The sequence below is a fragment of the Schistocerca serialis genome, chromosome 3 (genome assembly GCF_023864345.2).
Source record: "Schistocerca serialis cubense isolate TAMUIC-IGC-003099 chromosome 3, iqSchSeri2.2, whole genome shotgun sequence".
NCBI lineage: Eukaryota > Metazoa > Arthropoda > Insecta > Orthoptera > Acrididae > Schistocerca > Schistocerca serialis.
In genome coordinates this window covers 763,739,663-763,793,127 of record NC_064640.1, presented here as the reverse complement: position 1 = coordinate 763,793,127, position 53,465 = coordinate 763,739,663, and the positions used below count along the sequence as shown (strand labels likewise).

Sequence of the window (53,465 nt, the reverse complement as noted above, 5' to 3'; positions counted from 1 at the left end):
CCCCTAGTTAAAGATCAAGAGCTGCAGATTGAGTGGATGTGAGAAAGCAATGACTAACAGCTGCACACAAGAACAGTTGTTTCAGTACCTCTAAAATTTATTACGATAGCATAAGGAACTTCAGAAGATGGATGCAAAATCATCTGCAGCTGTTAATTTTTGAAACACAGATCAATAAGTAGTTGCTGTGTCATTTCTTCAGTATTATTACCACAGCTGAGCTGTTTGACCTGTTCAACTCTGATAAATTCATGTGAATATTGATTTCTGTGTAAAGCAACAGAAGCAGCACAGTGCAACTGTATTTCGCAAGCACTGCCAGCAATAACACGCGAACTCTATTTTAAATCTCTAAATTTATTTACTATATTTTACATGTCCAGGACATTGAATTATTACAATACTGACAGAGCATTAATAACATACATATTGAGATTTAATACAGGGTGTTTCAAAAATGACCGGTATATTTGAAACGGCAATAAAAACTAAATGAGCAGCGATAGAAATACACTGTTTGTTGCAATATGCTTGGGACAACAGTACATTTTCAGGCAGACAAACTTTCTAAATTACAGTGGTTACAATTTTCAACAACAGATGGCGCTGCGGTCTGGGAAACTCTATAGTACGATATTTTCCACATATCCACCATGCGTAGCAATAATATGGCGTAGTCTCTGAATGAAATTACCCGAAACCTTTGACAACGTGTCTGGCGGAATGGCTTCACATGCAGATGAGATGTACTGCTTCAGCCGTTCAATTGTTTCTGGATTCTGGCGGTACACCTGGTCTTTCAAGTGTCCCCACAGAAAGAAGTCACAGGGGTTCATGTCTGGCGAATAGGGAGGCCAATCCACGCTGCCTCCTGTATGTTTCGGATAGCCCAAAGCAATCACACGATCATCGAAATATTCATTCAGGAAATTAAAGACGTCGGCCGTGTGATGTGGCCGGGCACCATCTTGCATAAACCACGAGGTGTTCGCAGTGTCGTCTAAGGCAGTTTGTACCGCCACAAATTCACGAAGAATGTCCAGATAGCGTGATGCGGTAATCGTTTCGGATCTGAAAAAATGGGCCAATGATTCCTTTGGAAGAAATGGCGGCCCAGACCAGTACTTTTTGAGGATGCAGGGACGATGGGACTGCAACATGGGGCTTTTCGGTTCCCCATATGCGCCAGTTCTCTTTATTGACAAAGCCGTCCAGGTAAAAATAAGCTTCGTCAGTAAACCAAATGCTGCCCACATGCATATCGCCGTCATCAATCCTGTGCACTATATCGTTAGCGAATGTCTCTCGTGCAGCAGTGGTAGCGGCGCTGAGGGGTTGCCACGTTTGAATTTTGTATGGATAGAGGTGTAAACTCTAGCGCATGAGACGATACGTGGACGTTGGTGTCATTTGGACCGCAGCTGCAACACGGCGAACGGAAACCCGAGGCCGCTGTTGGATCACCTGCTGCACTAGCTGCGCGTTGCCCTCTGTGGTTGCCGTACGCGGTCGCCTTACCTTTCCAGCACGTTCATCCCTCACGTTCCCAGTCCGTTGAAATTTTTCAAACAGATCCTTTATTGTATCGCTTTTCGGTCCTTTGGTTACATTAAACCTCCGTGGAAAACTTCGTCTTGTTGCAACAACACTGTGTTCTAGGCGGTGGAATTCCAACACCAGAAAAATCCTCTGTTCTAAGGAATAAACCATGTTGTCTACAGCACACTTGCACGTTGTAAACAGCACACACTTACAGCAGAAAGACGACGTACAGAATGGCGCACCCACAGACTGCGTTGTCTTCTATATCGTTCACATCACTTGCAGCGCCATCTGTTGTTGAAAATTGTAACTACTGTAATTTCGAAAGTTTGTCCGCCTGAAAATGTACTGTTGTCCCAAGCATATTGCAATGAACTGTGTATTTCTATCGCTGCTCGTTTAGTTTTTATTGCCGTTTCAAATATACCGGTCATTTTTGAAACACCCTGTACATATAAAAAAATCAGTTACAGAGGAAATTCAGTAACATACAGATAGAAATTAATAACAGTAAAAATACAGAGAAAAATATGTACAACAAGAATTGATAAAATACAGACAGGAAGATTTAAAAAAACAGCAAGCTAATTCTCTTCAAATTCTGTGGAGAGCCCACTATTTGACAATTTTGGCTGCTTCCTTAGCTGCAGCAAGATCACTCTTAGTAGTGTGCACAGTAGATTCCTGTTAACAGACTAATAGATGATGCTCCTGCAGGCCACCACAATGGCAAATTTCATGATCACTGCTGAAGCACTATTTTGTGAAGTTGACTTTGCATTGTGAAACCCCAGTGATCAATCTGTTTGGCATTTTTTCTTATCACATAAGGTAGGTCTGAACCTGCCACTGGTTCTCCTTTGACATTTGTTTCGTGTGCTTTTGGCGAAAGATCTTGTCAAAGTTCCACTAGGCGAGCACCAAGAAATGAAGGCATTGCTGTAGTTATCTGCATGAAGCGCTTTCACAATTCTGGGTCCTGGTCGCCGATGCTCGTGGTCAAATAAGGGATGTCTGGAATCAGTTTTCTGTTTCTTCCTATCAATTTCTCAAGTTGGTTTCACGAGGATGCATGTTGGAGCTGTACCCACAGTTCCGTAAAGTTTACTGACAGGAGCTGCCTCCACTGTGAGCAGACCCTTCCACTTCCAGGATCAGGATATCTAGAAAGAAACAGGTTTCTTGTAAAATTGATACTACACCAACATTTCTTAACAAAAATATGATTATATGTGATATCAGAAAAAAAAACCAAGACTGAATTGCAGATTTCTCAGCAAGAAGAACACAGTCTGTTATTCTGGATGTAGAAGTAACTTAGGTGTATGCAAGGAAAAGTGTTGGGACCCTTGCTTTTCATGCTATATATTTATTACCTGGCACACAATATTATTAGTAACCTCAGAGTTTTTGCACATGATGCTGTTATCTCTGATGAAGTACCGTCTGAAGAAAGCTGCACAAATGTCCAGTGAGTTCTAGATAAGATTTCAAAGTGGTCCAATGACTCAACTACTTTTAAATGTTCAGAATAGTAAAACTGTACATTCATTCACAAAATGCAGGAATAAGACTACAATATCAAAGATTTAGAACTGGAATAAGTTGACTCATACAAATATCTGGGTGTAACAATTTCTAGGGATATGAATGGAATGACTGCATGATGTCATATCATTGTGCTCTCTTTAGCAACATAAAAAAAATACATACCTGATTTCATAGGCGCCACAGTCCTCAAGTGCTGACCTCTTACTTCTCCTTCCCTCCAGATTCCCATTCCAGATTATCTGCTACTTTGCTTGATGAAAGATATGCTTGTTCCATCTAATCACTGCTAGTTAGGTGTTTACAGTCCATCAAAACATCTCCTGCTATTGAAAACACTCCCAGAAAATTCCTTTGTGTGTTCAGCAGAAGAGTCGCTGATTTCTTGAAAACTAAGATCGACAGACAAGAGCAACAAATGATATGTTCATTGCGAAAGCTGCAAGACTTTTATACAGCCATTATACAGAAGTTTTGAAATACTTCGAAAAGCTGCTAACTGGTGGCACCAGACATAAGTTAGCATACTGACCGAAGGACCAGAAATCATTTGAACAATGCGTTCTTCTGGCATTGGAATACCACAAGTTGGAACACAGTCCTACACCACAATGGCAAATTTCATCATCACTGCTGACCCACTATTTTGTGAAGTTGACTTTGCATTGTGAAACCCCAGTTATCAATCTGTTTAGCATTTTTTCTTATCACATAAGGTAGGTCTGAACCAGCCACTGGTTCTCCTTTGACATTTGTTTCGTGTGCTTTGGGCGAAAGATCTTGTCAAAGTTCCACTAGGCGAGCACCAAGAAATGAAGGCATTGCTGTAGTTATCTGCATGAAGCGCTTTCGCAATTCTGAGTCCTGGTCGCCGATGCTTGTGGTCAAATAAGGGATGTCTGGAATCAGTTTTCTGTTTCTTCCTATCAATTTCTCAAGTTGGTTTCATGAGGATACCTGTTGGAGCTGTACCCACAATTTGGTAAAGTTTACTGACAGGAGCTGCCTCCACTGTGAGCAGATCCTTCCACCTCCAGGACCAGGACATCTAAAAAGAAACAGGTTTCTTGTAAAATCGATACCACACTAACATTTATTAACAAAAAATATGATTATATGCGACATCAGAAAAAAAATTGAGACTTAATTGAGGATTTCTCAGCAAGAAGAACACAGCCTGTTATTTTGGATGTAGAAGTAACTTAGGTGTATGCAAGGAAAAGTGTTGGGACCCTTGCTTTTCATGTTGTATATTTATTACCTGGTAGACAATATTATTAGTAACCTCAGAGTAACCTGCACGAGGTGCAGTTTTGTAACATGAGTTAATGTTTGGAAAGGACCTGATAGGAAAAGCATTCACAAGTTCTTCCCCAAATTCCAATTGACAGGCAGCAAGGTTGATGGTCTAGTGGGGAATGAATGGCTCAGGCAAGCTGTGGTTATTCCTGAAAACGTCACAAAGGTTTCTGGTAGTACTAAGCAAAATCCAAGGAAAACCATCCAAAGAATTGTAGCAGAGACTGGTCTGAAGCATTCAAGTATGCAGACAATACTGAGACAGAGCCCAAACATGTTTGCATTCAAAATCCAAAGCCAGCAGGACATACGTATACGAGCTGTGTGACAGACTTTGCAAACCAGATTTTCACAATAATTGATAATGAAGAAGGATTTGATGTTTGCTGCATCTGGTTCACAGATGAAGTGCACTTCCACCTGAATGAAAGTCATGAATAAGGAAAACTTGTTATTTTGGTGTTTCAAAAATTTCAATTTGCATGAAGCAAAACCACTGTATTCTCCCAAAGTTATTGCTTGGGCTGCAGTATGCAGCAGGGGCATTAGTGGCCCCTTTTTCATGCAAGAAACGATCACTAGTGAAGGTTACGTTGCAATTCTGGAACAATTAGTCTCTACACAGCTAGTTTTGGGAGTACTGACCAAGCACTGGGCAATCCATGCGAGATGGGGCCACACCACAAACCACTGAATGGGTGCTTTGCTTTCTTGATGAATACTTTGGAAACAGAGTCAGTGCATTGGACAACTGCAAATTTACTGGTGCAGAGATGGAGTGTCCTCACTCCTTGTGACTACTTTTTGTGGGGCACACAAAGAAACTGTCTACTGTACCCATACTACCATGCTAAACAAGTTCGAATCGGCAACCTGTGCAGCATCTGAATCCATTGGCCATTGAGACATGGCAGGATATGATGGCAACTTTTTTTATTAGTATTTCAATTTATTGGCTTTCGGTTCATGCCCATGTAGTCATCTCAATAATAGAAAGATGATATGACAGCGTATTGGAGACAATACTCTTCTCATTTATGATGATACAAACATAAGGACAACACAACACCCAGTCCAGGACTCAAGAAAAATCTCTGACCTGGCCATGAATTGAACCCAAGCCCTTTGAGTTAGCAGTATGCCTTGCTGATCGCAAAGGTACAGAGGCGGACAAATGATAAATTTCATTGTTCTTTTGCGCCACCTCCATACTGCGAGTTGTGGACATTCTATAAATTTACAGTTTGTGAAAAATAATGATAACCTATATTAGCTATGACTGGAGATATTCAGTTGAAAAAGTCTCAAAAAAATTTTCCATGCAAGAGTTACCGACATTTTATTATTAATGTGACTTGTGTACACTGTTCAAAGACTTAAGCACACAGATCAATGGCAAAAAATATGAACTTTGTATTAATAATGAGGTCCCTTGACCTACAGTGGCAGAAACCAAGGGAGAAACAACCACAAACAGCACATTCCAGACCACGAAAAATGAAAACAAGCAAACAAACAGGTAAAAGGACCATTGGGGCAACAGGACAAGGAAACAACAGGAAAGTGGGGTGGAGCAGAGGATGGTAGATTCCTACTGAGTGAAAAATGTCATGTGGTGGGAGTCTCCTTGATTGCATGAAGTTTATTGGACAGGAGGTGGGGTTAGCCTCCCAAGAGTTGGCCTGCAACTGAGCAAAAAGGGATTTACCATACTGCTGCAAATCCACCTCTGGTGGTATAATGGGGCATGGTGGGGTAGGTGCCTACTACCCCCAGCCAGACGATCAGCCAGTTCATTACCCAAGACACCTATGTGGCCAGGAACCAAAAGGAAATCAACCAAACAAACAGCATCGCCAAGATCGACAATGTTGTGAATCGCAGAGATCAAGAGGTGGCAGGAAAAACACCAAGTTATAGCCTGAAGGCCACTCATTGAGTCCATACATAATAAAACTCGGGTGAACATCATTTAATAAAGCAGAGGGGCCCAATAGATGGCTATCAATTCTGCAGTAAACACACCACACGTGGCACGAAAGAGATGGTGTTCTGTGCCAACAGAAGACGTGAAGCCACATCCCACGTGATCAGCAGATTTAGAGCCACTGGTTTAAGAAACAATGGCACCCTGACATTCCCACAGGAGCATTCAGAACAAACAACACAATTGGGGTGATGGAGACTTTTGGACCCCGGAAGACATCCATCCGAATCCGGGGCCGAGGAACTAATCTGGGGTGGGGGGTTGGGTGGTGGAGAGAACATAGAGGAGAGGCCAAGGAGGAGAGATGGAAATCATGGCAGAAAGAAGCGAGGCACAGCCCAACCAGTAAACACACCCAAGGACAGGTAGTGAGGGCAGGCAACAGCCCAAAGCAGCAAAAAGAATAGAATAGAAGGGGTGAGCAGGAGAAGAGCAAATAGTGATGGTGTACAAAACCAGGAGCTCATACTGCCAAATCAAAAGGGGAGAGATGCAAGCATTAACCAGAAGACTTACCAATAGGGCTAGTGTGAAAGGCACTGGTGGCTAAATGGATACCGTGCTGGTGAATTGGGTCTAAGAGGAGCAGTGTGGAAGGGGCAGCTTATCCATAAACTTGAGAACCACTTTCCAGCTGACAGAACTAATGCCTGATAAAGGTGGAGAAGGTTGAATGATCTGTGCCCAAAGATGTGTGGGCAAGGAAGTGAAGAGCATCGAGTTTACGAAAACAGCCAATATTTAGATGACGGTCATGGAGCAACCAAGCAAGCTTGTTGTTAAAAAGGCCCAAGAAACAGAACTGTTGGGTGTCAAGGCAGAGCTCCAGATCAGGCTGGGCCATAGTATGGTGACAGAAATGCACCACCTTTGAGAGAATTGAAAACCATGCAAGTGTGTCCATGTTGAAGTGTGCCGGATGGACCCCTGGAGTTGTCGTTCCTCAAAGGCCACTGAGTGGGAGCTAGCCCAAATACAGAAATCAGCCACATACAGAATAGGATGACAAACGGTCCATCAGAGGCCATAAGTCCATTAATAGGGATGAGGAAAGAAGTACACTAACACGGAGCCCTGTGGAACACCATTCTCCTGGGTCCACAGAGATTCGAGAATGGTGCCAACCTGAACTCTGAACAGCTGTTGGGATAAGAACTGGCAAATAAAAATTGGGAGGGTGCGGCCTCAAAGGCACCACTCATGGAGTGTAAGGACGACGTGATGGCACCAAGCTGTGCTGTAGGCCTTACAAAGAGCAAAGAAAACTGCGGCAAGAGGGTGGTGCTGAGGAAAGGTCTGTCGAACTGCAGTTTCCAATCGAAGCAGATGATCTATCAGACGCCATCCCTCCCAAACGTTGCACAGGTAAGGACATAAAATATCTAGAGGTTCAAGGATCCAACTTGCAGGGGACACTGATCAGGCTGATTGGCCTGTAACTATCAAGGGATGACAGTGTCTCACTGAGCTTATATACAGGACCCACAATACTGTTTTTCCATTGAGAAGGGAAAATGCCTTAAAGATGTTGTTGTTGTTGTGGTCTTCAGTCCTGAGACTGGTTTGATGCAGCTCTCCATGCTACTCTATCCTGTGCAAGCTTTTTCATCTCCCAGTACCTACTGCAACCTACATCCTTCTGAATCTGCTTAGTGTATTCATCTCTTGGTCTCCCTCTACGATTTTTACCCTCCACGCTGCCCTCCAATACTAAATTGGTGATCCCTTGATGCCTCAGAACATGTCCTACCAACCGATCCCTTCTTCTGGTCAAGTTGTGCCACAAACTTCTCTTCTCCCCAATCCTATTCAATACTTCCTCATTAGTTATGTGATCTACCCATCTAATCTTCAGCATTCTTCTGTAGCACCACATTTCGAAAGCTTCTATTCTCTTCTTGTCCAAACTATTTATCGTCCATGTTTCACTTCCATACATGGCTACACTCCATACGAATACTTTCAGAAATGACTTCCTGACACTTAAATCAATACTGGATCTTAACAAAATTCTCTTCTTCAGAAACGCTTTCCTTGCCATTGCCAGCCTACATTTTATATCCTCTCTACTTCGACCATCATCAGTTATTTTGCTCCCCAAATAGCAAAACTCCTTTACTACTTTAAGTGCCTCATTTCCTAATCTAATTCCCTCAGCATCACCCGACTTAATTAGACTACATTCCATTATCCTTGTTTTGCTTTTGTTGATGTTCATCTTATATCCTCCTTTCAAGACACTGTCCATTCCATTCAACTGCTCTTCCAAGTCCTTTGCTGTCTCTGACAGAATTACAATGTCATCGGCGAACCTCAAAGTTTTTATTTCTTCTCCATGAATTTTAATACCCACTCCGAATTTTTCTTTTGTTTCCTTTACTGCTTGCTCAATATACAGATTGAACAACATCGGGGAGAGGCTACAACCCTGTCTTACTCCCTTCCCAACCACTGCTTCCCTTTCATGTCCCTCGACTCTTATAACTGCCATCTGGTTTCTGTACAAATTGTAAATAGACTTTCGCTCCCTGTATTTTACCCCTGCCACCTTTAGAATTTTAAAGAGAGTATTCCAGTCAACATTGTCAAAAGCTTTCTCTAAGTCTACAAATGCTAGAAACGTAGGTTTGCCTTTCCTTAATCTTTCTTCTAAGATAAGTCGTAAGGTCAGTATTGCCTCACGTGTTCCAGTGTTTCTACGGAATCCAAACTGATCTTCCCCGAGGTTGGCTTCTACTAGTTTTTCCATTCGTCTGTAAAGAATTCGTGTTAGTATTTTGCAGCTGTGACTTATTAAGCTGATAGTTCGGTAATTTTCACATCTGTCAACACCTGCTTTCTTTGGGATTGGAATTATTATATTCTTCTTGAAGTCTGAGGGTATTTCGCCTGTTTCATACATCTTGCTCACCAGATGGTAGAGTTTTGTCAGGACTGGCTCTCCTACGGCCGTCAGTAGTTCCAATGGAATATTGTCTACTCCGGGGGCCTTGTTTCGACTCAGGTCTTTCAGTGCTCTGTCAAACTCTTCACGCAGTATCATATCTCCCATTTCATCTTCATCTACATCCTCTTCCATTTCCATAATATTGTCCTCAAGTACATCGCCCTTGTATAGACCCTCTATATACTCCTTCCACCTTTCTGCTTTCCCTTCTTTGCTTAGAACTGGGTTTCCATCTGAGCTCTTGATATTCATACAAGTCGTTCTCTTATCTCCAAAGGTCTCTTTAATTTTCCTATAGGCGGTATCTATCTTACCCCTAGTGAGATAGGCCTCTACATCCTTACATTTGTCCTCTAGCCATCCCTGCTTAGCCATTTTGCACTTCCTGTCGATCTCATTTTTGAGACGTTTGTATTCCTTTTTGCCTGTTTCACTTACTGCATTTTTATATTTTCTCCTTTCATCAAGTAAATTCAATATTTCTTCTGTTACCCAAGGATTTCTACTAGCCCTCGTCTTTTTACCTACTTGATCCTCTGCTGCCTTCACTACTTCATCCCTCAAAGCTACCCATTCTTCTTCTACTGTATTTATTTCCCCCATCCCTGTCAATTGCTCCCTTATGCTCTCCCTGAATCTCTGTACAACCTCTGGTTCTTTTAGTTTATCCAGGTCCCATCTCCTTAAATTCCCACCTTTTTGCAGTTTCTTCAGTTTTAATCTACAGGTCATAACCAATAGATTGTGGTCAGAGTCCACATCTGCCCCTGGAAATGTCTTACAATTTAAAACCTGGTTCCTAAATCTCTGTCTTACCATTATATAATCTATCTGATACCTTTTAGTATCTCCAGGGTTCTTCCATGTATACAACCTTCTTTCATGATTCTTAAACCAAGTGTTAGTTATGATTATGTTGTGCTCTGTGCAAAATTCGACCAGGCGGCTTCCTCTTTCATTTCTGTCCCCCAATCCATATTCACCTACTATGTTTCCTTCTCTCCCATTTCCTACACTCGAATTCCAGTCACCCATGACTATTAAATTTTCGTCTCCCTTCACAATCTGAATAATTTCTTTTATTTCATCATACATTTCTTCAATTTCTTCGTCATCTGCAGAGCTAGTTGGCATATAAACTTGTACTACTGTAGTAGGCGTGGGCTTCGTATCTATCTTGGCCACAATAATGCGTTCACTATGCTGTTTGTAGTAGCTTACCCGCATTCCTATTTTCCTATTCATTATTAAACCTACTCCTGCATTACCCCTATTTGATTTTGTGTTTATAACCCTGTAGTCACCTGACCAGAAGTCTTGTTCCTCCTGCCACCGAACTTCACTAATTCCCACTATATCTAACTTCAACCTATCCATTTCCCTTTTTAAATTTTCTAACCTACCTGCCCGATTAAGGGATCTGACATTCCACGCTCCGATCCGTAGAACGCCAGTTTTCTTTTTCCTGATAACGACATCCTCTTGAGTAGTCCCCGCCCGGAGATCCGAATGGGGGACTATTTTACCTCCGGAATATTTTACCCAAGAGGACGCCATCATCATGTAATCATACAGTAAAGCTGCATGCCCTCGGGAAAAATTACGGCTGTAGTTTCCCCTTGCTTTCAGCCGTTCGCAGTACCAGCACAGCAAGGCCGTTTTGGTTATTGTTACAAGGCCAGATCAGTCAATCATCCAGACTGTTGCCCTTGCAACTACTGAAAAGGCTGCTGCCCCTCTTCAGGAACCACACGTTTGTCTGGCCTCTCAACAGATACCCCTCCGTTGTGGTTGCACCTACGGTACGGCTATCTGTATCGCTGAGGCACGCAAGCCTCCCCACCAACGGCAAGGTCCATGGTTCATGGGGGGAAGGCCTTAAAGATAAATATGGTTAAACACCAGAATATTGGCATTGTGGAGGCATGAGGTGTTGAAGCAATTGATTATGGACAGAATAAGAGCCTGGGGCTGACTTGTGAGAAGAAGAAATGGCCTGAAGAAGCCCCCATTCAGTGAAAGGTTCATTGTAGGTTTCTGCCTGACAAGGAGTAATACATAGGCAGGAAGCTTCAGACTGCTGTTTCCAGAGGAGGAACAAGGCAACACCATACCATCACAAAATGGGTTGTGAGGTGTTCCGTGATAACTGATGGATCTGTACAAAGGCCACCTGGAAGGAGAAGGCCCAGAATGGAAGATTGCTGCTGACAATCTGGGAGGGTGCAGAGTGTAGCCTACACCCATGACGAATGGACAGAAGAACCTACAGAAGAGAAAGCAATCCCAAACACACACACAATTGCTCCTTTTTTGTTTTTGTTATGGTTTTAGGGCGCAAAGCTCCTACGGTCATTAGCGACCGGTCTCTGACTTTGGGGGGGGGGGACAACGAAACTGGAAACCAACAGCAATGGGAACAAAACTCAAAAAATTGGAAAAACTAAAAAGCTTTAAAAAACCACTATAGAATGGTGTTGGTTGTCCCCAAAAAGAGCTTCAAATGACTGACGTCATCTCACTGGCACTAATAAACTCGAGAACACGATCGGCTGAGCGCGTGTCATCTGCTAAAATGGAAGATATATCAGGCGACAGCTGTAGACGGGCACGTAACGGAGTAAAATAGGGGCACTCAAGTAGAAGGTGTCTTACCGTCCACAGCTGAGAGCAGTGGGGACAGAGTGGGGGAGGATCGTCACTTAAAAGATGTTGATGGCTAAAAAGACAGTACCCTATCCAGAGTCTAGTTAAAATTACCTCCTCCCGCCGACGCGTTCGGGAGGAAGAGGTCCAAGCACAGGGAAGAGCTTTCACGTCCCGCAATTTATTATTGGGACGAGTCTGCGTGCCATAAGAAAGCAACACGACGACATAAAACACTCCGTAGATCGGCGAAAGGAATCATGCGAATAGCTGGCCGAAGAAGAGAGACTGCTGCCTTGGCTGCTATATTGGCCGCCTCATTTCCACAGATACCAACGTGTCCTGGGATCCAGAGGAATGCCACAGAGACGCCCCCCAAGTGGAGCAAGTGGAGGCAGTCCTGAATCCGGTGAACCAGAGGGTGGACAGGGTACAGAGCTTGGAGACTGAGGAGAGAGCTGAGAGAATCTGAACAGATAACATACTGTATCCGCTGATGGCGACGGATGTATTGGACAGCCTGGAGAACAGTGTAAAGCTCTGCAGTATAAACCAAACACTGGTCGGGAAGCCGAAATCGATTTGGGGTATCGCCAACAATATAGGCACTCCCAACACCTAACGATGTTTTTGAGCCATCAGTGTAAATAAATGTGGCATCCTTCATTTGTGCGCATAGAGCAGCAAATGCCCGACGATAAACAAGTGAAGGGGTACCATCCTTGGGAAACTGACAAAGGTCATGGAGCAGGCAGGTCCGGGGATGGAGCCAAGGCGGTGCTGTACCCCAAGTTGTCAATAAAGTTTTAGGAAAGCGGAAGGAAAGAGAATGGAGCAATTGACGGAAGCAGACTCCCTGTGGTAGTAGGGAGGAAGGGCGGCCTGCATACCCTACATCCAAGGAGGCGTTGAAAAAAATGTCATGGGCCGGATTTGCAGGCATGGAAGACAAAAAAAAAAAAGATGGCTAGCTTAACGACTCAGAAGGACAGCTTGCCGATTGGACAGCGGAGGTTCAGCAGTCTCAGCATAAAGGCTTTCCAAAGGGCTGGAGTAAAAAGCTCGACACTAAACGTAATCCACGGTGGTGGATAGAGTCAAGTCGACGAAGAATAGACGGCCGAGCGGAGGAGTAAAAAATGGTTCAAATGGCTCTGAGCACTATGGGACTTAACATCTGTGGTCATCAGTCCCCTAGAACTTAGAGCTACTTAAACCTAACTAACCTAAGGACATCACACACATCCATGCCCGAGGCAGGATTCGAACCTGCGACCGTAGCAGTCGCGCGGTTCCGGACTGACCGCCTAGAACCGCTAGACCACCGAGGCCGGCCAGCAGAGGCGTAAACTATGCTTCCGTAGTCCAATTTTGATCGCACTAAGGCGCGACAGAGGCGGAGGAGGACCACTCGGTCCGCTCCCCAGGAGGTACCATTCAGGACACGGAGGGTGTTGAGGGATTGCAGACAGCGAGCCGAAAGATAGGAAACGTGGGAGGACCAGCACAGTTTTCTGTCAAACATAAGACCCAAGAATTTAGTGATGTCCGAAAACGGAAGGTTGACAGGTCCTAGATGTAAGGAAGGTGGAAGGAACTCAGTACGATGCCAAAAATTAACACAAACGGTCTTACTGGGAGAAAAGCGGAAGCCGGTTTCGATGCTCCAAGAGTGGAGGCGATCGAGACATCCTTGAAGATGTAGTTCAAGAAGGCTGGTCCGTTGAGAGCTGTAGTAGATCGCAAAATCGTCCACAAAGAGGGAGCCCAAGACATCAGGAAGGAGACAATCCATAATAGGATTTATGGCAATGGCAAACAGTACAACACTTAGCACAGAGCCCTGGGGTACCCCGTTTTCTTGGGAGAAATTACGGGAGAGAGTAGTGTTCACCCGCACTCTAAATGTGCGCTCTGCCATAAATTTGCGAAGAAAAAGGGGCAGCCGACCTCGAAAGCCCCCAGGAGAACAGTGTGCGGAGGATGCCTGTCCAAAAACAGGTATCGTATGCTCTCTCCATATCAAAAAATATTGCTACCGTTTGGCGTTTCTGGAGAAAATTGTTCATGATATACGTGGAGAGGGCAACAAGATGGTCAACTACAGAACGGTGCTTCCGGAAACCGCATTGGGCAGGTGTTAAAAGACTGCGGGACTCCAGCCACCAAGCTAAACGGCAATTCACCATACGCTCCAAAACCTTACATACACTACTCGTGAGAGAAATGGGGCGATAGCTAGAGGAGAGATGTTTGTCCTTTCCAGGTTTCGGAACAGGAACGACGATAGCTTCCCGCCACCGTCTGGGAAAAGTACTGTCGGTCCAAATTCGATTATAAAGGTGAAGGAGGTAACGCAGACTATGGTATGGTAAATGCAGCAACATTTGGATGTGGATACCATGCAGTCCTGGGGCGGAATAGCGAGAAGAAGAGAGTGCATCTTGGAGTTCCCGCATGGAGAAAACAGTGTTCTAGCTTTCGCGATTTTGAGAGGAGAAGGCAAGAGGTTGCATTTCCGCAGAGCGTTTCTTCGGGAGAAACGCTGGCGGTTAATTTGAAGAGCTCGAAATCTCAGCAAAGTGTTGACCCAATGAGTTAGAAATTGCGACGGGGTCCGCTAATGTATCATGCGCGACAGTGAGCCCAGAGACCGGGGAGAAACTAGGCGCGCCAGATAACCGTCGAATCCGACTCCAAACTTCCGAGGAGGGAGTGAAGGTGTTAAATGAGCTAGTACAGAAGTCCCAGCTTGCCTTCTTGCTATCGCGGATGACGCGACGGTATTGCGCACGGAACTGCTTATAGCAGATACAGTTGGCCAATGTAGGATGGTGTCTGAAAACGCGAAGAGCACGCCGCCGCTGACATATTGCGTCATGGCATGCCTCGTTCCACCGAGGAACTGGGGGGCGCCAGGGCAAGTCGGAGGTGCGAGGTATTGAACGTCCCGCAGCTGAAAGAATAATGTCTGTAATATGAGTGACCTCATCGTCGACACTAGGAAAGTGACTGTCATCGAATGTCGCTAGAGACGAAAAAAGTGTACAATCGGCTTGGGCAAACTTCCAGCGTCTCGGGCGCATATGTGGCAGTTGTGGCTGCAATCTAAGGACACATGGAAAGTGGTCACTCGAGTGTGTATCAGCAAGGGCAAACCATTCGAAGCGCCGAGCTAGCGGAACAGTACCGACCGAAAGGTCCAAATGAGAGAAGTTTGTCGTGGAAGCAGACAAAAATGTAGGGTCCCCAGTGTTGAGGCAAACAAGATCCGCTTGGTGGAAGACGTCTAGCAATAGTGAGCCACGCCGACAAGGATGTGGAGATCCCCAAAGCGGGTGGTGGGCATTGAAGTCACCAACCAGCAAATAGGGGAGTGGAAGCTGACCAAGAAGATGAAGGAGATCAGCTCGTGCCATTGGTGTGGACAATGGAATGTATACAGTACAAAGAGAGAAGGTGTATCCAGAAAGGGTAAGACGGACAGCGACTGCTTGGAAGGAAGTGTTTAAGGGGATTTGGTAATAATGGAGAGTATCATGGAGAAGAATCACGAGTCCTCCATGTGCTGGAGTGCCTTCAACAGAGGGGAGATCAAATCGGACTGACTGAAAATGGGGGAAAACAAAGTGGTCGTGGGGACGCAGCTTTGTTTCCTGAAGACAGAAGATGACAGGCGAGTAGGATCGTAAGAGGATCATCAATTCATCCCGATTGGCTCGAATGCCGCGGATATTCCAATGGATAATGGACATAGGGTAGACAGAAAATGGAAGAATGGGACCAAGGTTGCCGTCAACTCAACGACTGCTCAGAGCTTGCAACCGACAGCGTGGAACAGTATTCAGCCAAAGGCAGAAGATCCTAATCCATAGGTTGTTCAGGAGCAGCTGCTGCCACCAGCGATCGGCCGCCAGCAGTGCGCCTCAGCGACACAGAAGACGGCCGAGGACGGTTACTGACAGGTGGTGCTGTAGATGGGACACGCCGTGGTGGAGGAGAGGAGCTGGGTTTCTTATTAGCCTTCTTGGAACCATGATGTTTAGATGAAGGAGGAACCGATGGTTGTGAAGTTGGGGTACGTAAAAAATCTTCATGAGTATGCTCTTTTTTGGAAGTCCGGGTGTCTGACTTTTGGGATCGAGATTTAGCAGAACCTGAGAACCCGATGAAGGGTGACCCATAGAGTGAGCAGGTGAAAGTGGGGACGTTGAACGGGCAATCTTTGCACTGGCCGATCTGACGACCGTGTCACTGAAGGTGAGATCACAAGTCTGCGTGGCCACCTCCTTTGTTGGCCGAGGAGAGGCAAGGACAGCGCTGTATTTTCCTGTCTGACACACAGTGGGCTTTCGACTGGCGAATAATTTTCGAGCAGCAAAGGTCGACACCTTTTCCTTCACTCTGATTTCCTGAATGAGCTTTTCGTCTTTAAAAATGGGGCAATGTCGAGAGGAAGCAGCGTGGTCACCCATACAGTTGATGCAACGAGGGGATGGAGGTGGACAAGCACCCTCATGGGCATCCTTGCCACACGTAACACATTTGGCTGGGTTGGAACAGGACTGGCTGGTATGATTGAACCGCTGACACCGATAGCAGCGCGTAGGGTTTGGGACGTAGGGGCGAACAGAAATTATCTCATAGCCCGCTTTTATTTTCGATGGTAGTTGACTGTCAAATGTCAAGAAGACAGTATGGGTTGGAACGATGTTCGTGTCAACCCTTTTCATGACTCTACGAACAGCCGTTACGCCTTGGTCAGACAGGTAGTGTTGAATTTCCTCCTCGGACAATCCGTCGAGGGAGCGGGTATGAACGACTCCACGTGAGGAATTTAAAGTGCGGTGCGCTTCCACCTGGACAGGGAAGGTGTGGAGCAGTGAAGTACGCAGCAATTTTTGTGCCTGGAGGGCAATGACTGTTTCTAACAACAAGGTGCCATTCCGTAATCTGGAACAAGACTTTACAGGACCTGCAATTGCGTCTACACCTTTCTGAATAATGAAAGGGTTGACCGTGGAGAGGTCATGACCTTCGTCAGACTGAGAAACAACGAGGAACTGTGGCAACGATGGAAGAACTTTCTGTGGCTGAGACTCAGCGAACTTACGCTTGTGAGCAGACATAGTGGTAGATGAGGAAACCATTGCGGAAGAATCCCCCATGATTACCGGCGTCTCCGATGGCACGCTCCTCCCTTGTGGGGACCGTATCTGAGGGCACTCCCGCCTTAGGTGATTGTTCACACCTCAAGTCACACCTCCCACGAAACGGACGGAGGGACCAATCGGCACTTTCGGAAGGTATCAGCTCGGGTAATCACCCCTCCCTGGACCTGGCCGTTACCAGGGGGTATGTACGTGTCCTACCTGTCTACCCGGGGTGGGGAATTACGCGTTACCCCGTCACTGGCTACGCATGGAAATGCGTGGGTCGGCCTTCAGACACGCACAGGGAGGAAAAAAGAGAAAGGGAAAAACAAAGAATGGGAAAGGAAAGAAGAGAGGTCTCAAACGCCGCAGTGGAGAAAGGGTAAAGAGAAGAGGTAAGGAAACGAGAAGGACAAAGGAAAGACGAAAACTTGCAAGCAGAGAAAGCGAAGAATGTGTTACATTTTCAAGCGTCCATCTCCGGACATAGGCACAAAACATACGCCCAGAGGGGGAGAAAGGGAAGGAAGGAGGCGGAGGGGGGCGCGAAGATTGGGGATGGGGAAGGATGCGGAAAAGGAAGGTATGCAGCCCGGAAAGGAAGGAGGGCCACATTAGCTCAGGGTCCCGTGTTCGCTATGCACGTATCCACAAAAGAGTTGTGGACCCCCCGGGGGGGACACAATTGCTCCGTTTGATTAAGTAATGGACTTTGGTGCAAAGACATTTAAGGGTAATAAGACTGGCAGTGAACAGGCGCCGAACAAGATGTTGCAAGTCACGATGACGATCGCAGGTGGCGGTGGCAATGGCTGTGCTCCACCAGGGGACTGGCTGACAGAAAACAGGTCCCATCGAGTGGGGGACAGCAATATTAGCAGTGTGTATTATCTTATTGGACAGATTACATAATGACTTAATCAATACAATGTGACAAAGAAGGAGTAAACATGACCTGGGAGATGTATAGACACCAATCAGCATGATGATAACCTGGCCATCAAGAGGGGAAGGAAAGAATCAACGGGAAATGGTCACTATCATAGAGGTCATCGCATTGTGACTCGCGTAAGGAAGGAAGAAGGGGAGGGGGAGGGAGTGAAATAGCAATGGCAGAGAAAGTGCCACATGCAGCACTAAAATTAGTGTGAGAACCCTCATTAAGAAGGCACAAGTTGTGGCCTACAAGAAATTGGTCAATGAGTAGCCCACAACTAAATGATAAGCACTACTCCACATAGAGTGGTGGGCATTAAAATCACCAACTTGGAGGAGGAGGAGGAGGAGGAGGAGGAGCTGTTAGGGCACCACATGTAGGTGGACTGTTAGGAAGGAGATAAGAGACCGCAAACCACGACCGCAGAGTCTGAGTGGATCCGGATGGCAATTGCTCCCAATGTGGAACGAAGGGGGATCCATGTACTGATAACGCCCATATGGACCAACATGCAAATGCCAGCAGATGCCCTTGAAGTGCTGACCCAGTTCTGACAAAGCACAGAGCCCACGAAGGGTCGGTGAGTGAGCATCAGTAAAATGAGATTCTTTGAGAATGACAACTGCCAAGTAAAAGGCAATAAGGGATTAAGGCATTGCAACTCCAAGAGGTGATGGTAGTATCCATTACAGTTCGACTGAGTAAGCACGGAGTGGGTATCCCAACAGGAGGCAAATGGGCTGGAGCCAATCATGCTGCCAGGTGTCACCATCTGTCACCGAAGATGATGTGGTGACATCCATACATAAGAGGTCAGAATCAGGTTGCGAGAAGGGAGATGGCATCTCCAGGGGCACCTAAGGGGGCGGGGAGGGGGGGGGGGGAAGTGAGGGAGTTTGAATGTCCTGTGACATGTTTCTACTTCTTCTCTTTCAGAGGTCGAGGAGGGCAGGGCACAGAGAGCAGGTTTCTGCAAGGTCTGGCACTAAAAGAGAGGGGGAAATCTTGGGGCACACTGACTGTGTGTTACATGGCTGAGTCGTGGTAAGAGGCCTCTGACCCGAGATGCTGGGGCGAGAGGTCATGGGAGGGCGCCCCATCACCAGCAGATGCTGAAGAAAGGACACACGTCTCCAGCTGGGGATTATGAGCAGCATCCAGAGGGGAGGTTGTGGGAACCAAAGGGGGGGGGGAGGGGGGAGGGGGGGGAGAGAAGAGGGGGGGATAGGACTTGGGTAAGGAAAAGGGAGGAGTGGGAAAGGACATAACATTGGCAAATGCTGAAGTCATTGACACAGCGAAACCAATCATTTCTGATGAGACTCAGTATAAGATAAACGATTGTGGGACTAATCTCCTGTATCTTCTTTTCCTTCTTATATGCCAGGCAATCTCGTGAGCGTGGAGAGTGATGGTCATGACAATTAACACACATGGACAGCGGCACACAGTGGCTTCCCTCGTGGAGTGGGTGTCCACATTCAGCACAGAGGGTCTGCCACACATTGAGAAGGCATGTGCCCAAAACACAAGCATCAAAAACATCTCATGGATGGTGGGATGTATGGCTTCACATGACACTGATAACACATAACCTCGATCTCCAGAAAGATCTCTCTCAAAAGCTAGAATTAAGGTGCCAGTGTCCTTACGGTCTTTCTGCACACGCCGAGCAAAATGAATGTCCTGTCATTCAAGATTGGCCCGGAGTTCCTCCTCAATGAGGTCCCAATAAAAAAAATGACTCCTTGAACCATGTTAAAAGACTGGTGAGCAGTGAGGGACAGGGGACATTGGCAAGCTGAGCATAATCACAAAGAGCTGCAAACTGGGCACCAGAAGTAGTTGTGATCAACAGCGAACACGACCGCATCTTACCAAGAGACTCCACTTTGCCTAACTTTTCTTCGATATTTTCCACAAAAAAAGTGAATGTGTCCCCATCCATCCTAGTGCAAACCAGGTAGCCCCCAGGGTGTAGCCAGGAAAGGAAAGCTGCAGGGTCATAAGAAGCAGCATTCAATGATCCATTACCAACTGAAGAAATGGTCATAGAGGAACAGCCAGTTTTTTGGAGCTTAATAAATTTCATATGCATACCTGATACCACCCACTCCAATCAAGGGCTTTCCCCCACGGGTGCCACACAGTCACAGCAAGGGCCTTCTGGCTCCATGGCTACTGCCGGGCAGTTCTTATGCTCCATAATGACAAGCAACACTCCTACGCATACATGGGGAGGCAAAAGCTCAGATATCAGAAGTGTAATCCCTTGCGTTGCCAAGGAGCTTAGTCCAGATGGGTACATAACAGCCCCACCACACGAACTAGCTACATATGCTTGTTTTGTTTTGTTTTGTTTTAGGGCGCAAAAACAACCAATGTCATAAGCTCCCATGTCCTAACCCTAGAACATTAATAAGAAAAATAGCTAAAAGTGACTATAGGTTAAGCCCAATCGATGGAAGGAAAGAGAGCTAAGAACAAGGACTTCCTTTTGGGGAAACATCCACAAAATACACTGTAGAGACAGCAGAGGTCCCGAACTAAATTAAATATCCTTCGCCATACTGCTACAACGGATAAAAAGTAAAACGTGGTCAACAGCCCATGTGCCATTCGCTAAAATGGCCGATAACTCAGATGGCAAACATACACTAGAACATATGTGGTTAAACAAGGGGAATTCGGTCAGGAAATACAGAACCATCAAAGGTCGACAGTAATGAACACAGTGGTGGGGGATCACTACCTTAGAAATGATTATGGCTAAAAAGACAGTGCCCAATAGGCAACCTAACTAAAATGATCTCTAATTGGCAAGAGAAGGTCGGCCAAGCTACTGGGAGAGGTTTAATTCCCTGGAGCTTGTTCCAATGAAAACAAGACCAGTGCTGATGCCAAAGTGACACTACATGCCGACAGACGGCAACAGTGAGCTCATCAAAAGGAAAGGAAGAGCCAGCAAGCTGAGGTAGGAGGACTGCAGCCTTGGCAACAACATCGGCAGCCTCGTTTCCTGTCAGACTGGCATGACCAGGAACCCACATAAACATCACAGCGGCTCCCTCAAGAGCAAGAAAGTGGAGGCTTTTTTGGACCCGTTGCGCTAAGGTTGGTTGGTTTGGGGAAGGAGACCAGACAGCGTGGTCATCGGTCTCATCGGATTAGGAAAGGATGGGGAAGGAAGTCGGCCGTGCCCTTTCAGAGGAACCATCCCGGCATTTGCCTGGAGCGATTTAGGGAAATCACGTTGCGCTAAGGAATCAAATGTGTACGACATACAGAGGCTCTGAATAGCACTGAGACAATCTGTGTATGTTGTTGTTGTCTTTAGTCTGAAGACTAGTTTACTCTATCCATGTTACTCAAGCCGTGTGAACCTCTTCATCTCCGAATAACTACTGCAACCTACATCTTTCTGAATCTGCTAGCTGTATTCATCTCTTTGTCTCCCTCTACAGCTTTTACCCCCAACACTTCCCTCAAATACTAAATTGGTGATCCCTTGATGTCTCAGAATGCGGCCTATCAGCCAAGCCCTTCTTTTGGCCAAGTTGTGCCACAAATTTCTTGTCTTCCTATACTATTCAGTATTTCCTCATTAATTACATGGTCGGCCCATCTAATCTTCAGTGTTTTTCTGTAGCACCACTTTTTGAAAGCTATTTTCTTCTTATCTAAATTGTTTATTGTCCATGTTTTATTTCTATATATGGCTACACTCTAGACAAATACCTTCAGAAATGACTCCCTAAAGCTTAAATATATATTCAATGTTAACAGATTTCTCTTCTTCAGAAATGCTTTTCTTGCCAGTGCCAGTCTACTTTATATCCTCTCCACTTGTTCCCATGAAAAGAAGACCAGTTATTTTGCTTCCTAAATAGCAAAACTCATCTACTACTATTAAGTGTCTCGTGTCCTAATCTGATTCCCTTAGTATCACCTGATTTACTCTGACTACATTCCATTATCTTTGTTTTGCTTTTGTTGATGTTCATCTTATATCCCCTTTCAAAACACTGTCCATTCTGTTCAACTGCTCTCCCAAGTCTTTTGCTGCCTCTGACAGAATTACGTCGTCATCAGCAAACCTCAAAGTTTTTTATTTCTTTTACCTGAACTTTAATTCCTACTCCAAATTTTTCTTAGGTTTTCTTTACTGCATGTTCAATGTACAGATTAAATAACATCAGGTATAGGCTACAACCCCGTCTCACTCTTTTCTCAACCACTGCTTCCCTTTCATACCCCTTGACTCATAACTGCCATCTGGTTTCTGTAAAAATCGTAAATAGCCTTTTGCTTCCTGTATTTTACCCCTGCTACCTGCAGAATTTGAAATAGTGTGTTCCAGTCAACACTGAAAATCTTTTCTAAGTCTACAAAAGCTATAAATGTAGGTTTGCCTTTAATCAACCTCATGTGTTCTTTGATTTATCTGAAATCCCACCTGATCTTCCCTGAGGTCAGCTTCTACCAGTTTTTCCATTCTTCTGTAATGAATTTGTGTAAGCGTCTTGCAACCATGACTTATTAAACTGGTAGTTTGGTAATTTTCATACATGTCAACAACTGCTTTCTTTGGAATTGGAATCACCACATTCTTTTTGAAGTCTGAGGGTATTTTGCCTGTCTCATACATCTTGCGTGCCAAATGTAAGAGTTTTGTCATGCCTGGGTCCCCAATGCTATCAATAGTTCTGACGGAAGGTCATCTACACCCAGGGCCTTACTTCAACTTAGATCTTTCAGAGCTTTGTTAAAACTCTTACTGCAGTATCATATCTTCCATCTCCAGCCATGTCCACTTCCCTTTCTATAATACTGATTTCAATTTCATCTCCCTCTCTATACTCCTTCTGCCTTTCAGGCTTCCCTTCTTTGCTTGGGACTGGTTTATCAGTCCTACAATGGTAAACCAATCAGAGCATATGACAATTAAAATACTCTGTATCACTAGATGTACTGTGTGGCCTGATACAGGGTGAAGATCTCTACTGTAAATATTGACCAGTGTTCTGGAAACTGATACTGAAAATGGTCAGTGGCAATGACAAAGGCACACCGGACAAAGGTCAGTCTTAGAGCCATCAGCGTACACAAAGGTGCTATTGCTGATTTGTGTATGTAGGTGGAGCAACTTACAGCGATAGAATCAGGAGTAGTTTCCTTAGGAAGCAAATAAAGTCAAAGATGAACATCGGTGTGAATCTTTCACAAGCTCGGCTTCGCGCAAAGCCAAGGTTGAGAAGGTTCACACCCATTGTGAATGTGGCAGGTAGCATGAAGTTAAGCTGCTGGAGCAATAGCCAAAAGCGAACTCTGAGAGGTAACAGAGGAGGACACACCCCATACTGGTGGTAAAGGGAGTCATCAAAAAAGGAGGCATATGATGGGTGGCCAGGCATGGCAGACAAACAGCATGCATCTGGAGCAATAGCTAAAAGCAAACTCTGGGGAGAAGAACGCCATGCCCATACAATGGCAATAGTTTGGCAGCTTGTGCATAGAGACTCAACAGGGCTAGTGTAAAAGGCGCCAGTGACCGAACGGATTCCATGATGCTGGATCGTATTAAGATGGCAGATGGATGGATATGAGATGAATTAACGAAACACCCACAGCGTAGTTTCGAACAGACGTAGGATCAGTACAAACAGAGGACGGTGGTCTGCCTGCTCCCCAGGAAGTACTGCTTAGGACACATGCGACACTGATGGACTGGGTATAGTGGGTGACCAGGTAAGACACATGGGAGGACCAAGAAAATTTTTTACCACGCATGAGCCCCAGAAATTTCACAGTTTCAGTGAATGGAAGAGCAACATGCCCAATATGTAAAGAAGGTGGAAGAAGTCCACTGCGCCACCAGAAATTCATACAAACAGTTTTGTCAGTGGAAAAGTGAATGCCATTGTTGACGCTCCATGTGTAAAGATGATATAGACATCGCTGCCTCACAAGGAGGCATGTTCATGGAGAACTACAATAGATCACCAAGTTGTCGAAGAAAAGGGAGCGGCAGCTGCCCAGTGAGAGATACTTCCATAATAGGGTTAATGGCTATAGCAAAGAGAACACTAAGGTGAAGCCTTGAGACACACTGTTCTCCTGGGTGAAGGTGTCCAACAAGGTCGAATCTTCAAGTACCTTGAAACTTTGGTCTTTTAAAAATTCCTGAAGGAAATGGGGCAGGTGGCCTGAGAAGCCCCACATGTATAGAGTGGGGAGGATACCAGTACTTCAGCAAGTGCCCTAGGCTTTCTCTAAATCAAAAAACATAGCCATAGTCTGGTATTTCCACAGAAAACCATTCATTACATGGGTTGACAAAGTGACGAGATGGTCAATTGCAGAATGGCGTGCTCAAAATCCAAAATGTACAATGGATAGTAGATTGCAAGATTCAAGCCACCTTACCAGCAGGCCATGAACTATACATTCCATAACCCTGCAAACACAGTTGGTGAGAGAAATGGGGCGGTAGTTAGAATGAAGGCTTTTCTCCTTACCGGGCTTAGGTATGGGTATGACAGTGGCTTCACGCCAGGTTATGGGAAACATGCCATTAGCCCAAATGCAATCATACGTATGAAGCACGATTTAGCTCCTCATAGTAAAGGCAGCATTGTAGCAGTCACGATTCTGAGAGGAGAAGGCTATCATCTGAGCCTCATGCACTCATTTACAAGGGAGGAAGGTGGGGTGATGGGCGGAGTTCTAAATCTCCACAAAGTAGCGACCTAAAGTGTTAGAGATAGCAACAGGGTCCACAATGACATCACCTGCTATAATTGAGTGGAAATTGGGGACTGGACCTTGGTCCCAGAGAGCCAACAGAGGTTGCCTCACATGACAGAAGAGGGAGTGAAATTGTAAAAAACCCTAGTAAATGAAATTTAGCTAGCTTGTTTGCTATCCCGAAGAACGAGATGACATTGTGCATGCATCTGTTATAATGAATACAGTTTTCCATCGTAGGATGATAGTAAAAATATGGGGAGCACGTCTCCACACGTGAATCACGTCATAGTATACCTCAGTCCACCAAGGGACTGCGACACGATGCGGTAAAGATGAAATGTGAGGTACAGAATGTACTGCAGCAGTAAGGATAATGTTTGTAAAGTACTCCACCTGGTCATCACAACTGGCAAAATGTTGTTTGTCAAAGGTTGTCGAGTATAGCCTTCAGGTGACCTTAGGAAGCTGCCAGTTGGGTTTACATGTATGTGGGGTAGGCGTCAGCAACCGGATAGCGCACAGGAAATGGTTACTTGAGTACATGTCAGAACGGAGCACTCGAGATGACAGGCAAGCTAGCCAGTGCAGAATGAGAGGTCCAAGTGGGAATAGGTGTGCGAGGAGTCTGAAAGGAACGCGGCTACTCCAGTGTTACGACAAATCAGGTTGAGTTGATGGAGGTCAGCCAAGAGGACACCTCTCAGACAGGTTATGGAAGAGCCCCAAAAGAGGACTGAAGTGCATTAAAGTCACTGAACAGCAAAAAAGGGATGGAGACTCGACCAATAAGCTGGAGGAAGCCTGCCCTGGTGACACCAAATGATGGAGGGATATAGGCATCACAAAGAGGAGAGGTGAAGCAAGGAACGATTAGGCAGACTGCAAGAGCTTGCTGCCCCAGGTTCAGTCAAATGGTTTGGCTATGATCATCATCCTGGATGAGCAGCAAGACCTCCTACCCCCCCCCCCCCTCCCCATGAGATGGAATACCAAGCGGACCATAATGAAATGCAGACACGAGGATGCGATTTTGTTTCTCGGAGGCAGAAAACAAGCAGACATTAAGATTCCAAGAGCAGCTGTAATTCCTCCTTTTTGGATTTAATGCCACGAACATTCCATTGGAGAGTCATAACGGGGAAAGTGGAGGAGGGAACAAATAAATGAAGGGTTGTCACACCTCAGCAGTCGCCTTTGAAGACTTACTGCTAAAGGGTGCAGAGGCTGAAGGATCCTGTTCCCTGAGATCTGCAGAGGCACTGGCATTCTCTCTGGGTCAGCCTGTGGATTCCAGGGTAGAAAAATGGTAGGCAGTGCACACCAGCAAAATGGAGGTTGGCCAGTTGAGGGTACCACATGGCGATGCCATTTTAGAGGATCTTCGAGTCATGGTAGATGAAGATAGAGATGTTTGTTGGTTGGTTGATTGGGGTTGAAGGGACCAAAGAGCAAGGTCATCAGTCCCTTGTTTCAAAGGTGGTCCATTCGGACAGATTTACATCTCAGAAGAGTCAGAACGATAAAAGGTAAAAGGCTGTTGTTGTTGTTGTGGTCTTCAGACCTGAGACTGGTTTGATGCAGCTCTCCATGCTACTCTATGCTGTGCAAGCTTCATCTCCCAGTAACTACTGCAACCTACATCCTTCTGAATCTGCTTAGTGTATTCATCTCTTGGTCTCCCTCTACGATTTTTACCCTCCAATACTAAATTGGTGATCCGTTGATGCCTCAGAACATGTCCTACAAACCGATCCCTTCTTCTAGTCAAGTTGTGCCACAAACTCATCTTCTCCCCAATTCTATTCAATACCTCCTCATTAGTTATGTGATCTACCCATCTAATCTTCAGCATTCTTCTGTAGCACCACATTTCGAAAGCTTCTATTCTCTTCTTGTCCAAACTATTTATCGTCCATGTTTCACTTCCATACATGGCTACACTCCATACAAATACTTTCAGAAACGACTTCCTGACACTTAAATCTATACTCGATGTTAACAAATTTCTCTTCTTCAGAAACACTTTCCTTGCCATTGCCAGTCTAGATTTTATATCCTCTCTATTTTGACCATCGCCAGTTATTTTGCTCCCCAGATAGCAAAACTCTTTTACCACTTTAAGTGTCTCATTTCCTAATCTAATTCCCTCAGCATCACCAGACTTAATTAGACTACATTCCATAATCCTCGTTTTGCTTTTGTTGATGTTCATCTTATATTTTCCTTTCAAGACACTATCCATTCTGTTCAACTGCTCTTCCAAGTCCTTTGCTGTCTCTGACAGAATTACAATGTCATCGGCAAACCTCAAAGTTTTTATTTCTTCTCCATGGACTTTAATACCTACTCCGAATTTTTCTTTTGTTTCCTTTACTACTTGCTGAATATACAGATTGAGTAACATCGGGGACAGGCTAAAACCCTGTCTCATTCCCTTCCCAACCACTGCTTCCCTTTCAAGCCCCTCGATTCTTATAACTGCCATCTGGTTTCTGTACAAATTGTAAATAGGCTTTCACTCCCTATATTTTACCTCTGCCACCTTCAGAATTTGAAAGAGAGTATTCCAGTTAACGTTGTCAAAAGCTTTCTCTAAGTCTACAAATGCTAGAAACATAGGTTTGCCTTTTCTTAATCTTTCTTCTAAGATAAGTCGTACAGTTAGTATTGCCTCACGTGTTCCAACATTTACGGAATCCAAACTGATCTTCCCAGAGGTCCGCTTCTACCAGTTTTTCCATTCGTCTGTAAAGAATTCGCGTTAGTATTTTGCAGCTGTGACTTATTAAACTGATAGTTCGGTAATTTTCACATCTGTCCAACACCTGCTTTCTTTGGGATTGGAATTATTATATTCTTCTTGAAATCTGTGGGTATTTCGCCTGTCTCATAAGTATAGACCCTCCATATCCTCCTTCCACTTTTGTGCTTTCCCTTCTTTGCTTATAACTGGGTTTCCTTCTGAGCTCTTTATATTCATACAAGTGGTTCTCTTTTCTCCAAAGCTCTCTTTAATTTTCCTGTAGGCAGTATCTATCTTACCCCTGGTGAGACAAGCCTCTACATCCTTACATTTGTCCTCTAGCCATCCCTGCTTAGCCATTTTGCACTTCCTGTCAATCTCATTTTTCAGACGTTTGTATTCCTTTTTGCCTGCTTCATTTACTGCATTTTTTATATTTTCTCCTTTCATCAATTAAATTCAATATTTCTTCTGTCACCCAAGGATTTCTAGTAGCCCTCGTCTTTTTACCCACTTGATCCTCTGCTGCCTTCACTACTTCATCCCTCAGAGCTACCCATTCTTCTTCTTCTGTATTTCTTTCCCCCATTCTTGTCAATCGTTCCCTAATGCTCTCCCTGAAACTCTGTACAATCTCTGGTTTAGTCAGTTTATCCAGGTCTCACCCCCTTAAATTCCCACCTTTTTGCAGTTTCTTCAGTTTTAATCTACAGGCCATAACCAATAGATTGTGGTCAGAATCCACATCTGCCCCTGGAAATGTCTTACAATTTAAAACCTGGTTCCTAAATCTCTGTCTTACCATTATATAATCTATCTGAAACCTGTCAATATCTTCAGGCTTATTTCATGTATACAACCTTCTTTTATGATTCTTAAACCAAGTGTTAGCTATGATTAAGCTGTGTTCTGTGCAAAATTCTACCAGGCGGCTTCCTCTTTCATTTCTTCCCCCCAATCCATATTCACCTACTATGTTTCCTTCTCTCCCTTTTCCTACTCTCGAATTCCAGTCACCCATGACTATTAAATTTTCATCTCCCTTAACTATCTGAATAATTTCTTTTATTTCATCATACATTTCTTCAATTTCTTCGTCATCTGCAGAGCTAGTTGGCATATAAACTTGTACTACTGTGGTAGGCGTGGGCTTCGTGTCTATCTTGGCCACAATAATGCGTTCACTATGCTGTTTGTAGTAGCTTACCCGCACTCCTATTTTTGTATTCATTATTAAACCTACTCCTGCATTACCCCTATTTGATTTTGTATTTATAACCCTGTATTCGCCTGACCAAAAGTCTTGTTCCTCCTGCCACCGAACTTCACTAATTCCCACTATAACTTTAACCTATCCATTTCCCTTTTTAAATTTTCTGACCTACCTGCCCGATTAAGGGATCTGACATTCCACGCTCCGATCCGTATAACGCCAGTTTTCTTTCTCCTGATAACGACATCCTCCTGAGTAGTCCCCGCCCGGAGATCCCAATGGGGGACTATTTTACCTCCGGAATATTTTACCGAAGAGGACGCCATCATCATTTAACCATACAGTAAAGCTGCATGCCCTCAGGGGGGGGGGGGGGGGGGGGGGGGAAAAAAGGTAGGCAACCCCAAGGCTATGCTAGAGGCAGTAAATATGCCACCTCTGATGCAGTACAGGCAAGACCACCTGCTATTCAAAAGCATTCAACTGCTAGAATGTAAAAGTGTGTATTGTGAAAGGAGACTAACCAAATCTAAAAAGTGATAAAAATAGAGTAAAGGGGAGAGAAAAGAGGATCTTGGCCAGGGAGAGGAGTCAGGAATCTCCAAACACAGCTTACAATGGGAGACACCCCAACCCTCACCACCCTGCCCCTACTCCAGAGGGAGATTACAAACCTTAGAACTGAAAATAAAAACCACTTTCACGAAGAAAACAGAGAACCAGTTCAACCATCTGGGAATCGTCTGCCAATATTAAAGGTAAAGTGCGGGGAAGTCTGTACTTAGTACGCAGAGCCAAAAGAAGGGGACATTGCACCAAAATGTGGGCTACTGACTCAAAGGCTCCACAACCGCAAAGTTGGGGTGGCTCATTACGCAAAAGAAAACCATGGGTCAGCCTGGTATGGCCGATGCAGAGACGACACAGGATGGTCGAGTCCTTTTGGGAGAGGCGGAAGGAAGAACGCCATGGGACAGGTGTCTCACCTTAAGCGCTCGAAGTTCATTAGACAGGTAGGTAGCCTCCCAAGAGTTGGCCCATGATTGTGCAAAGTGGGATTTGATATGAAGCCGTAAATCTGCCACAGGAGGGGTTACAGAGAAGGGGCGGGGGGGGGGGTGTAAGTGACTGCTCCCCCAGCCAAATGATCAGCAAGCTCATTACCTGGGATACCCACATGGCCAGGGACCCAAAGAAACTCAATGGAACAAGCAGCATGGTGAAGATAAGCGAGACGGTCATGGATGGCCGAGACCAAGGGATGGTGGGAAAAACATCAGTCAGTAGCCTGAAGGCCACTCATTGAGTCCGTACATAACAGAACGCAGTTGTGTTGGGACTGTTAAATAAAGATAAGGGCCCGGGAAATTGCCATCAATTTTGCAGTAAACACCCCACATGCAGTTGGCAGGAGATGATTTTCCATGCCAACAGAGAACGTGAAGGCATATCCCATATGATCAGCAGACTTAGAGCCATCGGTGTAAAAAACAGCAGCATCTCAAAACTCCCATAAAATTTGGCAGAAAAAACAATGGAACACCATCGGGGGAACGGAATCTTTCGGACCTTGGCGGAGATCCATCTGAATCCAGGGATGAGGAACTAACCGGAGGGTGGGGGGGAGGGAATGTGGGAGACAGGACAAAGAAGGAAGCTGAAAATCGCAGTGAAGAGACGCAAGGCGGAGCCCAACCGGTGAACTTGCCCGAGGGCGGGAATCGAGTGGGTGACGTCCTTGGTCTGGGAACAGGATAGAATAGGAAGGATGAGTGGGAAAGGAATGGACAGTGATTGCATAAGAAACCAGAAGCTGAGACCGCCGAACAGAATGAGGGGGCGGGGATCCCAGCTTCAACTAAGAGACTATCAACAGGACTAGTAGGGAAGACACCAGTGGCCAAACAGATACCACAATGGTGGACCAGATCCAGGAGGCGCAGTGTGGAAGGAGCAGCTGAACCATAAACTTGACAACCACAGTCCAAGCGAGACAGCACTACAGCCCGATAAAGGCAGAGAAGAGTGGAACAATCAACACCCCAAGAGGTGTTGGCGAGAAAGCGAAGGACATCGAGTTTACAGAAACATCCTATCTTCAGAAGCCTGATATGAAGCAGCCAAGTGAGCTTGTTGTCGAATAGAAGACCCAGGAAATGAAACTGTGGGACCACAGGTAATCGTCGTGCATCGAGGTAGAGCTCCGGATTGGGATGGACCGTAGTACAGTGACAGAAGTGGACCACCCATGATTTTAAAGGAGATAATTGAAACCCATGTGAGAGGGTCCATGCAGAGGCATGCCGTATAGCAGCACCCTGGAGATGCCGCTCTACAGAGGCCATCGAAGAGGGACTAACCCAAATGCAGAAATCATCCATATACAGAGCAGGGGTGACCAAAGGACCGACAGAGGCCACAAGTCCATCTGTAGCAATGAGGAAAAGAAGTACAATCAATACGGAACCCTGTGGGATACCATTCTACTGGGTCCATGGAGAACTAAAAACAGTACCAACCCGAACTCTGAACGACCGAGGGAACAGGAACTGGCTTTTTTTTTTTTTTTTTTTTTTTTTTTTTTGGGTTTAAGGGCGCTCAACTGCTGAGGTCATTAGCGCACAGTCACTGTTGTTAGAGCACATGGAATCTGGTAAAACTCAAGGGGATGGGGGGGACACCAGAAGGACCTGACAAAGATACAGATAAAATAAGTAAAAAGGTTAAATGTCTTTGGACAAGCCAGTTAAAGTTATAAAACGTAGAATACGAGCAGCTGCTCGAGCGTCATCAGCTAAAACATCCGGTAAAGTAGATGGCAGGGACAGGACAACACGAAATTGACTAAAACGGGGACACAACAATAAAACATGGCGCACTGTTAATGCCTGACCACAAGGGCACTGCGGGGCTGGGTCACCGGAGAGCAGGTAGCGGTGGCTAAACCGGCAATGCCCAATCCGCAACCTGGTCAGAAGGACCTCCTCGCGCCGAGATGGTCGGGAGGATGTTGTCCAAGCAGTTGGGAGCGGTTTTACTGCCCGGAGCTTGTTTCCTTGGAGGGATGACCAAGCATCCCACCACAACGACACAAGCCTCTTACATACATCCCCACGAACGTCAGATGACAGGACACAATGGGAGGCTGGCCGAGGCAGGAGGACGGCAGCCTTGGCTGCAGCATCAGCAGCCTCATTCCCAGGCACTCCTACATGTCCGGGAACCCACAGAAAGCTGACAGGAGAACCATTATCAGCAAAAGAATGGAGGGACTGCTGTATCCGTTGAATCAAGGCATGGACCGGGTAGGGAGCTCCAAGGCTCTGAAGAGCACTGAGTGAGTCAGAGCAGAGTACATACGATGAATGGCGGTGGCGGCGGGCATGCTGAACGGCCTGATGGAGAGCAAAAAGCTCGGCCGTAAAGCTGGAACATTGGTCGAGGAGCCGGTATTTAAAGGTGGCGGCCCCGACGACAAAGGCACAGCCGACACCATCGTCAGTTTTGGAGCCATCGGTGTAAATAAAGGTGTGACCGGCAAGTCGAGTACGAAGTTCGACAAACGGTGAGCAATACACTGCAGCCGGAGTACCCTCCTTCGGGAGTGAGCTGAGGTCGAGATAAATATGAACCGGAGCCTGGAGCCAAGGTGGTGTCGGGCTCTCACCCTCTCTGAAGGTGGTAGGGAGGGCAAAATCCAATTGTCGAAGCAGGCGACGGAAGCGGACTCCGGGGGGCAGCAGGGCAGACACATACAACCCGTACTGACGGTCGAGAGAATCGGCGAAGAAGGACTGGTAAGAGAGGTGGTCGGGCATAGACAACAGCCGGCAGGCATACCGACACAGCAGTACGTCGCGCCGGTAGGTCAATGGTAATTCGGCAGCTTCAGCATAAAGACTCTCGACAGGACTAGTGTAGAAGGCTCCGGTCGCAAGACGTATCCCCCGATGGTGGATGGAGTTGAGCCGGCATAAGAGGGATGGCCGAGCGGACGAGTAGACGAAGCTCCCATAATCCAGCTTCGATCGGACTATGGACCGATACAAGCGAAGCAGGACAGTGCGATCCGCTCCCCAAGATGAACCGCTAAGAACTCTAGAGGACATTAAGGGAACTTGCACAATGGGCCGCCAAATAAGAGACATGTGGAGACCAACACAGTTTCCTGTCCAACATGAGCACTAGAAACTTAGTTGTTTCCACGAATGGGAGAACAACGGGACCGAGATGTAAGGATGGCGGAAGAAACGCTTTATATCGCCAAAAGTTGATACAAACCGTCTTCTCTTCAGAGAACCGGAATCCATTTGCCACGCTCCATGAGTAGAGGCTGTCTAGACAACGCTGAAGGCAGCGCTCCAGGAGGCGTGTTCTCTGGGCACTGCAGTAGATCGCGAAGTCATCGACAGAGAGAGAGCCTGAGACATTAGGTGGAATGCAATCCATAATTGGATTGATCGCGATGGCAAAAAGGGCTACGCTCAAGACTGAGCCCTGAGGCACTCTGTTCTCCTGGAGGAAGACGTCAGACAATACGGAACCCACACGTACCCTAAAACTTTCGATCCGTTAAAAAGGAATCAATAAAAAGGGGCAGGCGACCGCGTAGGCCCCACCTGTGCATAGTGCGGAGGATACCTCCTCTCCAACAGGTATCATAAGCCTTCTCCAAGTCGAAGAACACGGCTACCGTTTGGCGCCTTCGCAAAAAGTTGTTCATGATGAATGTCGACAAGGTCACAAGGTGGTCAACAGCAGAGCGGCGGCGACGAAAGCCGCATTGGACATTAGTAAGTAGCCGTCGAGATTCAAGAATCCAGACTAACCGAGCATTAACCATGCGCTCCATCACCTTACAGACACAGCTTGTAAGAGAAATGGGGCGGTAACTAGAAGGGAGGTGTCTATCCTTCCCGGGTTTGGGTATAGGAACAACGACGGCGTCACGCCAACGCATGGGGACCTGACCTTCGGTCCACACGCGATTGTAGGTACGAAGAAGGAAGCTTTTGCCCGCCAGAGAAAGGTGTGCCAGCATCTGAACGTGAATGGCATCTGGCCCCGGAGCAGAGGACCGGGACAGTGCAAGCGCACGTTTGAGTTCCCGCATAGTAAAGGGGGTATTATAAGTTTCCAGATTCAGCGAGTGGAAGGAAGGTCGCCGAGCCTCTTCTGCCTCTTTCTTGGGAAGGAAGGCAGGGTGGTAATGGGCAGAGCTTGAAACCTCCGCGAAAAAGCGGCCAAAGCCGTTGGAGACAGCCACAGGATCAACAAGGACCTCATTACCTGAGGTCAGGCCAGGTACCGAGGAGTGGGCCTTAATGCCAGACAGCTGGCGCAGGCCACCCCAAACGACGGAAGAGGGAGTAAAACTGTTAAAGGAGCTGGTGAAAGAGGCCCAAGAAGCTTTTTTGCTGTCTTTGATGACTCTACGGCATTGCGCTTGGAGTCGTTTGTATTCAATACAATTCGCCAACTTAGGATGGTGTCGAAAGGTGCGTAAAGCACGTCGTCGAGCACGGATAGCGTCCCTACAAGCCTCGTTCCACCAGGGGACGGAAACGCGACGTGAAGAAGAGGTAGTACGAGGAATGGAACGTTCGGCAGCATTGATGATAACAGCCGTGAGGTATTCGACCTGACTGTCGCAACTGGGAAAATCGTGGTCCGGAAAGGTCGCCAGGGAGGAGTAAAGTCCCTAGTCAGCTTTCAGTATGTTCCAGCTCGAAGGACGTGGGGATGGGGTGTGGTGCAGGAGACGAACGACACAGGGGAAGTGGTCGCTCAAATAGGTGTCAGAAAGGACATACCACTCGAACCGACGGGCAAGAGTGGTAGAACAGATCGAGAGGTCCAAGTGGGAGTAGGTATGAGTAGAGTCCGAGAGGAAAGTTGGGCGCCGGTATTGAGGCAGACAAGATTGAGATGGTTGAGGACATCCGCCAAGAGTGAGCCTCTCTGACAGGATGCAGGAGAGCCCCAAAGGGGATGATGGGCATTGAAGTCGCCAAACAATAAAAACGGCGGGGGAAGCTGAACGATCAGGTGCATCATGTCAGCCCAACTAACAGCAGATGACGGTGGAGTGTAGATGGTACAAACTGAAAAAGTAAAAGCAGAAAGAGTAATACGGACAGCTATTGCTTGGAGTGGGGTGGTCAATGGGATGGGATGGTAATAGACATCGTCCCGAACGAGCAACATGACCCCACCATGAGCTGGGATACCGTCCACAGGGGTGAAGACATACCGCTCCGAGGTATAGTGGGTAAAGGCAAGACGGTCAGTCGGGCGCAACTTGCTTTGGAGACCAAGGACAAGCGGACAGTGCAGGCGGAGGAGCAGTTGTAATTCCTCCCGATTAGATCGAATACCTCTTATGTTCCAATGTAACAAGGCCATCGCTAGTCAAAAAGTTGGGGGAACGAGACGGGGGAAGAGCTGGTCACCTCGACGGCCACAGAGGGCCAGGTTGCGAGGGAATAACGCTACAACCGACGGGAGGCGGATCCGGTTCCATCGAGTTGTCGCCAGCTGCAGCCACTGTCCCTGGTTATGTAGGAGGGGCAGCATCATTTGCCGACGAGAGGCCAGCTGAGCGCCTGGCAGCAGAGTGTCCCGGCGAAACTGAGGACGGCCGGGAGCAGCGACTCACGGATGGAGCGTCAGACGAAACGCGCCGGGGTGGAGAGGGGGATAAAGACTTCTTCTTGGAGGCCTTCTTGGAAGGCCGAGGAGGCACAGGGATGGTGGGCTGGACCCGAAGAAGGTCCTCACGCGCGGGGTCCGTTTTGGAACGCCGGACCTCGGAAGCTGGGGTCCGGAACGTTTCACCGATGGACGCCTGAGAAGAGGATCGCTTCTCAGGTGGCGGGGGGAGAGGAGGAGGAGGAGGAGGAGGAAGGGTGGCCCCTGGGGCAGAGGGGGCGGGGGCCACGGGGGAGGAGGATTTGGAAGGGAGGGATTTGGGAGGCGGAGGCAGAGCCCCCTGATGGGCGGAGGAGGCGGAGGGGGGACAGGATAGGGGTGAGGATACCGCGTAAGGAGTGGACACAACTGAGGCAAACGAAGTTGTCAACGTCACGGGATGGAGGCGGTCATACTTCTTCCTGGCCTCAGAATAAGAGAGCCGATCCAAAGTTTTGAGTTCTTGTATCTTCTTCTCCTTCTGATATGCGGGGCAGTCTGAGGATCTAGGCGAGTGGATGACAGGACAATTAATGCACCGAGGTGGTGGGGTGCATGTATGTTCCTCATGAAGAGGACGTCCACAATCGCCACAAAGGGGCTCAGCCTCACACCGTGACGACATGTGCCCAAAGCGCAAACACCTAAAACAGCGCATAGGAGGCGGGACGTAAGGTCGCACGTCGCACCGGTAGCACATCACCTTTACCTTCTCCGGGAGAACGTCCCCCTTGCCCGGTGTCGATGCGACGGTCTTTGGGGCCGCGCTGGACTCGCCGGACGAAATGCACACCTCGGCGCTCCAGGTTGGCCCTGACCTCCTCATCAGATTGTAGCAGGAGGTCACGATGAAAAATAACCCCCTGCGTCCTATTTAGTGCCAGATGCGGGACAATGGACACTGGGATGTCCCCTAGGTAGTCGCATGCATGGAGCGCCGCCGACTGTATGGCGGAGGTGGTCTTGATAAGAACGGACCCTGAACGCATCTTGCTGAGAGCCTCGATTTCCCCGAAGATGTCCTTAATGTGCTGAACACAGAACATGGGCTTGGAGGTGGCGAACGTCCCCCCATCGGTTCGAGAACAGACCAAATAGTGGGGTAAGTACTTCGCCCCAAGCCGGCGGGCCTGTCCCTCCTCCCAGGGAGTGGCCAAGGGGGAAAGGGCAGGAGAACCAGAACTAGAAACGGTACCTTTTCTGTTGAAAGACTCGGCCGCAGAGCGACCTGATACGTGTTGACGTTTCATCTGCGAAACGTCCGCCCCGATACCACCCACTCCGACCAGGGGCTCTCCCCACGGGCGCCACCCAGCCTCAGCAAGGGTCACCTGGCAGGATGACCGTTGCCGGGAGTCCTGATGCCCCAAGGAGACGGGCATCTACTCCTTGGCCGACGTGGGGAGGGTGCAGCTCAGGTATCGGCAGTACGATCCCTGTGTTGTCAGGGGGCTACAACCTAGAGGGTACATGACGACCCCACCACAATGGGCTGGCTACCGTGCTGGATTTCTGGTGCCATGGAAAGTCCATCATGATCGCTGGTGCAGATGGGGACGCACTATGGGCGTAACTTGTACAACCCATCAGGCGTTTAGGCCCAATTTGAGGAATAGTGGGTATGGTTACAACGCCGGTACAATGCTGAGTGCCAAGGTCTTAGCGCACTTAGGACCAGTGGTACACCACGTAAGGTGTCCTTCCCCAAAAGGCTCGTACTTCTGTAGAATTTTGAAAAATGGAGGTCAAACCCCAAGGGGGGTCATCACATGGAAGGCCGAAACGGTTGGAACTCCTTTTAGTCGCCTCTTACGACAGGCAGGAATACCTCTGGCCTATTCTTACCCCGGACCCGCAGGGGGGAGGGAGGGAGAAGAAAGACAAAGATCAATGGCAGAAAAGGAACCATCACTGGGCCAGGGGGGAGATAAAGATTGCGAACTGTGATCCCATAGTCCAGGTGGACCCTAACAGCAACCGCTTCCAGAACCACACAAGCTGCAGAGTAAAATGAAATAAGGGATTTCAACTCCGGAAGTTGATGGTAATATCTATTACAGTTCCAATGGATACCCACAGAACGATGATTCAAATTTGGGGGGGGGGGGGGGGGGGACAGACAGGCTAAAGCCAGTCATGCCACTGGGTCACCATCCATCACCGACAAGGAGGGGGCGACATCTAGCAACAGCAGGTCAGAGTCAGGTTGCATAGGTGGGGACGGGACCCCTGGCGACACCAGAGGCTCCTTGTCCTGAGACTTATGTTTTTTCTTCTTTTCTGTTTGAGATCGAGGAGGGCTGTGCTGCAGAAAGGAGCCAGCTGCAGCAAGATCTGGAACAAGAAGAGAGCGGGCGACCTGGGGGCCCACAGACCGTGGTTCTTGTGTTTGTTGCATGGCAGCAGACCTTTTGCCTGGAAGGTGCCTCAACCAGCAGACGCCGAAGAAGTGGGACACTTCTCCAGCTGGGGAGGGGGAGCGGCACACGGAGGGGAGGGGGGAGAGGAGAGGGGTTCGGGACTAGGGGGAGGAAGGGGTGAAGATTTAACTAAAGCATAGCTAGACATCACTGACACAGGATGAAGACGTGCATACTTCTTACGAGCCTCAGTGTAGGTTAGATGATCAAGGGACTTATACTCCTGTGTCTTCTTTTCCTTCTTATAAGCTGGGCAATCCGATGAAAGTGGAGAATGACTGCCATGACGATTAAAACACACAGGAGGGGGAACACAGGAACTCCCCTCATGGAGTGGACATCCACAGTCCCCACAGAGAGGGGTCTGCGAACAGTGGGGAGATGTGTCCAAAACGCAAGCACTTAAAACATCTCATAGGTGGTGGGATATACGACTTCACGTCACATCAATAAACCATTATCTTGACATTCTCAGGGAGGGTATTACCTTCAAGGGCCAAGATAAAGGCACCAGTATCAATGTGATAGTCCTACAGGCCATTCTGAACATGCCAACAAAGTGAACACCCTGCTGTCCTAGCTTGTCCCCAAGTTCATCAGTTTGAAGGATAAAGTCCCTGTGAAAAATTACATCTTGAACTATATTCAAAGACTTGTGGGGGGTAATGGTCACAGGCACAAAGTGCCACAGACTGGGCAGCCGAAGCAGTTTTGATCAATAAAGGACCCGACCACATCTTGTTCAGAGAGTCCACTTCACCAAACTCGTCTTCAATGTGTTCCACAAAAAAATAAAGGTTTGGTATTGGTGAAAGTATCCCCATCAGTCCTGGTGCAAACCAGATAGCGGGGTAAAGCTTTTGCCCCTAAGCTGACAAGCCTGACCCTCCTCCCACGGGGTAGCCATGGAAGGGAAGGCCGAAGGGGCAGGAGAAGCAGCACTAAAAGAATCATTTCGATTCAAAGAGATGGCCATAGAAGAACGGCCAGAGTTCTGGACCCGCATGCATTTCATTTGCATAGCATTTGCCCTGATACCACTCACTCTGATCAGGGTCTCTCTCCACGGGCACCACCCAACCACAGCAAAGGTCGCCTGGCACGGCGGCCATTGCCGGGAGTTCTGATGCTCCAAGATGACAAGCAACCACTTCTAGGATTACATAAGGTGGTCACGGCTCAAGTATCAAGTGTGATCCCCGTGTTTCCAGGGGGCTCAACCAAAAGGGTACATAGCGACTCCACCACACAGGCTGGCTATGTACCCTAGCATCAGACAACGACGTGAAGGAAAAGATGGAAGGACTAGGAGGGCACATGCTGGAGACACTAGGTAAGGTGCTCTTCCCCAAATGGCTCACATTACAGAATAGAAATTTAGTAAACGAGGTCAAACCCCAGAGGGGGACCAAAGAATGCCAAGAGGATGAGGTAATTAGTCAACAAAACCAACTCACAAAGCCAACATAACCAGGAGGATAGCAGGGCCAACATAAACAAGGACACCGAAAGAGGGAAAGGAGAGGGTGGAGAAGGAGCAAGGAGGGGAAGGGAAAGGAAAGGAAAGAAAATGCAGCCCAGGAAAGGAAGGAAGGCTGCAATAGCACGGGGCCCCATAGTCACCACACATGTACTCATGAAAGGACCGTGAGCCCCTTGGGGGGGGGGATGTGTGTTGACTGGAGGGACATCATAGGAAGTTTCACGAGTGTGTTCCATTTGTCCTTTCCGGCCTGCTGTTGCAGAAAAGATTAGGTGGCTTGTTGCGCATCTGGAGGAGGAGGAGGAGGAGGAGGAGGACACTGGAATGATATGGTGATACTGGGCTACTTTACAACTGCAGTGCTGAATTTCAAGTTGCAAGCCTGTGGGGCCATGTCCTTCATGGAGCTAGGAGCAAGGAGTAGCAAGAACGGTACCTGATGGTAAAATGCAGGGCTTTCAATTAGCCAACAACTTGCAAGCCACAGGGTAAGGTACTTTTTCCTTCTCCCAGACCTCCTAGATGGCCTGCTCATTGAGATACATGGGACATTCTCGGGGTGAGGCTGGAAGGTCACCACTGCAACTCACATAGCGGGGAGAAGGTGGCAGGCAATAGCCCTCTTGAGTATCCTTCCCAAGAGTAACACATTTGTCCACGTTTTCAATAGGACATGCGAGTGTGGTTCTAACACTGACGGCAATGCATTGGGTTTGGAATGTACGGGGTTGGACCATGATGATTTCATAGCCTGCTTTGGTCTATAATGGAAGTACTACTTGATCAAACGTGAGAAAAAGACTGTTTAGGCAGGAAGGGTGCACCAACCTTTTTCATTACCCAATGGACTGCAGTGACACTGTAATGGTTCTTTATTTACGTGACCATTACGGCACTCCAACCCCAGTTCTCGATACCAATAATATCTTACTACTTTTCTGCGAAGTAACAGACATATTTTTGGGACAATATTCACATTTGGTTTTATTAATGTATAGGTACTACGATGTATCGATATATTACAGTGATATGGTTCTTGTGTGTATTCATTTCTGTGAGACTGTCATAATCTTTGACTTACTTGTAACCGTTTTGGTGCGAATGCGCACAGAGCAGTTTTTGTTTCACTTTGCAGAAGTTAAGTTGTTATTTTGCTTTGTAAAAGAACAGTCAAGTCTTGTGTTTGGTTAAAGTGGAAATTCAATATATGAAGATTGATACAAAACTGTTTTCTAGATGATGTGGCAATTAAGAACTATATGTGAATTTACAAGAAGTTTAATAAAAATGTGGATCGTGAACACCAAGTCAAAAATTATTTCTACCATACCATAGCTCTGATCTGGGATTGTTTGATCATTAAGAATTTCCTGAAAAACACATTTGTTAGGTCTTCAAATATTGCTAAAATACAGATCTGGATCTTCTAGCAGTCAAAGTGGAATCATTCTAGAATCAACAAGATGAGCCATAACAACCTCGACGAAATCTACGTGGGAATCCACTCAAGATAAGTGCCAAAATTAATGACTTTTTTTTTTACAGTGACTTTTTCTGACAATACCATCCACAGTCAATAACTTTGTTGTTGCCCGATAAAGCGAACATATGCTGCATGAGCAACATTATTAAATCTTATTTCTAACCTACTTTGCAACTGGTGGTACTGTTAGAACACTCTGATCAGAGAGGTTAGTTTTGATTTCTCCCTCAGTCGGACCATCAAGCAGCCAAGTGTAAATAGCACCTCACAAAGAATTCAGCATTCAAAGAGCCTCAACGTGAACAGGATAGCCACGGAGGAGCAGAACTGTGAGCAGTTGTTGGGCTTGAAAATCACAACGGGACTCCAGAAGCAGAGATTATGTAAACGAGAGCAGCACATCACAGGGCTGGCAATTGCATGAACAGCTTTCTGAATAATAAACGGATTAACCATAGCAAAGGACTGACCTCCTCCATTATGTGATACCACAAGGAACTTAAGTGCAGCTGGGAGATTCTTTGAATCTTTAGCCCGATTCCATTTATGTTTAGAAAACACTGAGAGACTGAGGCTGAGATGATGACTGGCTCATTGTGACAAAAATCCCCACGACTGCTAGTGTCTCCGATGGCCCGCTCCTTCCAATTGGCGGCCCCTCACAGATGAGATAACCGGTCTTAGGTGATTGTTCACACCTCAGGTCACACATCTCGACCTCCTGACAGAGGGCCAAATAGCAATTTGGAAAGGCAACAGCTCAAGCAATCACCCCTCCCTAGGCCTGGCTTGTACCAGGGAGTACGTATGACTTGTACCTGTTACCCCAGGTCTGGGAATTACACATTACCCAATCACCTGTTACACGTAAAACAACATGGGCCAGCCTTCAGGAGCGCACAAGGAGGAAGAAGAAATTGAGAGGAACCTCAAACAACGATGCAGGGGAATGGTAGAAGATGAAGAACGAAGGAAGAGAATCTACATGACGGGGTTGTTCTCATGTCATGCTATTAAAACCTCAGAACACATTCCCAAAAATGTTCCAGACGTGTCCCTCCAAGGAAGAGGAAGAAGAATACCAGAATGATAAACATGCAGCAGGGAAGGGGTGCTGCAAATGTTGGGGCCCTGTGGTAGCCGAGCGCGAACTTACCAAAAAGTGGTGAGCCCCCCCCCCCCCCCACACCATAGGTACTAGGAAAGGAGTTATTCCCCAAACGGCTCACACTATGGAGAAGTGGCAGTCAAACCCCAAAGGGAATCAAAAATGAAGGTGAAAAAGAAAAGGCATAGGGAACAAAACCAGGTGGATAGCCAGGTCGACATAAGTAAGAACACTAAGAGAGGGGAAGCAGGGGGCAGAGGAGAAGGAGTGAGGACAGGGTAGGGAGGGGCATGGGGAAGGGAAATGCAGCCCAGGAAGGAATAGCCTGGGCCGCCATGTGCGCCACACACGAACTCTTGAAAGATCCGGAGCCCCCTGGCAAGGGGAGGGGCCTTGTAAAGGCAATCATAGTACTCAAGAAAGAGTAAGTATATTCCATTTCCCACATGATGAAAATGCAAGGAGAAAATGGGTAAGTGCAGTTCATCACAATAATTTTACACCTACATACGATTCTGTGGAAAGCAGCAGCTTCAGTAAACAAATACATTAAATATTTTTAATTAGTTCAGGCATTAACTGTAATTTATAAACATAACCTATATATGGGAACTGTTTTGTCACACTAATGCAAGCTACTCTATTATTTTTAACAGTTTTGTGAGTGGCACTTTCATGCACACGATACAGAAAGAAGTACATCAGCATATGAGGCTAAGACCCGAAAATTTATTACAGCACCTCTTGACCATCCACAGCTAAGGAAAGGTTTGTTGGGTGTTTACGGACTGTGTTACGGTATATAATTAGTGAATGAATCTGTTGACCTTATAACGTATAAGGTAAGATAATGGCAGTTAATATATTTATTACAGGTGCAGTACCATCACTATTACTTGGAGGTCCTGGATATTTATCTACACCTTCAACATCAAGAGAATCTCCCGAGGACTGAAGACAGCATATAGAAAATGCTTACGTCATTTGTGTTCTAAAGGAAAGTTTGACTAGTCATGAAGAACATATGAAGTCTGTATCCTTCTCAGCCCTGAATGAATCAATTATAAAATTAATACTTTTGATTTGTGTGAGTCGATCTGTGTTAAGAAGACTGTTGTACATTTCCTTTTAATTAGTGAAGTGTCATTTCAGAAAGTTTTTTTGTCATATTAGGGCAAACTTAAGTCTCACTGTTCATGTAAATGATCTGCAGACTGATCAAATAGAGAATTTCAAGTTCCCAGTAACTGTAAATAATACGACACACTTAACTACCATGCTTAATATGGCGAACTTACAATTTAGCAATAGAGAATACAATAATACTACTGAGAGTATTCATTTTATATTTATTGTTTTGAACAATTTATTTCAAAAGTTACCAGATAGACAAGAAATAATTACATTTTTGAAAGAACAGCTTTCAATGCTAAAATGTAAAAAGAATAGGGCAAGATATTCATGGGATATTTTGGTGGTATGGTCATTAGTTCACTCAATTTCTCCTCACTGTTGTGTGTCTTTAATAATGATGCCTTGTCCAGCTACTCTGACTAGAATATGTATTGGATTTTCTATTAATCCTGTTCTTAGGCAAGTTTCTGCATATTTTCTAGAATACACAGCTAACAAAGTGTCATTTTTGACTGAACAAGATTGAACAGTCCTCATCTTGATGGAAGGCATTTAAAATCACTAATGCATTTCAAAAGGTGTTATATTGTGGGTCAGGCCCAAAGTAGCAGTAGCAGTAGTAGTAGTAGTAGTAGTAGAAGTGGATGTGCATTTACAGCCTATGTATTTATGGTGTGTCATTTGGATACACAGTACAATGATGTAGCTCATGATCTACCTGTCAAAGCCACGCAGGCCCCTGCTCTTTCCACCTTTTTTAAAAAGGTTGTATTGAAACTGCAGAGCATATGGTATGATGTTCTTGGTAACGATAATGACATCAATAATAAGGCTGTATCATACTTCAGTGATCCACCTGAACTTAAAATTAAGTACTCAAACCCTTCTCCAGGTGCTGGATGTAGCCTTTTGTATTTTCTGTTTGATAGTGTGCACCTATTGGAATATATACATAACAACTGGCTAAATCAGAAAGAAGAGATTATAGCTTCCAGATTGTAACAATGAGGCTTATGGCAATTTTGCATTTTTAAGCAGTTGGAAATCTCTTCAGTCACTTGAAAAGGAAAATTTATTGAAATTTGCCAACAAACTGTCTCTTAAATCACAGTATCCATCAACCACAGAAAGGGAGAATGTAAAACTTGCTCTTCATATTTTTCACCACAATGACAGTGCAAATTTCATTGAGATAATTTGCAAGTGGTGACATGCAGTTAACATTCAAACTTTGTTAAAAGGTCAGAGGTAATTAAATATGTTCCAAGAGCCAATAACCAGGAATTCTAAACACACACTAGAGTTGCTACATCAGTTTGCAAATTGGTTAATGATGGAACATTCAGGTCAACCGAAGCATCCAATTCCACTCATCTGCTTTGACACATGACGTAATGGAGTGGTGTGTGATGTCATTATGATGCGGAGTATTTGAGTTGGTTGTGTCTGTAGAGGTTGTGTTGTATTTGATGGTGGCCTCTGGTGGTAGTGGTGGTGGATGTGCTGAGTTTAACTTGTGGCATTGGGTTCATTTGAGTTTTGGTTGTCATTGTGCTAACATGGTTTAAGTTTAGGTACTTGGTGCGGTAACGAGGGTTGTGTACGTGTTTTCAGCGAATGATTATGGATCTTTTTTGTTTATGTGTTTGGCATTTTTATTAGGCCTGATTAGCTTGGTGTTTGTTGTGCAGAAAGAAGTCAAGTATTTAGTATTTGATGGTGCCCTCTGGTGGTAGTGGTGGTGGATGTGCTGAGTTTAACTTGTGGCATTGGGTTCATTTGAGTTTTGGTTGTCATTGTGCTAACATGGTTTAAGTTTAGGTACTTGGTGCGGTAACGAGGGTTGTGTACGTGTTTTCAGCGAATGATTATGGTTCTTTTTTGTTTATGTGTTTGGCATTTTTATTAGGCCTGATTAGCTTGGTGTTTGTTGTACAGAAAGAAGTCAAGTTTTTATTGCTGTTTCATTTGGTATGGATATTACAGTGAAGTTCATGGGGGTATCATTATGTTCTGAGATGTGCGATGATACAATGTCTGTCATTCAGTTTGCAGATGTTCGGTCTTATGCTGAACATGTTAGGTATTACGTTTGGAGAGAGAGAGAGAGAGAGAGAGAGAGAGAGAGAGAGAGAGAGAGAGAGAGAGAATAGTTCCTAACAGGCAAGGTTCAAGCTGATGATCTAGAAAGCAGGTTTGGGAAGTATCGTTCATTGAATGGTGGTAATTACCATGTCTCAATCAGAAGATTTTTGAGACAGAAAGTAAATTAAGGGTACAAAGCTGCGTGTCATTAATATTAAAGTCACAAAAAAATAAGTGAGGAAGTTTTCAAGAATGATATTTGGTCTAATGAGCGAGATAAATGACCTTTCACAAGTGACATTTAATTAAGAATTGAATTTAGTTGTAGATGATGCTAACAAACAGAGGTTAGATGAGGACATGCGGCCTGTACTTCAGTACATAGATGGCTACTGCTCATATTGTCATTAAGAAAAATAAATTTAATTATTGTAAACTATATCTAATAGCACACGATGAGGATGTGAAAGATAACCAAAATCATTAAACAGCTGTTATCAGTAGAGGTGGACTGTATTATCCTCATCAGGATGTTTTAACGTGTAGAATATACACATGTTGCTGCACAGAAATTACTTACACACAAGAGAGAGAGAGAGAGAGAGAGAGAGAGAGAGAGAGAGAGTTGTTTCTTCACGAAAGATGCCAAAGAAATGTATTGTTTTGTGCACACAAGAGAGAGAGAGAGAGAGAGAGAGAGAGAGAGAGAGAGAGAGAGAGTTGTTTCTTCACGAAAGATGCCAAAGAAATGTATTGTTTTGTGCATGTTGTAGCAACTTGCCTGGCGATATATTTGTTGGGTTTGATTGTACTGCAAATTGCACAGTACATGAAATCATCGACTGTATACTTGGTCCTGAGGTCAATATTCTTTATAATAAGGGGCTTATTTTATAAATAATAAGGGTTACTGATGCTGTAAATATCAAGTGTTACAACACTCTAAAGAGTATGAGAAAAATTACTGAAAATTTGGTTCTGTGAAGATTTTTGTATTTTTCGGCACAAATAAAAAAATAAATAATTGTGTAAATATAAATACTAACTCATTGCTTATCGAATTTCCAAACATTTCATTGATTTCCCGAAACACGTATTTGTACAGATAATTCAAAATTTCACTTAACTTCAAATTAAGTTTCAATGTGATCTTACGAAAAAGAGACAGTGTATCGTAAAAATAAGAGAAAAATATTATTTGAAGTATCGGATTATTTTTTTATTTTAGATAAGAATTTGATGAGCGTCAAGATCAATATAGGCTAGCAGCTAAAAGCGTCTCGCGCAGCAGTACGACCACTGGCGATGACGTCATGCACGGTTGTGGACCTTTTCCTTTTAGTCAAGACATATTATTGTATAGAAAGTGCAATCTGAAAAAATTCTGTTAAACCAATAACTTCATCAATAAGATAGTAACCCAAATGTACGAGTATTTTCTTTTTTGCTAACAAAATTGATTTACACGACAGAAAGTAGTTGTATTAAAAGGTGTATTGACTGTATCTTAGTATAAAGGGCTTGTAAAACAGTTCAAGACAAAAATAAAAACACATAGCCTAACCACCCAGCACAAAGGTAACGACATCCAGCAAATAACATGTCAAAACAACCCTTACCTCATATATACTGGTATTAATATTCGTAGACTCTTCCATCTCCTGGTTTGAACTGGAATCTGAATCATTAATGTCGGCATTAAAACTGTCGGAATCACCACACAATTCAATTAAAATTGAAGAAAGACCACAATCCTCTCAGTTATTGCCTCCATTTTGAAGGTATGGTTTCTCGTCTCTCACCAGAGTTTGTGGGTTCTCCTTCGACCATAGATACTAGTAGACTGGCCTAGCTGTGCAGAAGCTATAGGGCTGGTGTGGCTCCAACATAAACCACGTGACTGTTGGCAAAACGTGGCGGGATTTCAAATCAGCGGTCTGCCATCCTATGTTTGTATCGTATTTTACCCACATTTCTCAGTTCACTGCCAAACGCTTCCAACAAAAATTACTTTTTTATTTGCGAAAAATTACGTCAGAACTACATTTAACCTAGATTCCATTTGTAAAATCTTACAAATTCATCGAACGCCCCTGTGGTGGGCAGAGGGACGAAATTACTATATAAACTATCAATTAAAGTAAAATGTCGTTAAAATTCTATTAAACAGTAAGAGTGGGCTCGTGTCAAAACTTTAAATATTGGATTCGCCGCGTTTTGAGCTATAGTCACTTATTAGAAAATGGGATATGGGAATTATGTCAACTATAGGTGCCAAAATTGTCGACTTCACGAGCAGGTCCATTTTAGGGTATCAATTTTAGGTGCACTTCAAAGGTTCAGTTCCTACTATTTTTACAAAAGTTTAAACTAACAGTTTAAAAAAATGATATTTTAGATGAAAGGTGAGACTTTGAAGTTTCAGAAAATAATTTTGGAGCCTACATTTATTTAATAGTATTAGAAGGTAGAAAAAATTCTCTTCATGTGTCGACTATAGGTGCTCTTACCTTACTATAATCTCACTTGTATATACAAAAAGGCGCGTATGTGCAGAGGGCTTAAAGTTTTCCCGTTTCAGGGCCTGTATCCAATGCTGCCTTCAGTATTCATCCTTAGTGAACCTATGCGTAGGAACGAGAAACGGTTATACTTACTTCTGTAACCGAATTATCACAGATACTTTCCAAAATGTAATATGAGTCTGACTTTACAGGCATCACTTTCAACACTTTAATTTACGTGATACTCTATTTCAAGTGTGAAAAACATATAAAAGTCACTTCAGCAGACTTCAATAAGCGCATCTGCACTATCACAGAAACACACGTGAAAGGTAATGCCATTTCCCCCGACAAAACGCTGAGTACAGCCACAAGCGCAAGACGAAACAACCATGTTTTGCCAACATTCACGTGACTTTAGCCCAGAGTTGTTGGAGCCACGAAAATGACGTCAGTGCCAGTCTGTTATATTTATGGTCGCAGGGGTTCTCATAGAAACGGAACAACATTGTGCTGCTATCTGTCATCAATTAGACAAAGTCGTTGCATCAACTTGTGTACATCGGGGTTATCTTTGCTTTACTGTACTTGGTTTGAAAAATTCAAATTTGAGTGTTACCGTTCTCTTTCCCCATATCCTTCAAATACTGTGATGTGACTGCAAACACTATTTGCAGAGTAAGACTTAAATAATTCACACTGATACTGTTCGAGCTGCATAGCGGACAGCGTCATCTGTTAGCAACTTTTTGAACTATTTCGAAAATTTTTTATAAAATTCACAATAAAAGTACCTTTCATTGCAGTCGTCCATCGATATTATTTTTTGACATATTTAATTTTGAAACAGTGACTCATTCGCTGGACACCCTGTATGTCAACGCGCCTTCTATGCCAGGAGCGACTTCTTCTGCCTCTGTCCCTCTGAGAAAATTGTTTGAGGTATTAAGTTAAACGTGGCTTCGCCTTCTATACTAATGCGTGCCATTATCAATTAATGATGCAAATATGTTGCACGTTCTCCACAATAGCGTCAATAAAAGATTAATTTGTAGGATAGTGGGAAAGTGCTGTCGGTCTACAAAGGAGATTGCAGACAAATCACTCGCAGGTCCAATTTTAGAATACTGCGCAGTTGTGCGAGACCCATAACAAGCAGGACTAACTGCGGATATTGAACATCTATGAAAAAGGCAGTGAGATTGGTCACACCTTAGTTTGACCCATAGATGAGTGCCAAGGAAATGTTAAATCACCTGAATTGGCAGATGGTCGCGAAAGCCTGCTAAACGAAATTGGCTGTTTCCACATTTTTGTTTAGAACAAGTACTTCCTTTATTGACATTACCATACACCTGTCTGCCCGTTTATAACGATATGCCAATTTGGAAAATAAATAATGAACGATGTAATTGGTTTTGTGTTTAATGTTATTGCAAGTCGTTTTGCTGTTTCACTCGATAATTAATCTAAAAAGATTACGAGGCAATCAGAAAACTACTTTGTCAAGTGCAGAGCTCTCTGTCGAGTTAACGCTTCTCTTTGCACTAACATACGGCGATCACACACGTAACTGCATGCTTGACCGTCTTGGTTGCTCAAGCGTGCTTGAGCAAGCATGCACAGATTTCTGGCGCTTACATACGGTTCAAGCATGCTTATATAAACATTAGTTTGTTCACAAGAAAATGCCGAGCTGAGACGACGATGAGCTGGCTTTGGCAACCTTTTTGCTTGTGTTAAAAGAAAGGGGAGAAAACGAGATTTGTGAACCAGAGTGGTTAAAGAAACGAAAACATCATTCCTGTATTAACTATTCGTAGTAGACACGCTATGGAAACTACCTCACAGTACCGTTGATTTTCTTCTTTCTCCATGTACGAGTGATATTGTATTCTATGACCTGACCTACAATACAGTACAACCTTTGTACAGAACGTTATTTAACAGGACCAAATAAAAATTAAATCAAACCAGATCACCGACAAACGCTTGCACAGGCCTCCCTATTATTGGTACACACACTCAAGCATACACACGCTTGAACGCTTGCACAAGCATGCAAATTTGATCAAGCATCAAGGTGGTTGTACAGTAATGATGCTTGCGCAAATTGATCCCAATCACTATCAAGCATGCTTGGGCATGCCACACTAGATGGGGCCAACGAAACACTGTACTTGGCCCCGGTTTCTTCAGTAGACCAGATGGGGGGAAACCAAGCAAAAACCTAAGAAACACCTTGTCTTGGCGTACAGCCACAGCAATGCATGAAGCTGAGTGTTTAAAGTTTGTAATTTTGTGCCGTTGTAATGCTCTGTGCCTTGATTCTTGCCGAGTGTTGTTTATTGGTGTTTACGTTACTGTTATTTTAGGTTCTTGGTACCTGTCATTGTGCTTCGGATGTAAGCGTCCACTGAATTACTGCAGAGTCTGCACTGTATTCTAAGCTTGCAGTGCCATTCTCAGATCCTCGAAACATGGCTGAATATACTTGCGTGGGTTGTTGTGCAACATTCAGTATCAACAGTAACTTGCAAAGAGATATTAATACTAAACGTCTGAGTAATGGTGCTTTGAAATTTGCGTGTAACATTTGTAATTCCAGTACCTCTAGACATGACAATTTCAGCAGTCACTGACACCAAAAGGTACGTGAAGATAGCATTTTGTGTCCACTGTGTAAATACAAGTGTGCAAAACTAAGTGAGATGCATCAGAATTATTCCGTTTACCACGAGAAACTCTTGGATTTTCTAACGAAAACGAATTTGAACCTATGTAAGGCTGAAATGACAGTTAGATGTCACGAGAAGTAGATGTACCAGTATAAATGAAAGCAGGAAGTACGCAGTGTCAGTAGCTAAGCAGTATCAACAGAATGGGTCGGTGTGGATTAATCACTGGATGTCACCTGAGTAACAAATCCATCGGGCACATTTCAACCCTTCTAAAGCTGTTGATGTTGTTGTTGTTCTTGGGGGAAGAGACCAAACTACGAGGTCATCGGTCTTATCGGATTAGGGAAGGACGGGGAAGGAATTCGGCCGTGCCCTTTCAAAGGAACCATCCCGCCATTTGCCTGGAGTGATTTAGGGAAATCACGGAAAAACTAAATCAGGATGGCCGGACGCGGGATTAAATCGTCGTCCTCCTGAATGCGAGTCCAGTGTTTCTAAAGCTGTCCAAGTCGAATGCTGGTCATGAATAGAATAGAATCTTTATTTGCCTTTCGATATATTTTCCATACAACTGGTTTCATTGGTGTGTTTAATACATAAAACAATAAAATATAATTACATAAATATGCATGTGCAGTACAAGTAGATATATATGCTAAAATGATGGCGATACTATACATTGTTAATATAATAGTAATAACTAGGAATAATACATTATATTAATCACATATATGATTGTATCATTAAGCAATTATGTTTTAATTTAAGTACTATGTAGAAAAATGTGTAAACACTTATACTGTAACACACACATATAGGCATACTTGATAATGTAGTTACTGACTGCTTATTTTGTGCCTCCTGTGTGTCACTGTTTAGAAACTCATAAATTGAGTAGTATGGCATACATTTGAACCAAACTACTATCGTATACTTAAAACTATTCATGGGTAGATCGCTCATTGTCTTTGAGAGATCGTTGCAGAATTTCAAACATAGGAACTTATGGATCTTATGTGTTAATGTCAGTCTCGAGTATAGAAGATCTAGGTCACTATTACTTCAAGTATTATGGAGATAGACTTGAGATATTAACTTAAAATTACTTGCGTTTTCTTGAGTTTGTATTAAACAGTTGTAGATATACATACTAGGCAGTGTCGTTATCTTGAGTTCTTTAAACAGGGTTTTTGCAGCCTTGTGCTGGTTCTAGGCCTAATATACATCTAACTGCTTTCTTCTGGCACTTCAAGATGGCACTGGAACCCACTGAGTTACCCCAAAGTATTAATCCATAGTGCAGTTGTGTTTGAAAAAAGCAATGCATGCAGGAATTAATAAATTTTTGCTAATAATGTGTCTCAGCTTGTGCTGTAGGAACAGAGTACGAGCAAGTTTGCAACATAGATAATTTGTAAGCTTATCCTATGCACCTTCTTGATCCAAATGAACCCCAGTAATTTTTCTATCTTATTTGGATGTATTTAGGATGAAGCAAATTTCTTGAGCTTTTATTCTATTTATAGCTAAAAGACTGGCCCTGCATCAGTCACTGCTCATTTCAGTTACCACTTTGTGGTATTCTGAGACATCTTGCAGATTTTCTTCATCCATAATTAGTGTCATGTCATCAGCATCCAGGACTTTGTCATATGGCATGTATATTGGCAAGTCGCTGATATACACAATGAACGGGAAAGGTCGAAGCACTAACCCTTGTGGAACTCCTATCTTTATTTTCATGGGTGTTGACATTTAGTTGTTTACCTTTACTAATTGTATCTTGTTGCTTAAGTATGACTGAAATAGTTGTAATGGCTTATCTACAACACATAATGTTCTACCTTTTTTATCATGTATGTCACATGTGACAGAATAAAAAAAAATGCTTAAATCTAACAGTGTTGGGCAAATCAGTTTCTTGTTATTGAATGAAACAACAAGTTTACTGTTAACAGTTGCTGTTTATTTATATCCACGAGGTGTTTCAAAGATTTAAATCTCCATTTACATTTACAGGTGGATTTACATGTGTTAGTATGATATATCTGTGTGCTGTGTTACGATTTTGGGGTAGCTTGTGGCACTGTCTCCAGTGGTTACATGTTCTTTTCTCTGTGGTAACACATCATGTGTAAACTGACATATTTTGTAAACAAAGATGGTGTCTGGAAACTGATAGGTGTAAAGAACCACCTATTAGTTTCCAGAAACCATATTTGTTTACAAAATATGACAATTTACATGTGATGAGTTATCACAGAGGAAGGAACCTTTGCCCAAAGCAGACAGTGCCACAAGTTACCCCAAAATCATAACACAACCCACACATGAGTCACACTAAACACATGTAAATCCACCAGGTGATGGAAGTTTAAACCTACGAAAAGGGATTGTGAATATGAATAAACAGTGAGTGGTAACAGTGAACTCGTTATTTTACGAGGGTAAGTCCATTATTATCCGCAAAGTAGTTATAAAAATTTATTGTAATCAAATTAGGAAACTTACAAGAACATCATTTTTCGACATAGTCTCCTTGGGTTTAAACGTACTTGGTGCATCGCCGTACAAGCTTCCTGATGCCCTCATGAAAGAAGATTCTCGGTTGAGCTGCGAGCCAGGAATGCACGGCTTCTTTCACTGCTTCGTCAGAGGCAAATCGACGGACCGTTAATGCCTGTTTGAGTGGACAAAACAAGGGATAGTCAGAAGGGGCAAGATTGGGACTATATGGAGGATGATAAAGTACTTCAATTTTTGAGTTTCTGGAGTGTTTCAGCAGTGTGGGCAGCAGTATGCGGACGGTCATTGTCGTGCAACATCACAACACCTTTTTGACACCAATCCTCGGCGTTTGCTTCGAATTGCGGGCTTTAGCCTGGCAGTAAGCATCTAACGTACACTGTTTATTGCTGTGCCCCTTTCCCCATAATGTTCCAGTTCTGGACCTTGTACGTCCCAAAAAACCGTAAGCATCAGTTTTCCTGCAGACGTGTGGATCTCGTACTTTTTCTTGCACGGCGAATTTGGATGTCTCCATTCCATACTCTATCGTTTACTCTCCGGCTCGTAATGATGGACCCATGTTTCGTCACCGGTAATGAACCTG

At 44.9% G+C, this 53,465-nt stretch overlaps 1 long non-coding RNA gene across 1 annotated transcript; it reads right to left on the bottom strand.

Moving 5' to 3' along the window:
- Positions 1 to 383: 383 nt before the first annotated feature.
- On the bottom strand, positions 384 to 46,990 carry LOC126470605 (uncharacterized). Its single transcript, XR_007586268.1, has 3 exons — positions 46,788 to 46,990; positions 3,256 to 4,138; positions 384 to 2,705 (listed from the first exon to the last, which is right to left on the bottom strand). It is a non-coding gene; the product is annotated as an uncharacterized LOC126470605 (long non-coding RNA).
- Between the last annotated feature and the right edge of the window lie 6,475 nt (positions 46,991 to 53,465).